This window comes from Anabrus simplex, chromosome 4 (assembly GCF_040414725.1).
Source record: "Anabrus simplex isolate iqAnaSimp1 chromosome 4, ASM4041472v1, whole genome shotgun sequence".
Lineage (NCBI taxonomy): Eukaryota > Metazoa > Arthropoda > Insecta > Orthoptera > Tettigoniidae > Anabrus > Anabrus simplex.
The window spans coordinates 32943-105031 of record NC_090268.1 but is presented as its reverse complement, the minus strand read 5'-3'; positions in this window follow the sequence as shown (position 1 = coordinate 105031).

The window sequence follows — 72089 nt, the reverse complement described above, 5'->3', positions numbered from 1 at the left end:
CTGTACTCCACTCAGTACTACACGGCAGTATGCACACAGTACTCCACTCGGTACTACACGGCACTATCCACACAGTACTCCAATCTGCACTACACGGCAGTATAGGCACTGTACTCCACTCCGTACTACACGGCAGTATGCACACAGTACTCCACTCGGTACTACATGGCAGTACAGGCACTGTACTCCACTCGGTACTACACGGCAGTATACACACAGTACTCCACTCGGGACAACATAGCAGTACAGGCACTGTACTCCACTCAGTACTACACGGCAGTATGCACACAAAATCCCACTCGGTACTACACGGCACTATACACGCTGTACTCCACTCAGTACTACACGGCAGTATACACACAGTCCCCACTCGGTACTACACGACAGTACAGGCACTGTACTCCACTCAGTACTACACTGCACTATACACACAGTACTCCACTCAGTACTACACTTCACTATACACACTGTACTCCACTCGGGGCTACTCGGCAGTACAGGGACTGTTCTCCACTCAGTACTACACGGCAGTATGCACACAGCACTCCACTCGGGACTACACGGTAGTACAGGCACTCTACTCCACTCAGTGCTACACGGCAGTATACACACAGTCCCCACTCGGTACTACACGACAGTACAGGCACTGTACTCCACTCAGTACTGCACGGCAGTATACACACCGTCCCCCACTCGGTACTACACGGCAGTACAGGTACTGTACTCCACTCAGCACTACACTGCACTATACACACAGTACTCCACTCCAGACTACTCGGCAGTACAGGTACTGTACTCCACTGAGTACTACACGGCTGTATACACACAGTCCCCCACTCGGTACTACACGGCAGTACAGGCACTGTACTATACTCAGTACTACACGGCAGTACAGGTACTGTACTCCACTCAGCACTACACTGCACTATACACACAATAATCCACTCGGTACTACACGGCAGTATAGGCACTGTACTCCACTCAGCACTACACTGCACTATACACACTGTACTCCACTCAGTACTACACGGCAGTATACACACAGTCCCCCACTCGGTACTACACGGCAGTACAGGCAATGTACTCCACTCAGTAGTACACGGCAGTATACACACAGTCCCCCACTCGGTACTACACGGCAGTACTGGCACTGTACTCCACTCAGTACTACACGGCAGTATACACACAGTCCCCCACTCGGTACTACACGGCAGTACAGGTACTGTACTCCACTCAGTACTACACAACAGTATGCACACAGTAATCCACTCGGTACTACACGGCAGTACAGGCACTGTACTATACTCAGTACTACACGGCAGTATACACACAGTCCCCCACTCAGTACTACACGGCTGTACAGGCACTGTACTCCACTCAGTACTACACGGCACTATACACACTGTACTCCACTCGGTACTACACAGCAGTACAGGCACTGTACTCCACTCAGTACTACACGGCAGTACAGGCACAGTACACCACTCGGTACTACACGGCACTATACACACTGTACTCCACTCGGTACTACACGGCAGTACAGGCACTGTACTCCACTCAGTACTACACGGCAATATATAAACTGTACTCCACTCGGTACTAGACGGCACGACACGCACTGTACTCCACTCAGTACTACACGGCAGTATGCACACAGTACTCCACCTGGGACTACACGGCAGTACAGGCACTGTACTCCACTCGGTACTGCACGGCAGTACAGGCACTGTACTCCACTCAGTACTACACTGCACTATACACACAGTACTCCACTCGGGACTACACGGCAGTACATGCACTGTACTCCACTCAGTACTACACTGCACTATACACACAGTACTCCACTCGGCACTACACGACAGTACAGGCACTGTACTCCACTCAGTACTACACGGCAATACAAGCAATGTACTCCACTCGGTGCTACACGGCAGTACAGGCACTGTACTCCAATCAGTACTACACGGAAGTACAGGCACTGTACTCCACTCGGGACTACACGGCAGTACAGGCACTGTACTCCACTCAGTACTACACGGCAGTACAGGCACTGTACTCCACTCGGTACTACACGGCACTATACACACAGTACTCCACTCGGTACTAAACGGCATTACAGGCACGGTACTCCACTCAGTACTACACGGCAATACAGGCACTCTACTCCACTCGGTACTACACGGTACTATACACACAGTACTCCACTCGGTGCTACACGGCAGTACAGGCACAGTACACCATTCGGGACTACACGGCAGTACAGGCACTGTACTCCACTCAGTACTACACGGCAGTACAGGCACTGTACTCCACTCAGTACTCCACGGCAGTACAGCACTGTACTCCACTCGTTACTACACGGCACTATACACACAGTACTCCACTCAGTACTACACGGCAGTACAGGCACTGTACTCCACTCGGGACTACACGGCAGTACAGGAACTGTACTCCACTCAGTACTACACGGCAGTACAGGCACTGTGCTCCACTCAGTACTACACGGCAGTACAGGCACTGTACTCCACTCGGTACTACACGGCACTATACACACAGTACTCCACTCAGTACTACACGGCAGTACAGGCACTGTACTCCACTCGGGACTACACGGCAGTACAGGAACTGTACTCCACTCAGTACTACACGGCAGTACAGGCACTGTGCTCCACTCAGTACTACACGGCAGTATAGGCACTGTACTCCACTCGGGACTACACGGCAGTACAGGCACTGTACTCCACTCAGTACTACACGGCAGTACAGGCACTGTACTCCACTCAGTACTACACGGCAGTACACCCACTGTACTCCAATCGGTACTACACGGCACTATACGCACAGTACTCCACTGAGTACTACACGGCAGTACAGGCACTGTACTCCACTCAGTACTACACTGCACTATACATACAGTACTCCACTCGGGACTACACGGCAGTACATGCACTGTACACCACTCAGTACTACACTGCACTATACACACAGTACTCCACCCGGCACTACATGGCAGTACAGGCACTGTACTTCACTCAGTACTACACGGCAGTACAAGCACTGTACTCCACTCGGTACTACATGGCAGTACAGGCATTATTACTCCAATCAGTACTACACGGCAGTACAGGCACTGTACTCCATTCGGGACTACACGGCAGTACAGGCACTGTACTCCACTCAGTACTACACGGCAGTACAGGCACTGTACTCCACTCGGTACTACACGACACTATACACACAGTACTCCACTCAGTACTACACGGCAGTACAGGCAATGACCTTCACTCGGGACTACACGGCGGTACAGGCACTGTACTCCACTCAGTACTACACGGCAGTACAGGCACTGTACTCCACTCAGTACTATACGGCAGTACAGGCACTGTACTCAACTCGGTACTACACGGCACTATACACACAGTACTCCACTCAGTACTACACGGCAGTACAGGCACTGTACTCCACTCGGTACTACACGGCACTACAGGCACTCTACTCCACTCAGTACTACACGGCAGTACACCCAATGTACTCCACTCGGTACTACACGGCACTATACACACAGTACTCCACTCAGTACTACACGGCAGTACAGGCACTGTACTCCACTCACTACTACACGGCAGTACAGGCACTGTACTCCACTCGGGACTACACGGCAATACAGGCACTGTACTCCACTCAGTACTACACGCCAGAACAGGCACTGTACTCCACTCGGAACTACACGGCAGTATGCACACAGCCCCCCACTCGGTACTACACGGCAGTACAGTTACTGTACTCCACTCAGCACTACACTGCACTATACACACAGTACTCCACTCGGGACTACTCGGCAGTACATGTACTGCACTCCACTCAGTACTACACGGCAGTATACACACAGTCCCCCACTCGATACTACACGGCAGTACAGGCACTGTACTATACTCAGTACTACACGGCAGTACAGGTACTGTACTCCACTCAGCACTGCACTGCACTATACACACCGTACTCCACTCGGTACTACACGGCAGTACAGGCACTGTACTCCACTCAGTACTACACGGCAGTATACAATCAGTCCCCCACTCGGTACTACACGGTAGTACCGAGTGGGGGACTGTACTCCACTCAGTACTGCACGGCAGTATACACACAGTCCCCCACTCGGTACTACACGGCAGTACATGTACTGTACTCCACTCAGTACTACACGGCAGTATGCACACTGTACTCCACTCGGTACTACACGGCAGTACAGGCACTGTACTATACTCAGTACTACACGGCACTATACACACATTCACCCACTCGGTACTACACGGCAGTACAGGCACTGTACCCCACTCAGTACTACACGGCAGCACAGGCACTGTACTCCACTCAGTACTACACGGCACTATACACACTGTAATCCACTCGGTACTACACGGCAGTACAGGCAATGTACTCCACTCAGTACTACACGGCAGTACAGGCACTGTACTCCACTCTGTACTACACGGCACTATACACACTGTACTCCACTCGGTACTACACGGCAGTACAGGTACTGTACGCCACTCAGAACTACACGGCACTATACACACTGTATTCCACTCGGTACTAGACGGCACTATACACACTGTACTCCACTCGGTACTACACGGCAGTACAGGCACTGTACTCCACTCGGTACTACACGGCACTATTCAAACTGTACTCCACTCAGTGCTACACGGCAGTACAGGCAATGTACTCCACTCGGCACTACACGGCACTATACACACAGTACTCCACTCGGTACTACACGCAGTACAGGCACTGTACTCCACCCGGTACTACACGGCACTATACACACAGTACTCCACTCGGTACTACACGGCAGTACAGTCACTGTACTCCACTCAGTACTACACGGCAGTATGCACACAGTACTCCACTCGGGACTACATGGCAGTACAGGCAATGTACTCCACTCGGTACTACACAGCAGTACAAGCACTGTACTCCACTCAGCACTACACTGCACTATACACACAGTACTCCACTCGGGACTACACGGCAGTAAATGCACTGTACTCCACTCAGTACTACACTGCACTATACACACAGTACTCCACTCGGCACTACACGGCAGTACAGGCACTGTACCCCACTCAGTAATACTTGGCAGTATAAGCACTGTACTCCACTCGGTACTACACGGCAGTACAGGCACTGTACTCCAATCAGAACTACACGGCAGTACAGGCACTGTACTCCACTCGGGACTACACGGCAGTACAGCACTGTACTCCACTCAGTACTACACGGCAATACAGGCACTGTACTCCACTCGGTACTACACGGCACTATACACACAGTACTCCACTCGGTACTACACGGCATTACAGGCACTGTACTCCACTCAGTACTACACGGCAGTAGAGGCACTGTACTCCACTCGGTACTACACGGCACTATACACACAGTACTCCACTCGGTACTACACGGCAGTACAGGCACTGTACTCCACTTGGTACTACACTGCACTATACACACAGTACTCCACTCGGGACTACACGGCAGTAAATTCACTGTACTCCACTCAGTACTACACTGCACTATACACACAGTACTCCACTCGGCACTACACGGCAGTACAGGCACTGTACCCCACTCAGTACTACTTGGCAGTATAAGCACTGTACTCCACTCGGTACTACACGGCAGTACAGGCACTGTACTCCAATCAGAACTACACGGCAGTACAGGCACTGTACTCCACTCGGGACTACACGGCAGTACATCACTGTACTCCACTCAGTACTACACGGCAGTACAGGCACTGTACTCCACTCGGTACTACACAGCACTATACACACAGTACTCCACTCAGTACTACACGGCAGTACAGGCACTGTACTCCACTCGGGACTACACGGCAGTACAGGCACTGTACTCCACTCAGTACTGCACGGAAGTTCAGGCACTGTACTCCACTCAGTAGTACACGGCATACACCCACTGTACTCCGCTCGGTACTACACGGCACTATACACACAGTACTCCACTCAGTACTACACGGCAATACAGGCACAGTACTCCACTCACTACTACACGGCAGTACAGGCACTGTACTCCACTCAGTACTACACGGCAGTACAGGAAATGTACTCCACTCGGGACTACACGGCAGTACAGGCACTGTACTCCACTCAGTACTGCACGGCATTTCAGGCACTGTACTCCACTCAGTCCTACACGGCAGTACAAGCACTGTACTCCACTCGGTACTACGCGGCACTATACACACAGTACTCCACTCGGTACTACACGGCAGTACAGGTACTGTACTCCACGCAGTACTACACGGCAGTATGCACACAGTACTCCACTCGGTACTACATGGCACTGTACACACAGTACTCCACTCTTTACTACACGGAAATACAGGCACTGTACTCCACTCGGTACTACACGGCACTATACACACAGTACTCCACTCGGTACTACACGGCAGTACATGCACTGTACTCCTCTCGGTACTACACCGCACTATACACACAGTACTCCACTCGGTACTACACGGCAGTACATGCACCGTACTCCACTCGGTACTACAAGGCACCTTACACACAGTACTCCACTCGGTACTACGCGGCAGTACAGGCACTGCACTCCACTCAGTACTACACGGCAGTATGCACACAGTACTCCACTCGGTACTACACGGCACTATACACACAGTATTCCACTCGGTTCTACACGGAAGTACAGGCACAGTACTCCACTGGGAACTACACGGCAGTATACACACAGTCCCCCACTCGGTACTACACGGCAGTACAGGCACTGTACTCCACCCAGTACTACACGGCAGTACAGGCACTGTAAACCACTCAGTACTACACGGCAGTATAAGCACTGTACTCCACTCGGTACTACACGGCAGTACAGGCACTGTACTCCAATCAGAACTACACGGCAGTACAGGCACTGTACTCCACTCAGTACTACACGGCATACACCCACTGTACTCTACTCGGTACTACACGGCACTATTCACACAGTACTCCACTCAGTACTACACGGCAGTACAGGCACAGTACTCCACTCACTACTACACGGCAGTACAGGCACTGTACTCCAATCAGAACTACACGGCAGTACAGGCACTGTACTCCACTCAGTACTACACGGCATACACCCACTGTACTCTACTCGGTACTACACGGCACTATTCACACAGTACTCCACTCAGTACTACACGGCAGTACAGGCACAGTACTCCACTCAGTACTACACGGCAGTACAAACACTGTACTCCACTCGGTACTACACGGCACTATACACACAGTAATCCACTCGGTACTACACGGCATTACAGGCACTGTACTCCACTCAGTACTACACGGCAGTACAGGCACTGTATTCCACTCGGTACTACACGGCACTATACACACAGCACTCCACTCGGTACTACACGGCAGTACAGGCACTGTACTCCACTCGGTACTACACGGCACTATACACACAGTACTCCATTCGGGACTACACGGCAGTACAGGCACTGTACTCCACTCAGTACTACACGGCAGTACAGGCACTGCACTCCCCTCAGTACTACACGGCAGTACAGGCACTGTACTCCACTCGGTACTTCACGGCACTATACACACAGTACTCCGCTCAGTACTACACGGCAGTACAGGCACTGTACTCCACTCAGTACTACACGGCAGTACAGGCACTGTACTCCACTCAGTACTACACGGCAGTAGAGGCACTGTACTCCACCCGGTACTACACGGCACTATACACACAGTACTCCATTCAGTACTACACGGCAGTACAGGCACTGTACTCCACTCGGGACTACACGGCAGTACAGGCACTGTACTCCACTCAGTACTGCACGGCAGTTCAGGCACTGTACTCCACTCAGTACTACACGGCATACACCCACTGTACTCTACTCGGTACTACACGGCACTATTCACACAGTACTCCACTCAGTACTACACGGCAGTACAGGCACAGTACTCCACTCACTACTACACGGCAGTACAGGCACTGTACTCCACTCAGTACTACACGGCAGTACAGGCACTGTACTCCACTCGGGACTACACGGCAGTACAAGCACTGTACTCCACTCAGTACTGCACGGCAGTTCAGGCACTGTAATCCACTCAGTCCTACACGGCAGTACAGGCACTGTACTCCACTCAGTGCTACACGGCACTATACACACAGTACTCCACTCGGTACTACACGGCAGTACAGGTACTGTGCTCCACGCAGTACTACAGGGCAGTATGCACACAGTACTCCACTCGGTACTACATGGCACTGTACACACAGTACTCCACTCTTTACTACACGGCAATACAGGCACTGTACTAACCTCGGTACTACACGGCACTATACACACAGTACTCCACTCGGTACTACACGGCAGTACATGCACTGTACTCCACGCGGTACTACACCGCACTATACACACAGTACTCCACCCGGTACTACACGGCAGTACATGCACCGTACTCCACTCGGTACTACACGGCACCTTACACACAGTACTCCACTCGGTACTACACGGCAGTACAGGCACTGTACACCACTCAGTACTACACGGCAGTATGCACGCAGTACTCCACTCGGTACTACACGGCACTATACACACAGTATTCCACTCGGTACTACACGGAAGTACAGGCACTGTACTCCACTCGGAACTACACGGCAGTATACACACAGTCCCCCACTCGGTACTACACGGCAGTACAGGCACTGTACTCCACCCAGTACTACACGGCAGTAGAGGCACTGTACTATACTCAGTACTACACGGCAGTATACACACAGTCCCCCACTCGGTACTACATGGCAGTACAGGCACTGTACCCCACTCAGTACTACACGGCGGTACAGGCACTGTACTCCACTCAGTACTACACGGCACTATACACACTGTACTCCACTCGGTACTACACAGCAGTACAGGCACTGTACTCCACTCAGTACTACACGGCAGTACAGGCACAGTACACCACTCGGTACTACACGGCACTATACACACTGTACTCCACTCGGTACTACACGGCAGTACAGACACTGTACTCCAGTCAGTACTACACGGCAATATACACACTGTACTCCACTTGGTACTAGACGGCACTATACGCACTGTACTCCACTCGGTACTACACGGCAGTACAGGCACTGTACTCCACTCGGTACTACACGGCACTATACACACAGTACTCCACTCGGTACTACACGCAGTACAGGCACTGTACTCCACTCGGTACTACACGGCACTATACACACAGTACTCCACTCGGTACTACACGGCAGTACAGGCATTGTACTCCACTCGGTACTACACGGCACTATACACACAGTACTCCACTCGGTACTACACGGCAGTACATGCACTGTTCTCCACTCAGTACTACACGGCAGTACAGGCACTGTACTCCACTCGGTACTATACGGCAGTACAGGCACTGTACTCCACTCAGTACTACACGGCAGTATGCACACAGTACTCCACCTGGGACTACACGGCAGTACAGGCACTGTACTCCACTCGGTACTACACGGCAGTACAGGCACTGTACTCCACTCAGTACTACACTGCACTATACACACAGTACTCCACTCGGTACTACACGGCAGTACATGCACTGTACTCCGCTCAGTACTACACTGCACTATACACACAGTACTCCACTCGGCACTACACGACAGTACAGGCACTGTACTCCACTCAGTACTACACGGCAGTACAAGCAATGTACTCCACTCGGTACTACACGGCAGTACAGGCACGGTACTCCAATCAGTACTACACGGAAGTACAGGCACTGTACTCCACTCGGGACTACACGGCAGTACAGGCACTGTACTCCACTCAGTACTACACGGCAGTACAGGCACTGTACTCCACTCGGTACTACACGGCACTATACACACAGTACTCCACTCGGTACTACACGGCATTACAGGCACTGTACTCCACTCAGTACTACACGGCAATACAGGCACTGTACTCCACTCGGTTCTACACGGCACTATACACACAGTACTCCACTCGGTGCTACACGGCAGTACAGGCACTGTACTCCACTCGGTACTACACGGCACTATACACACAGTACTCCATTCGGGACTACACGGCAGTACAGGCACTGTACTCCACTCAGTACTACACGGCAGTACAGGCACTGTACTCCACTCAGTACTACACGGCAGTACAGCACTGTACTCCACTCGTTACTACACGGCACTATACACACAGTACTCCTCTCGGTATTACACGGCAGGACAGGCACTGTACTCCACTCGGTACTACACGGCACTATACACAGAGTACTCCACTCGGTACTACACGTCAGTACAGGCACTGTACTCCACTCGGTACTACACGGCAGTACAGGCACTGTACTCCACTCAGTACTACACGGCAGTATGCACAGAGTACTCCACTCGGTACTACACGGCACTATACACAGAGTACTCCACTCGGTACTACACGGCAGTACAGGCACTGTACTCCACTCCGTACTACACGGCAGTATACACACAGTACTCCACTCGGGACTACATGGCAGTACAGGCACTGTACTCCACTCAGTACTACACGGTAGTATGCACACAGTCCCCCACTCGGTACTACACAGCACTATACACACTGTACTCCACTCAGTACTACACGGCGGTATACACACATTCCCCCACTCGGTACTACACGGCAGTACAGGCACTGTACTCCACTCAGTACTACACCGCACTATACACACAGAACTCCACTCAGTACTACACTGCACTATACACACTGTACTAAACTCGGGACTACTCGCCAGTACAGGGACTGTACTCCACTCAGTACTACGCGGCAGTATGCACACAGTACTCCGCTCGGGACTACACGGCAGTACAGGCACTGTACTCCACTCAGTACTACACGGCAATATACACACAGTCCCCCACTCGGTACTACACGGCAGTACAGGCACTGTACTCCACTCAGTACTACACGGCAGTATACACACAGTTCCCCATTCGGCACTACACGGCAGTACAGGTACTGTACTCCACTCAGCACTACACTGCACTACACACACAGTACTCCACTCGGGACTACTCGGCAGTACAGGCACTGAACTCCACTCAGTACTACACGGCAGTATACACACAGTCCGCCACTCGGTACTACACGGCAGTAGAGGTACTGTACTCCACTCAGTACTACACGGCAGTATACACACAGTACTCCACTCGGTACTACACGGCAGTACAGGCACTGTACCCACTCAGTACTACACGGCAGTACAGGCACTGTACTCCACTCAGTACTACACGGCAGTATGCACACAGTACTCCACTCGGTACTACACGGCACTATACACACAGTATTCCACTCAGTACTACACGGCAGTACAGGCACTGTACTCCACTCAGTACTACACGGCAGTACAGGCACTGTACTCCACTCAGTACTACACGGCAGTACAGGCACTGTACTCCAATCAGTACTACACGGCAGTACAGGCACTGTACTCCACTCAGTACTACACGGCAATACAGGCACTGTACTGCACTCAGTACTACACGGCAGTACAGGCACTGTAATCCACTCGGTGTCCGGCTCCATGGCTAAGTGGTTTCACCATAATTGGTTAATTCCGCTGGCACTGGGGCTGGGTGTATATGTCGTCATCATCACCATTTCATCCTCATCACGACGCGCAGGTCGCCTACGGGAGTCAAATCAAAAGGCCTGCATTTGGCGAGCCGAACTTGTCCTTGGGCACTCCCGGCACTAAAAGCCATACGCCATTTCATTTTACTCCACTCGGTACTACACGGCACTATACACACAGTACTCCACTCAGTACTACACGGCAGTACAGGCACTGTACTCCACTCGGGACTACATGGCAGTACAGGCACTGTACTCCACTCAGTACTACACGGCAGTATACACACAGTCCCCCACGCGGTACTACACGGCAGTACAGGCACCGTACACCACCCAGTACTACACGGCAGTACAGGCACTGTAATCCACTCAGTACTACACGGCAGTACAGGCACTGTACACCACTCAGTACTACACTGCACTATACACACAGTACTCCACTCGGGACTACACGGCAGTACAGGCACTGTACACCACCCAGTACTACACGGCAGTACAGGCACTGCAATCCACTCTGTACTACACGGCAGTACAGGCACTGTACACCACTCAGAACTACACGGCAGTACAGGCACTGTCCTCCACTCAGAACTACACGGCAGTACAGGCACTGTACTCCACTCGGTACTACACGGCACTATACACACAGTACTCCACTCGGGACTACACGGCAGTACAGGCACTGTACTCCACTCAGTACTACACGGCAGTACAGGCACTGTACTCCACTCAGTACTACACGGCAGTACAGGCACTGTACTCCACTCAGTACTACACGGCAGTATGCACACAGTACTCCACTCAGTACTACACGGCAGTACAGGCACTGTACTATACTCAGTACTACACGGCAGTATACACACATTCCCCCACTCGGTACTACACGTCAGTACAGGCACTGTACCCCACTCAGTACTACACGGCAGCACAGGCACTGTACTCCACTCAGTACTACACGGCACTATACACACTCTACACCACTCGGTACTACACGGCAGTACAGGCAATGTACTCCACTCAGTACTACACGGCAGTACAGGCACTGTACTCCACTCGGTACTACACGGCACTATACACACAGTAATCCATCCGGGACTACACGGCAGTACAGGCACTGCACTCCACTCAGTACTACACGGCAGTACAGGCACTGTCCTCCACTCAGAACTACACGGCAGTACAGGCACTGTACTCCACTCAGTACTACACGGCACTATACACACAGTACTCCACTCGGGACTACACGGCAGTACAGGCACTGTACTCCACTCAGTACTACACGGCAGTACAGGCACTGTACTCCACTCAGTACTACACGGCAGTACAGGCACTGTACTCCACTCAGTACTACACGGCAGTATGCACACAGTACTCCACTCAGTACTACACGGCAGTACAGGCACTGTACTATACTCAGTACTACACGGCAGTATACACACATTCCCCCACTCGGTACTACACGTCAGTACAGGCACTGTACCCCACTCAGTACTACACGGCAGCACAGGCACTGTACTCCACTCAGTACTACACGGCACTATACACACTGTACACCACTCGGTACTACACGGCAGTACAGTCAATGTACTCCAGCCGGTCAGCATCCTTGCAAGCCAACTGAGCGCCCCATCAGAGTGCGGTCGCCTTTTATAGCAATTCAGGCGAGCGCGTGTAATGTGTGAAGCACGTCTCTAGATGGGGCGTCAGCCGGGTTATGCTCGGTGCTGACCCGCAGCCACGAGAGGCGGATACCTCTCCGTGCTACTTTATTACAAAGAAAAACATACATGGGCAATAAAGCCGTAAAAGTATACAAAAGAGGTCCACGTCCTGTTCGGAGCGTGTATAAGGCTACATTTGAGTCAGTAAACACTTGTATAGTATCACATAGAAGATTTCGCTGCTCAACTTCTTGGAGTACCGCTGTGGCACCAAGGATTGCAGCTGCAGTTTCCGCTGCGTTTATCCTAGTTTGAGTCCGGAAGGCTTGGGCCCAGGCGATGTTCAAGGTAGGAGAAATGTAGGCGACACTGTTAGGGGTTGCGTCCACATACACTGCAATCGCATAACGATCAGGGCCTATGCGACGTGGCGCTCGCAGTGTCACATCGTTGAAAATCTGTCGAGGCCAATACCATTCCCGTGAGAGAATGTGTCTAAGAGGGAACATCGGAAGGGCCATAACGTATGTGACCCAGGCTAAATATCCTGCTACCCGGGCAAGGTCTTCAGTTTGTAAACGTGGGAGGAGGGCCACGTATTTGAGCGCACGCTGTTGGACTTCAGGAGTCAACGTAAGTTGTTGTCGTTGTGTATCAATATGCACGCCGAGATAGATCAGGCTAGTTGTTGGTTGTAACACTGATTTAGACGGGTTGATAGTAATACCGAGGACTAAATCCATATATAGTAAAATATCGTCCACCGGGATGTTATCCCCGTAAAACAACCAGTCGTCTAAGTAACATATCGCATGCACAGAGAACTGATCACAAAGCACTTGGGTGACAGCGATGGCCCATCGCTGCATCACTGATGGCGCAAGTGTATGCCCCATGGGGAGGCGTGTGAAGGCGAACTTCTGTCGGCGGTAGTAGACTCCGTATAGATGGCGATGCCGATGGTCGATGGGTATTTGGTAAAACCCGGATTTCAGATCAATTTTGATGAGCAAGGAATTCGGAGGGATGTGCCGCAGTGCTTGGGCAGGCGTGGCCAATGAGAATTTTGGAATAGTATAATGCTTCGTCCAGGCACTTAAGTCGTGAATAACTCTGGCGTTGCCGTCCGGTTTGGCCACCAGGAATAGGGGGTGCGCTTCGGAGATGTCTGCGTCGACCAAGATCCGGTGGTGGCGTAGATCCGCTATGACTTGATCCATTAAGGGCGAAGGCCTGGTTGGAGCGAAGATGTGTGGAGCTGAAGGTGGCCGAGGAAGGATGACTCCATGTTCCAGAATATGTTCAGCGTATTTTCCCAGCGGGGTGTCCATGTAAGGAACCGGGGTGCCAGAGGGACAGCCACGGACCGGTAGGCAGTGGGTTTCCGGCGTACAGGTTGGAAGTCTGGTAGATGATTCAGAGGAGGCCAGGCTGGATCCGGCGGTAGGAGAGGCTGCCTAGGTGGTCGGTAGAAGCTTCCACCGTCATCCCCGGTATCATAGTCCTCACTGCCGTCGTCGTCCTCTTCTGGTGTGGTCTGAGAGATGGGATCGTCAGACCGGTCCTCATCCGGCGGGGATGAGGGGCGGCCATCGTCGTCCATAATGTCCCATGGGCTGGAGTCTCGTGGTATAATCCAGTCATCGCGGATTATAGGCGCTGTTGGAGTGAAGTTCTCGTAGTTGTGTGGATAATCTGGTTGATGAGGATCAAATGTAGACCAGTATTCCGACAACGTTTGGTGTAAAGAACTGTGTGGATGGCCGATGGTCGCCTTTAAAGGGGAACGTGGAAGACCGCTCGTCCCTTGGAGCTGCCTCTCCGATAAGGCAGCTACCATCCACTTACGGCGCCTGTGTGTCGGTCGACACATCTTGAAGTCTTGAGCTATTATTTGTTGTGACTGCCGGTCAGCATCCTTGCAAGCCAACTGAGCGCCCCATCAGAGTGCGGCCGCCTTTTATAGCAATTCAGGCGAGCGCGTGTACTACACGGCAGTACAGGCACTGTTCTCCACTCGGTACTACACGGCACTACACAAACTGTACTCCACTCGGTACTACACGGCAGTACAGGCACTGTACTCCACTCAGTACTACACTGCACTATACACACAGTACTCCACTCGGCACTACACGGCAGTACAGGCACTGAACCCCACTCAGTACTACACGGCAGTATAAACACTGTACTCCACTCGGTACTACACGGCAGTACAGGCACTGTACTCCAATCAGAACTACACGGCAGTACAGGCTCTGTACTCCACTCGGGACTACACGGCAGTACAGGCACTGTACTCCACTCAGTACTACACGGCAGAACAGGTACTGTACTCCAATCAGTACTACACGGCAGTACAGGCAATGTACTCCACTCAGTACTACACGGCAGTACAGGCACTGTACTCCACTCAGTACTACACGGCAGTACAGGCACTGTACTCCACTCGGTGTCCGGCTCCATGGCTAAGTGGTTAGCGTGCTGGCTTTTGGCCACAGGGGTCCCGGGTTCGATTCGGGCAGGGTCGGGAATTTTCACCATAATTGGTTAATTCCGCTGGCACTGGGGCTGGGAGTATGTGTCGTCATCATCACCATTTCATCCTCATCACGACGCGCAGGCCGCCTACGTGAGTCAAATCAAAAGGCCTGCATTTGGCGAGCCGAACTTGTCCTTGGGCACTTCCGGCACTAAAAGCCATACGCCATTTCATTTTACTCCACTCGGTACTACACGGCACTATACACACAGTACTCCACTCAGTACTACACGGCAGTACAGGCACTGTACTCCACTCAGTACTACACGGCAGTACACCCACCGTACTCCACTCAGTACTACACGGCAGTATACACACAGTACTACACTCAGTACTACACGGCAGTATAGACACAGTACAGCACTCTGTACTAGACGGCAGTATACACACAGTAATCCACTCAGTACTACACGGCAGTACAGCCATCGTAATCCACTCAGTACTACATTTCAGTACAGACAGAGTACTCCACTCGGTATTACCCGGCAGTATACACACAGTACTCCACTCGGGACTACACGGCAGTACACACATACCGTACTCCACTCAGCACTACACGGCAGTACACAAACCGTACTCCACCCAGTACTACATGGCAGTACACACACCATACTCCATTCGGTACTACACGGCAGTACAGACACAGTACTCCACTCAGTAGTTAACGGCTGTATGCACACAGTACTCCACTGAGTACTATATGTTAGTACAGACAACGTAATCCACTCAGTACTACACGGCAGTGCACACACAGTACTCCACTCGGTACTACACGGCAGTACACACACAGTATTCCACTCGGTACTACGCGGCAGTATACACACAGTACTCCACTCAGTACTACACGGCAGTACAGGCACTCTACTCCACTCGGGACTACACGGCAGTACAGGCACTGTACTCCACTCAGTACTACACGGCAGTACAGGCAGTGTACTCCAATCAGTACTACACGGCAGTACAGGCACTGTACTCCACTCGGGACTAATACGGCAGTACAGGCACTGTACTCCACTCAGTACTACACGGCAGTACAGGCACTGTACTCCACTCGGTACTACACGGCACTACATACACAGTACTCCACTCGGTACTACAAGGCAGTACAGGCACTGTACTCCACTCACTACTACACGGCAGTACATGCACAGTACTCCACTCGGGACTACACGGCAGTACAGGCACTGTACTCCACTCGGTACTACACGGCACTATGCACACAGTACTCCACTCAGTACTACACGGCAGTACATGCACTCTACTCCACTCGGGACTACACGGCAGTACAGGCACTGTACTCCACTCAGTACTACACCTCAGTACAGGCAGTGTACTCCAATCAGTACTACACGGCAGTACAGGCACTGTACTCCACTCGGGACTACACGGCAGTACAGGCACTGTACTCCACTCAGTACTACACGGCAGTACAGGCACTGTACTCCACTCAGTACTACACGGCAGTACACCAACTGTACTCCACTCGGTACTACACGGCACTATACACACAGTACTCCACTCAGTACTACACGGCAGTACAGGCACAGTACTCCACTCACTACTACACGGCAGTACAGGCACTGTACTCCACTCGGGACTACACGGCAGTACAGGAACTCTACTCCACTCAGTACTACACGGCAGTACAGGCACTGTACTCCACTCGGTAATACACGGCACTATACACTCAGTACTCCACTCGGTAATACACGGCAGTACATGCCCTTAACTCCACTCGGTACTACACGGCACTATACACACAGTACTCCAATCGGTACTACACGGCAGTACAGGCACTGTACTCCACTCAGTACTACACGGCAGTATGCACACCGTACTCCACTCGGTACTACACGGCACTACACTCACTGTACTCCACTCGGTACTACACGGCAGTATGCACACAGTACTCCACTCGGGACTACACGACAGTACAGGTACTGTACTCCACTCAGTACTACACGGCAGTATACACACAGTCCCCCACTCGGTACTACACGGCAGTACAGGCACTGTACTCCACTCAGTACTACACGGCAGTATACACACAGTCCCCCACTCGGTACTACAAGGCGGTACAGGTACTGTACTCCACTCAGAACTACACTGCACTATACACACAGTACTCCTCTCGGGACTACTCGCCAGTACAGGCACTGTACTCCACTCAGTACTACACGGCAGTATACACACAGTCCCCCACTGGATACTTCACGGCAGTACAGGCACTGTACTATACTCAGTACTACACGGTAGTACAGGTACTGTACTCCACTCAGCACTACACTGCACTATACACACGGTATTCCACTCGGGACTACACGGCAGTACAGGCACTGCACTACACCCAGTACTACACGGGAGTATAGACACAGTACTACACCCAGTACTACACGGCAGTATAGACACAGTACTACACCCAGTACTACACGGCAGTATACACGCAGTACTACACCCAGTACTACACGCCAGTATAGACACAGTACTACACCCAGTACTACACGGCAGTATACACGCAGTACTACACCCAGTACTACACGCCAGTACACACAACCTAATCCATTCGGTACTACACGGCAGTATAGACACAGTACTCCACTCAGTACTTAACGGCTGTATGCTCACAGTACTCCAATGAGTACTACACGGCAGCACACACATCGTACTCCACTCAGTACTACACGGCAGTGTACACACAGTACTCCACACAGTACTACACGGCAGTACACACACAGTACTCCATTCAGTACTACACGGCAGTACACCCATCGTACTCCACTCAGTACTACACGGCAGTATACAAACAGTACTCCACTCAGTACTACCCGGCAGTATACACACAGTCTCCCACTCGGTTCTACACGGCAGTACACCCACTGTACTCCACTCGGTACTACACGGCACTATACACACAGTACTCCACTGAGTACTACACGGCAGTACAGGCACAGTACTCCACTCACTACTACACGGCAGTACAGGCACTGTACTCCATTCGGGACTACACGGCAGTACAGGCACTGTACTCCACTCAGTACTACACGGCAGTACAGGCACTGTACTCCACTCGGTACTACACGGCACTATACACACAGTACTCCACTCGGTACTACACGGCAGTACAGGTACTGTACTCCACTCAGTACTACACGGCAGTATGCACACAGTACTCCACTCGGTACTACACGGCACTATCCACACAGTACTCCACTCGGTACTACACGGCAGTGCAGGCACTGTACTCCACTCGGTACTACACGGCGGTATACACACAGTCCCCCACGCGGTACTACACGGCAGTACAGGCACTGTACACCACCCAGTACTACACGGCAGTATACACACAGTCCCCACTCGGTACTACACGGCAGTACAGGCACAGTACCCCACTCAGTGCTACACGGCTGTACAGGCACTGTACTCCACTCAGTACTACACGGCACTACACACACTGTACTCCACTCGGTACTACACGGCAGTACAGGCACTGTACTCCACTCGGTACTACACGGCAGTACAGGCACTGCACTCCACTGAGTACTACACGGCAGTACAGGCAGTGTACTCCAATCAGTACTACACGGCAGTACAGGCACTGTACTCCACTCGGGACTACACGGCAGTACAAGCACTGTACTCCACTCAGTACTACACGCCAGTACAGGCACTGTACTCCACTCGGTACTACACGGCACTACACACACAGTACTCCTCTCGGTACTACACGGCAGTACAAGCACTGTACTCCACTCAGTACTACACGGCAGTACAGGCATTGTACTCCACTCGGTACTACACGGCACTACACACACAGTACTCCTCTCGGTACTACACGGCAGTACTGGCACTGTACTCCACTCGGTACTACACGGCACTATACACACAGTACTCCATTCGCGACTACACGGCAGTACAGGCACAGTACACCACTCAGTACTACACTGCACTATACACACAGTACTCCACTCGGGACTACACGGGAGTACAGGCACTCTACTCCACTCGGGACTACACGGCAGTACAGGCACTGTACTCCACTCAGTACTACACGGCAGTACAGGCAGTGTACTCCAATCAGTACTACACGGCAGTACAGGCACTGTACTCCACTCGGGACTACACGGCAGTACAAGCACTGTACTCCACTCAGTACTACACGGCAGTACAGGCACTGTACTCCACTCGGTACTACACGGCACTACACACACAGTACTCCTCTCGGTACTACACGGCAGTACAGGCACTGTACTCCACTCGGTACACCACGGCACTATACACACAGTACTCCATTCGGGACTACACGGCAGTACATGCACTGTACTCCACTCGGCACTACACGGCAGTACTGGCACTGTACTATAATCAGTCCTACACGGCAGTACAGGCACTGTACTCCACTCAGTACTACACGGCAGTACACCAACTGTACTCCACTCGGTACTTCACGGCACTATACACACAATACTCCACTCAGTACTACACGGCAGTACAGGCACAGTACTCCACTCACTACTACACGGCAGTACAGGCACTCTACTCCACTCGGGACTACACGGCAGTACAGGAACTCTACTCCACTCAGTACTATACGGCAGTACAGGCACTGTACTCCACTCGGTACTACACGGCACTATACACTCAGTACTCCACTCAGTAATACACGGCAGTACATGCCCTGTACTCCACTCGGTACTACACGGCAGTATACACACAGTCCCCCACTCGGTACTACACGGCAGTACAGGCACTGTACTCCACTCAGTACTACACGGCAGTATACACACATTCCCCAACTCGGTACTACAAGGCGGTACAGGTACTGTACTCCACTCAGAACTACACTGCACTATACACACAGTACTCCTCTCGGGACTACTCGCCAGTACAGGTACTGTACTCCACTCAGTACTACACGGCAGTATACACACAGTCCCCCACTGGGTACTTCACGGCAGTACAGGCACTCTACTCCACTCAGTACTACACGGCAGTACAGGCACTGTACTCCACTCAGTACTACACGGCAGTATGCACACAGTACTCCACTCAGTACTACACGGCAGTACAGGCACTGTACTATACTCAGTACTACACGGCAGTATACACACATTCCCCTACTCGGTACTGCACGTCAGTACAGGCACTGTACCCCACTCAGTACTACACGGCAGCACAGGCACTGTACTCCACTCAGTACTACACGGCACTATACACACTGTACACCACTCTGTACTACACGGCAGTACAGGCAATGTACTCCACTCAGTACTACACGGCAGTACAGGCACTGTACTCCACTCGGTACTACACGGCACTATACAAACTGTACTCCACTCGGTACTACACGGCAGTACAGGCACTGTACTCAACTCAGTACTACACGGCACTATACACACTGTACTCCACTCGGTACTACACGGCACTATACACACAGTACTCCACTCGGTACTACACGGCAGTACAGGCACTGTACTCCACTCAGTACTACACGGCAGTATGCACGCAGTACTCCACTCGGGACTACATGGCAGTACAGGCACTGTACTCCACTCGGTACTACACGGCAGTACAGGCACTGTACTCCACTCAGCACTACACTGCACTATACACACAGTACTCCACTCGGGACTACACGGCAGTACATGCACTGTACTCCACTCAGTACTACACTGCACTATACACACAGTACTCCACTCGGCACTACACGGCAGTACAGGCACTGAACCCCACTCAGTACTACACGGCAGTATAAACACTGTACTCCACTCGGTACTACACGGCAGTACAGGCACTGTACTCCAATCAGAACTACACGGCAGTACAGGCTCTGTACTCCACTCGGGACTACACGGCAGTACAGGCACTGTACTCCACTCAGTACTACACGGCAGAACAGGTACTGTACTCCAATCAGTACTACACGGCAGTACAGGCAATGTACTCCACTCAGTACTACACGGCAGTACAGGCACTGTACTCCACTCAGTACTACACGGCAGTACAGGCACTGTACTCCACTCGGTGTCCGGCTCCATGGCTAAGTGGTTAGCGTGCTGGCTTTTGGCCACAGGGGTCCCGGGTTCGATTCGGGCAGGGTCGGGAATTTTCACCATAATTGGTTAATTCCGCTGGCACTGGGGCTGGGAGTATGTGTCGTCATCATCACCATTTCATCCTCATCACGACGCGCAGGTCGCCTACGTGAGTCAAATCAAAAGGCCTGCATTTGGCGAGCCGAACTTGTCCTTGGGCACTTCCGGCACTAAAAGCCATACGCCATTTCATTTTACTCCACTCGGTACTACACGGCACTATACACACAGTACTCCACTCAGTACTACACGGCAGTACAGGCACTGTACTCCACTCAGTACTACACGGCAGTACACCCACCGTACTCCACTCAGTACTACACGGCAGTATACACACAGTACTACACTCAGTACTACACGGCAGTATAGACACAGTACAGCACTCTGTACTAGACGGCAGTATACACACAGTAATCCACTCAGTACTACACGGCAGTACAGCCATCGTAATCCACTCAGTACTACATGTCAGTACAGACAGAGTACTCCACTCGGTATTACCCGGCAGTATACACACAGTACTCCACTCGGGACTACACGGCAGTACACACATACCGTACTCCACTCAGCACTACACGGCAGTACACAAACCGTACTCCACCCAGTACTACATGGCAGTACACACACCATACTCCATTCGGTACTACACGGCAGTACAGACACAGTACTCCACTCAGTAGTTAACGGCTGTATGCACACAGTACTCCACTGAGTACTATATGTTAGTACAGACAACGTAATCCACTCAGTACTACACGGCAGTGCACACACAGTACTCCACTCGGTACTACACGGCAGTACACACACAGTATTCCACTCGGTACTACGCGGCAGTATACACACAGTACTCCACTCAGTACTACACGGCAGTACAGGCACTCTACTCCACTCGGGACTACACGGCAGTACAGGCACTGTACTCCACTCAGTACTACACGGCAGTACAGGCAGTGTACTCCAATCAGTACTACACGGCAGTACAGGCACTGTACTCCACTCGGGACTAACACGGCAGTACAGGCACTGTACTCCACTCAGTACTACACGGCAGTACAGGCACTGTACTCCACTCGGTACTACACGGCACTACATACACAGTACTCCACTCGGTACTACAAGGCAGTACAGGCACTGTACTCCACTCACTACTACACGGCAGTACATGCACAGTACTCCACTCGGGACTACACGGCAGTACAGGCACTGTACTCCACTCGGTACTACACGGCACTATGCACACAGTACTCCACTCAGTACTACACGGCAGTACATGCACTCTACTCCACTCGGGACTACACGGCAGTACAGGCACTGTACTCCACTCAGTACTACACCTCAGTACAGGCAGTGTACTCCAATCAGTACTACACGGCAGTACAGGCACTGTACTCCACTCGGGACTACACGGCAGTACAGGCACTGTACTCCACTCAGTACTACACGGCAGTACAGGCACTGTACTCCACTCAGTACTACACGGCAGTACACCAACTGTACTCCACTCGGTACTACACGGCACTATACCCACAGTACTCCACTCAGTACTACACGGCAGTACAGGCACAGTACTCCACTCACTACTACACGGCAGTACAGGCACTGTACTCCACTCGGGACTACACGGCAGTACAGGAACTCTACTCCACTCAGTACTACACGGCAGTACAGGCACTGTACTCCACTCGGTAATACACGGCACTATACACTCAGTACTCCACTCGGTAATACACGGCAGTACATGCCCTTAACTCCACTCGGTACTACACGGCACTATACACACAGTACTCCAATCGGTACTACACGGCAGTACAGGCACTGTACTCCACTCAGTACTACACGGCAGTATGCACACCGTACTCCACTCGGTACTACACGGCACTACACTCACTGTACTCCACTCGGTACTACACGGCAGTATGCACACAGTACTCCACTCGGGACTACACGACAGTACAGGTACTGTACTCCACTCAGTACTACACGGCAGTATACACACAGTCCCCCACTCGGTACTACACGGCAGTACAGGCACTGTACTCCACTCAGTACTACACGGCAGTATACACACAGTCCCCCACTCGGTACTACAAGGCGGTACAGGTACTGTACTCCACTCAGAACTACACTGCACTATACACACAGTACTCCTCTCGGGACTACTCGCCAGTACAGGCACTGTACTCCACTCAGTACTACACGGCAGTATACACACAGTCCCCCACTGGATACTTCACGGCAGTACAGGCACTGTACTATACTCAGTACTACACGGTAGTACAGGTACTGTACTCCACTCAGCACTACACTGCACTATACACACGGTATTCCACTCGGGACTACACGGCAGTACAGGCACTGCACTACACCCAGTACTACACGGGAGTATAGACACAGTACTACACCCAGTACTACACGGCAGTATAGACACAGTACTACACCCAGTACTACACGGCAGTATACACGCAGTACTACACCCAGTACTACACGCCAGTATAGACACAGTACTACACCCAGTACTACACGGCAGTATACACGCAGTACTACACCCAGTACTACACGCCAGTACACACAACCTAATCCATTCGGTACTACACGGCAGTATAGACACAGTACTCCACTCAGTACTTAACGGCTGTATGCTCACAGTACTCCAATGAGTACTACACGGCAGCACACACATCGTACTCCACTCAGTACTACACGGCAGTGTACACACAGTACTCCACACAGTACTACACGGCAGTACACACACAGTACTCCCCTCAGTACTACACGGCAGTACACCCATCGTACTCCACTCAGTACTACACGGCAGTATACAAACAGTACTCCACTCAGTACTACCCGGCAGTATACACACAGTCTCCCACTCGGTTCTACACGGCAGTACACCCACTGTACTCCACTCGGTACTACACGGCACTATACACACAGTACTCCACTGAGTACTACACGGCAGTACAGGCACAGTACTCCACTCACTACTACACGGCAGTACAGGCACTGTACTCCATTCGGGACTACACGGCAGTACAGGCACTGTACTCCACTCAGTACTACACGGCAGTACAGGCACTGTACTCCACTCGGTACTACACGGCACTATACACACAGTACTCCACTCGGTACTACACGGCAGTACAGGTACTGTACTCCACTCAGTACTACACGGCAGTATGCACACAGTACTCCACTCGGTACTACACGGCACTATCCACACAGTACTCCACTCGGTACTACACGGCAGTGCAGGCACTGTACTCCACTCGGTACTACACGGCGGTATACACACAGTCCCCCACGCGGTACTACACGGCAGTACAGGCACTGTACACCACCCAGTACTACACGGCAGTACAGGCACTGTACACCACTCGGTACTACACGGCAGTATACACACAGTCCCCACTCGGTACTACACGGCAGTACAGGCACAGTACCCCACTCAGTGCTACACGGCTGTACAGGCACTGTACTCCACTCAGTACTACACGGCACTACACACACTGTACTCCACTCGGTACTACACGGCAGTACAGGCACTGTACTCCACTCGGTACTACACGGCAGTACAGGCACTGCACTCCACTGAGTACTACACGGCAGTACAGGCAGTGTACTCCAATCAGTACTACACGGCAGTACAGGCACTGTACTCCACTCGGGACTACACGGCAGTACAAGCACTGTACTCCACTCAGTACTACACGGCAGTACAGGCACTGTACTCCACTCGGTACTACACGGCACTACACACACAGTACTCCTCTCGGTACTACACGGCAGTACAAGCACTGTACTCCACTCAGTACTACACGGCAGTACAGGCATTGTACTCCACTCGGTACTACACGGCACTACACACACAGTACTCCTCTCGGTACTACACGGCAGTACTGGCACTGTACTCCACTCGGTACTACACGGCACTATACACACAGTACTCCATTCGCGACTACACGGCAGTACAGGCACAGTACACCACTCAGTACTACACTGCACTATACACACAGTACTCCACTCGGGACTACACGGGAGTACAGGCACTCTACTCCACTCGGGACTACACGGCAGTACAGGCACTGTACTCCACTCAGTACTACACGGCAGTACAGGCAGTGTACTCCAATCAGTACTACACGGCAGTACAGGCACTGTACTCCACTCGGGACTACACGGCAGTACAAGCACTGTACTCCACTCAGTACTACACGGCAGTACAGGCACTGTACTCCACTCGGTACTACACGGCACTACACACACAGTACTCCTCTCGGTACTACACGGCAGTACAGGCACTGTACTCCACTCGGTACTACACGGCACTATACACACAGTACTCCATTCGGGACTACACGGCAGTACATGCACTGTACTCCACTCGGCACTACACGGCAGTACTGGCACTGTACTCTAATCAGTCCTACACGGCAGTACAGGCACTGTACTCCACTCAGTACTACACGGCAGTACACCAACTGTACTCCACTCGGTACTACACGGCACTATACACACAATACTCCACTCAGTACTACACGGCAGTACAGGCACAGTACTCCACTCACTACTACACGGCAGTACAGGCACTGTACTCCACTCGGGACTACACGGCAGTACAGGAACTCTACTCCACTCAGTACTATACGGCAGTACAGGCACTGTACTCCACTCGGTACTACACGGCACTATACAGTCAGTACTCCACTCAGTAATACACGGCAGTACATGCCCTGTACTCCACTCGGTACTACACGGCAGTATACACACAGTCCCCCACTCGGTACTACACGGCAGTACAGGCACTGTACTCCACTCAGTACTACACGGCAGTATACACACATTCCCCAACTCGGTACTACAAGGCGGTACAGGTACTGTACTCCACTCAGAACTACACTGCACTATACACACAGTACTCCTCTCGGGACTACTCGCCAGTACAGGTACTGTACTCCACTCAGTACTACACGGCAGTATACACACAGTCCCCCACTGGGTACTTCACGGCAGTACAGGCACTGTACTATACTCAGTACTACACGGTAGTACAGGTACTGTACTCCACTCAGCACTACACTGCACTATACACACGGTATTCCACTCGGGACTACACGGCAGTACAGGCACTGTACTACACCCAGTACTACACGGCAGTATAGACACAGTACTACACTCAGTACTACACGGCAGTATAGACACAGTACTACACTCAGTACTACACGGCAGTATAGACACAGTACTACACCCAGTACTACACGGGAGTATAGACACAGTACTACACCCAGTACTACACGGCAGTATAGACACAGTACTACACCCAGTACTACACGGCAGTATACACGCAGTACTACACCCAGTACTACACGCCAGTACACACAACCTAATCCTTTCGGTACTACACGGCAGTATAGACACAGTACTCCACTCAGTACTTAACGGCTGTATGCACACAGTACTCCAATGAGTACTACACGGCAGCACACACATCGTACTCCACTCAGTACTACACGGCAGTATACACACAGTACTCCACACAGTACTACACGGCAGTACACACACAGTACTCCCCTCAGTACTACACGGCAGTACACCCATCGTACTCCACTCAGTACTACACGGCAGTATACAAACAATACTCCACTCAGTACTACCCGGCAGTATACACACAGTCTCCCACTCGGTTCTACACGGCACTACACCCACTGTACTCCACTCGGTACTACACGGCACTATACACACAGTACTCCACTGAGTAGTACACGGCAGTACAGGCACAGTACTCCACTCACTACTACACGGCAGTACAGGCACTGTACTCCACTCGGGACTACACGGCAGTACAGGCACTGTACTCCACTCAGTACTACAAGGCAGTACAGGCACTGTACTCCACTCGGTACTACACGGCACTCTACACACAGTACCCCACTCGGTACTACACGGCAGTACAGGTACTGTACTCCACTCAGTACTACACGGCAGTATGCACACAGTACTCCACTCGGTACTACACGGCACTAAACACACAGTACTCCACTCGGTACTACACGGCAGTGCAGGCACTGTACTCCACTCGGTACTACACGGCAGTACAGGCACTGTACACCACTCGGTACTACACGGCAGTATACACACAGTCCCCCACTCGGTACTACACGGCAGTACAGGCACAGTACCCCACTCAGTGCTACACGGCTGTACAGGCACTGTACTCCACTCAGTACTACACGGCACTACACACACTGTACTCCACTCGGTACTACACGGCAGTACAGGCACTGTACTCCACTCTTTACTACACGGCAGTACAGGCACTGCACTCCACTGAGTACTACACGGCAGTACAGGCTCCGTACTCCACTTGGTACTACACGGCTCTATACACACAGTACTCCACTCGGTACTACACGGCAGTACAGGCACTGTACTCCACTCGGTACTACACGGCACCATACACACAGTACTCCATTCGCGACTACACGGCAGTACAGGCACTGTACACCACTCAGTACTACACTGCACTATACACACAGTACTCCACTCGGGACTACACGGGAGTACAGGCACTCTACTCCACTCGGGACTACACGGCAGTACAGGCACTGTACTCCACTCAGTACTACACGGCAGTACAGGCAGTGTACTCCAATCAGTACTACACGGCAGTACAGGCACTGTACTCCACTCGGGACTACACGGCAGTACAGGCACTGTACTCCACTCAGTACTACACGGCAGTACAGGCACTGTACTCCACTCGGTACTACACGGCACTACACAAACAGTACTCCACTCGGTACTACACGGCACTATACACACAGTACTCCATTCGGGACTACACGGCAGTACATGCACTGTACTCCATTCGGGACTACACGGCAGTACATGCACTGTACTCCACTCGGTATTACACGGCAGTACAGCCACTGTACTCTACTCAGTACTACACGGCAGTACAGGCACTGTACTCCACTCAGTACTACACGGCAGTACACCAACTGTACTCCACTCGGTACTACACGGCACTATACACACAGTACTCCACTCAGTACTACACGGCAGTACAGGCACAGTATTCCACTCACTACTACACGGCAGTACAGGCACTGTACTCCACTCGAGACTACACGGCAGTACAGGAACTCTACTCCACTCAGTACTACACGGCAGTACAGGCACTGTACTCCACTCAGTACTACACGGCAGTATGCACACCGTACTCCACTCGGTACTACACGGCACTACACACACAGTACACCACTCGGTACTACATGGCAGTACAGGCACTGTACTCCACTCGGTACTACACGGCAGTATGCACACAGTACTCCACTCGGGACTACACGGCAGTACAGGCACTGTACTCCACTCAGTACTACACGGCAGTATACACACAGTCCCCCACTCGGTACTACACGGCAGTACAGGCACTGTAATCCACTCAGTACTACACGGCAGTATACACACAGTCCCCCACTCGGTATTACAAGGCGGTACAGGTACTGTACTCCACTCAGAACTACACTGCACTATACACACAGTACTCCTCTCGGGACTACTCGCCAGTACAGGTACTGTACTCCACTCAGTACTACACGGCAGTATACACACAGTCCCCCACTGGGTACTTCACGGCTGTACTGGCACTGTACTATACTCAGTACTACACGGTAGTACAGGTACTGTACTCCACTCAGCACTACACTGCACTATACACACGGTATTCCACTCGGGACTACACGGCAGTACAGGCACTGTACTACACCCAGTACTACTCGGCAGTATAGACACAGTACTACACTCAGTACTACACGGCAGTATAGACACAGTACTACACTCAGTACTACACGGCAGTATAGACACAGTACTACACCCAGTACTACACGGGAGTATAGACACTGTACTACACCCAGTACTACACGGCAGTATAGACACAGTACTACACCCAGTACTACACGGCAGTATACACGCAGTACTACACCCAGTACTACACGCCAGTACACACAACCTAATCCATTCGGTACTACACGGCAGTATAGACACAGTACTCCACTCAGTACTTAACGGCTGTATGCACACAGTACTCCAATGAGTACTACACGGCAGCACACACATCGTACTCCACTCAGTACTACACGGCAGTATACACACAGTACTCCACACAGTACTACACGGCAGTACACACACAGTACTCCCCTCAGTACTGCACGGCAGTACACCCATCGTACTCCACTCAGTACTACACGGCAGTATACAAACGGTACTCCACTCAGTACTACCCGGAAGTATACACACAGTCTCCCACTCGGTTCTACACGGCAGTACAGGCACTGTACTCCACTCGGGACTACACGGCAGTACAGGCACTGTACTCCACTCAGTACTACACGGCAGTACAGGCACTGTACTCCACTCGGTACTACACGGCACTATACACACAGTACTCCACTCGGTACTACACGGCAGTACAGGTACTGTACTCCACTCAATACTACACGGCAGTATGCACACAGTACTCCCCTCGGTACTACACGGCACTACACACACAGTACTCCACTCGGTACTACACGGCAGTACAGGCACTGTACTCCACTCGGTACTACACGGCAGTACAGGCACTGCACTCCACTGAGTACTACACGGCAGTACAGGCACTGTACTCCCCTTGGTACTACACGGCACTATACACACAGTACTCCACTCGGTACTACACGGCAGTACAGGCACTGTACTCCACTCGGTACTACACGGCACTATACACACAGTACTCCATTCGCGACTACACGGCAGTACAGGCACTGTACACCACTCAGTACTACACTGCACTATACACACAGTACTCCACTCGGGACTACACGGGAGTACAGGCACTGTACTCCACTCGGTACTACACGGCACTATACACACAGTACTCCATTCGGGACTACATGACAGTACAGGCATTGTACTCCACTCAGTACTACACGGCAGTACAGGCACTGTACTCCACTCTGTACTACACGGCACTATACACACAGTACTCCACTCAGTACTACACGGCAGTACAGGCAATGTACTCCACTCGGGACTACACGGCAGTACAGGCACTGTACTCCACTTAGTACTACACGGCAGTACAGGCACTGTCCTCCACTCAGAACTACACGGCAGTACAGGCACTGCACTCCACTCGGTACTACACGGCACTATACACACAGTACTCCACTCGGGACTACACGGCAGTACAGGCACTGTACTCCACTCAGTACTACACGGCAGTACAGGCACTGTACTCCACTCGGGACTAACACGGCAGTACAGGCACTGTACTCCACTCAGTACTACACGGCAGTACAGGCACTGTACTCCACTCGGTACTACACGGCACTACACACACAGTACTCCACTCGGTACTACACGGCAGTAGAGGCACTGTACTCCACTCACTACTACACGGCAGTACATGCACAGTACTCCACTCGGGACTACACGGCAGTACAGGCACTGTAATCCACTCGGTACTACACGGCACTATGCACACAGTACTCCACTCAGTACTACACGGCAGTACATGCACTCTACTCCACTCGGGACTACACGGCAGTACAGGCACTGTACTCCACTCAGTACTACACCTCAGTACAGGCAGTGTACTCCAATCAGTACTACACGGCAGTACAGGCACTGTACTCCACTCGGGACTACACGGCAGTACAGGCACTGTACTCCACTCAGTACTACACGGCAGTACAGGCACTGTACTCCACTCAGTACTACACGGCAGTACACCAACTGTACTCCACTCGGTACTACACGGCACTATACACACAGTACTCCAATCAGTACTACACGGCAGTACAGGCACAGTACTCCACTCACTACTACACGGCAGTACAGGCACTGTACTCCACTCGGGACTACACGGCAGTACAGGAACTCTACTCCACTCAGTACTACACGGCAGTACAGGCACTGTACTCCACTCGGTAATACACGGCACTATACACTCAGTACTCCACTCGGTAATACACGGCAGTACATGCCCTTAACTCCACTCGGTACTACACGGCACTATACACACAGTACTCCAATCGGTACTACACGGCAGTACAGGCACTGTACTCCACTCAGTACTACACGGCAGTATGCACACCGTACTCCACTCGGTACTACACGGCACTACACTCACTGTACTCCACTCGGTACTACACGGCAGTATGCACACAGTACTCCACTCGGGACTACACGACAGTACAGGCACTGTACTCCACTCAGTACTACACGGCAGTATACACACAGTCCCCCACTCGGTACTACACGGCAGTACAGGCACTGTACTCCACTCAGTACTACACGGCAGTATACACACAGTCCCCCACTCGGTACTACAAGGCGGTACAGGTACTGTACTCCACTCAGAACTACACTGCACTATACACACAGTACTCCTCCCGGGACTACTCGCCAGTACAGGTACTGTACTCCACTCAGTACTACACGGCAGTATACACACAGTCCCCCACTGGATACTTCACGGCAGTACAGGCACTGTACTATACTCAGTACTACACGGTAGTACAGGTACTGTACTCCACTCAGCACTACACTGCACTATACACACGGTATTCCACTCGGGACTACACGGCAGTACAGGCACTGCACTACACCCAGTACTACACGGGAGTATAGACACAGTACTACACCCAGTACTACACGGCAGTATAGACACAGTACTACACCCAGTACTACACGGCAGTATACACGCAGTACTACACCCAGTACTACACGCCAGTATAGACACAGTACTACACCCAGTACTACACGGCAGTATACACGCAGTACTACACCCAGTACTACACGCCAGTACACACAACCTAATCCATTCGGTACTACACGGCAGTATAGACACAGTACTCCACTCAGTACTTAACGGCTGTATGCACACAGTACTCCAATGAGTACTACACGGCAGCACACACATCGTACTCCACTCAGTACTACACGGCAGTGTACACACAGTACTCCACACAGTACTACACGGCAGTACACACACAGTACTCCCCTCAGTACTACACGGCAGTACACCCATCGTACTCCACTCAGTACTACACGGCAGTATACAAACAGTACTCCACTCAGTACTACCCGGCAGTATACACACAGTCTCCCTCTCTGTTCTACACGGCAGTACACCCACTGTACTCCACTCGGTACTACACGGCACTATACACACAGTACTCCACTGAGTACTACACGGCAGTACAGGCACAGTACTCCACTCACTACTACACGGCAGTACAGGCACTGTACTCCATTCGGGACTACACGGCAGTACAGGCACTGTACTCCACTCAGTACTACACGGCAGTACAGGCACTGTACTCCACTCGGTACTACACGGCACTATACACACAGTACTCCACTCGGTACTACACGGCAGTACAGGTACTGTACTCCACTCAGTACTACACGGCAGTATGCACACAGTACTCCACTCGGTACTACACGGCACTATACACACAGTACTCCACTCGGTACTACACGGCAGTGCAGGCACTGTACTCCACTCGGTACTACACGGCGGTATACACACAGTCCCCCACGCGGTACTACACGGCAGTACAGGCACTGTACACCACCCAGTACTACACGGCAGTACAGGCACTGTACACCACTCGGTACTACACGGCAGTATACACACAGTCCCCCACTCGGTACTACACGGCAGTACAGGCACAGTACCCCACTCAGTGCTACACGGCTGTACAGGCACTGTACTCCACTCAGTACTACACGACACTACACACACTGTACTCCACTCGGTACTACACGGCAGTACAGGCACTGTACTCCACTCGGTACTACACGGCAGTACAGGCACTGCACTCCACTGAGTACTACACGGCAGTACAGGCACTGTTTTCCACTTGGTACTACACGGCACTATACACACAGTACTCCACTCGGTACTACACGGCAGTACAGGCATTGTACTCCACTCGGTACTACACGGCACTATACACACAGTACTCCATTCGCGACTACACGGCAGTACAGGCACAGTACACCACTCAGTACTACACTGCACTATACACACAGTACTCCACTCGGGACTACACGGGAGTACAGGCACTCTACTCCACTCGGGACTACACGGCAGTACAGGCACTGTACTCCACTCAGTACTACACGGCAGTACAGGCAGTGTACTCCAATCAGTACTACACGGCAGTACAGGCACTGTACTCCACTCGGGACTACACGGCAGTACAAGCACTGTACTCCACTCAGTACTGCGCGGCAGTACAGGCACTGTACTCCACTCGGTACTACACGGCACTACACACAAAGTACTCCTCTCGGTACTACACGGCAGTACAGGCACTGTACTCCACTCGGTACTACACGGCACTATACACACAGTACTCCATTCGGGACTACACGGCAGTACATGCACTGTACTCCACTCGGCACTACACGGCAGTACTCGCACTGTACTCTACTCAGTACTACACGGCAGTACAGGCACTGTACTCCACTCAGTACTACACGGCAGTACACCAACTGTACTCCACTCGGTACTACACGGCACTATACACACAATACTCCACTCAGTACTACACGGCAGTACAGGCACAGTACTCCACTCACTACTACACGGCAGTACAGGCACTGTACTCCACTCGGGACTACACGGCAGTACAGGAACTCTACTCCACCCAGTACTATACGGCAGTACAGGCACTGTACTCCACTCGGTACTACACGGCACTATACACTCAGTACTCCACTCAGTAATACACGGCAGTACATGCCCTGTACTCCACTCGGTACTACACGGCAGTATACACACAGTCTCCCACTCGGTACTACACGGCAGTACAGGCACTGTACTCCACTCAGTACTACACGGCAGTATACACACATTCCCCAACTCGGTACTACAAGGCGGTACAGGTACTGTACTCCACTCAGAACTACACTGCACTATACACACAGTACTCCTCTCGGGACTACTCGCCAGTACAGGTACTGTACTCCACTCAGTACTACACGGCAGTATACACACAGTCCCCCACTGGGTACTTCACGGCAGTACAGGCACTGTACTATACTCAGTACTACACGGTAGTACAGGTACTGTACTCCACTCAGCACTACACTGCACTATACACACGGTATTCCACTCGGGACTACACGGCAGTACAGGCACTGTACTACACCCAGTACTACACGGCAGTATAGACACAGTACTACACTCAGTACTACACGGCAGTATAGACACAGTTCTACACTCAGTACTACACGGCAGTATAGACACAGTACTACACCCAGTACTACACGGGAGTATAGACACAGTACTACACCCAGTACTACACGGCAGTATAGACACAGTACTACACCCAGTACTACACGGCAGTATACACGCAGTACTACACCCAGTACTACACGCCAGTACACACAACCTAATCCATTCGGTACTACACGGCAGTATAGACACAGTACTCCACTCAGTACTTAACGGCTGTATGCACACAGTACTCCAATGAGTACTACACGGCAGCACACACATCGTACTCCACTCAGTACTACACGGCAGTATACACACAGTACTCCACACAGTACTACACGGCAGTACACACACAGTACTCCCCTCAGTACTACACGGCAGTACACCCATCGTACTCCACTCAGTACTACACGGCAGTATACAAACAATACTCCACTCAGTACTACCCGGCAGTATACACACAGTCTCCCACTCGGTTCTACACGGCACTACACCCACTGTACTCCACTCGGTACTACACGGCACTATACACACAGTACTCCACTGAGTAGTACACGGCAGTACAGGCACAGTACTCCACTCACTACTACACGGCAGTACAGGCACTGTACTCCACTCGGGACTACACGGCAGTACAGGCACTGTACTCCACTCAGTACTACAAGGCAGTACAGGCACTGTACTCCACTCGGTACTACACGGCACTATACACACAGTACCCCACTCGGTACTACACGGCAGTACAGGTACTGTACTCCACTCAGTACTACACGGCAGTATGCACACAGTACTCCACTCGGTACTACACGGCACTATACACACAGTACTCCACTCGGTACTACACGGCAGTGCAGGCACTGTACTCCACTCGGTACTACACGGCAGTACAGGCACTGTACACCACTCGGTACTACACGGCAGTATACACACCGTCCCCCACTCGGTACTACACGGCAGTACAGGCACAGTACCCCACTCAGTGCTACACGGCTGTACAGGCACTGTAATCCACTCAGTACTACACGGCACTACACACACTGTACTCCACTCGGTACTACACGGCAGTACAGGCACTGTACTCCACTCGGTACTACACGGCAGTACAGGCACTGCACTCCACTGAGTACTACACGGCAGTATAGGCACTGTACTCCACTTGGTACTACACGGCTCTATACACACAGTACTCCACTCGGTACTACACGGCAGTACAGGCACTGTACTCCACTCGGTACTACACGGCACCATACACACAGTACTCCACTCGGTACTACACGCAGTACAGGCACTGTACTCCACTCGGTACTACACGGCAGTATACACACAGTACTCCACTCGGTACTACACGGCAGTACAGGCACTGTACTCCACTCAGTACTACACGGCAGTATGCACGCAGTACTCCACTCGGGACTACATGGCAGTACAGGCACTGTACTCCACTCGGTACTACACGGCAGTACAGGCACTGTACTCCACTCAGCACTACACTGCACTATACACACAGTACTCCACTCGGGACTACACGGCAGTACATGCACTGTACTCCACTCAGTACTACACTGCACTATACACACAGTACTCCACTCGGCACTACACGGCAGTACAGGCACTGAACCCCACTCAGTACTACACGGCAGTATAAGCACTGTACTCCACTCGGTACTACACGGCAGTACAGGCACTGTACTCCAATCAGAACTACACGGCAGTACAGGCTCTGTACTCCACTCGGGACTACACGGCAGTACAGGCACTGTACTCCACTCAGTACTACACGGCAGTACAGGTACTGTACTCCAATCAGTACTACACGGCAGTACAGGCACTGTAGTCCACTCAGTACTACACGGCAGTACAGGCACTGTACTCCACTCAGTACTACACGGCAGTACAGGCACTGTACTCCACTCGGTGTCCGGCTCCATGGCTAAGTGGTTAGCGTGCTGGCTTTTGGCCACAGGGGTCCCGGGTTCGATTCGGGCAGGGTCGGGAATTTTCACCACAATTGGTTAATTCCGCTGGCACTGGGGCTGGGAGTATGTGTCGTCATCATCACCATTTCATCCTCATCACGACGCGCAGGTCGCCTACGGGAGTCAAATCAAAAGGCCTGCATTTGGCGAGCCGAACTTGTCCTTGGGCACTCCCGGCACTAAAAGCCATACGCCATTTCATTTCACTCCACTCGGTACTACACGGCACTATACACACAGTACTCCACTCAGTACTACACGGCAGTACAGGCACTGTACTCCACTCGGGACTACATGGCAGTACAGGCACTGTACTCCACTCAGTACTACACGGCAGTACAGGCACTGTACTCAACTCAGTACTACACGGCAGTACACCCACTGTATTCCACTCGGTACTACACGGCACTATACACACAGTACTCCACTCTGTACTACACGGCAGTACAGGCACAGTATTCCACTCACTACTACACGGCAGTACAGCCACTGTACTCCACTCGGGACTACCCGGCAGTACAGGCACTGTACTCCAAGCAGTACTACACGGCAGTACAGTCACTGTACTCCACTCGGTACTACACGGCACTATACACAGAGTACTCCACTCGGTACTACACGGCAGTGCAGGTACTGTACTCCACTCAGTACTACACGGCAGCATGAACACTGTACTCCACTCGGTACTACACGGCACTATACACACAGTACTCCACTCGGTACTACACGGCAATACAGGCACTGTACTCCACTCGGTACTACACGGCACTATACACACAGTACTCCACTCGGTACTACACGGCAGTACTTGCACTGTACTCCACTCGGTACTACACCGCACTATACACACAGTACTCCACTCGGTAATACACGACAGTACATGCAATGTACTCCGCTCGGTACTACACGGCACTATACACACAGTACTCCACTCGGTACTACACGGCTGTACAGGCACAGTACTCCACTCACTACTACACGGCAGTACAGGCACTGTACTCCACTCGGGACTACCCGGCAGTACAGGCACTGTACTCCAAGCAGTACTACACGGCAGTACAGGCACTGTACTCCACTCGGTACTACACGGCACTATACACACAGTACTCCACTCGGTACTACACGGCAGTACATGCACTGTACTCCACTCGGTACTACACTGCACTATACACACTGTACTCCACTCGGGACTACTCGGCAGTACAGGGACTGTACTCCACTCAGTACTACACGGCAGTATACACACAGTCCTCCACTCGGTACTACACGGCAGTACAGGCACTGTACTATACTCAGTACTACACGGCAGTACAGGTACTGTACTCCACTCAGCAGTACACTGCACTATACACACAGTACTCCACTCGGTACTACACGGCAGTACAGGCACTGTACTCCACTCAGCACTACACTGCACAATACACACAGTACTCCACTCATTACTACACGGCAGTATACACAGTCTCCCACTCGGTTTTACACGGCAGTACAGGCACTGTACTCCACTCAGTACTACACGGCAGTATACACACAGTCCCCCACTCGGCACTACACGGCAGTACAGGCACTGTAATCCACTCAGTACTACACGGCAGTATACACACAGTCCCCCACTCGGTACTACACGGCAGTACAGGTACTGTACTCCACTCAGTACTACACGGCAGTATGCACACAGTACTCCACTCAGTACTACACGGCAGTACAGGCACTGTACAACACTCAGTACTACACGGCAGTATACACACATTCCCCCACTCGGTACTACACGTCAGTACAGGCACTGTACCCCACTCAGTACTACACGGCAGCACAGGCACTGTACTCCACTCAGTACTACACGGCACTATATACACAGTACTCCACTCTGTACTACACGGCAGTACATGCATTGTACTCCACTCGGTACTACACCGCGCTATACACACAGTACTCCAGTCGGTACTACACGGCAGTACAAGCACTGTACTCCACTCGGTACTACACGACAGTACATGCACCGTACTCCACTCGGGACTACACGGCAGTACAGGCACTGTACTCCACTCGGTACTACACGGCACTATACAAACAGTAATCCACTCAGTACTACACGGTAGTACAGGCACTCTACTCCACTCGGGACTACACGGCAGTACTGGCACTGTACTCCACTCAGTCCTACTCGGCAGTACAGGCACTGTACTCCACTCGGTACTACACGGCACTATACACACAGTACTCCACTCGGTACTACACGGCATTACAGGCACTGTACTCCACTCAGTACTACACGGCAGTAGAGGCACTGTACTCCAATCGGTCCTACACGGCACTATACACACAGTACTCCACTCGGTACTACACGGCAGTACAGGCACGGTACTCCACTCGGTACTACACGGCACTATACACACAGTACTCCACTCAGTACTACACGGCAGTACAGGCACTGTACTCCACTCGGGACTACACGGCAGTACAGGCACTGTACTCCACTCAGTACTACACGGCAGTACAGGCACTGTACTCCACTCAGTACTACACGGCAGTACAGGCACTGTAATCCACTCGGTACTACACGGCACTATACACACAGTTCTCCGCTCAGTACTACACGGCAGTACAGGCACTGTACTCCACTCAGTACTACACGACAGTACAGGCACTGTACTCCACTCAGTACTACACGGCAGTACAGGCACTGTACTCCACTCGGTACTACACGGCAGTATACACACAGTACTCCATTCGGGACTACACGGCAGTACAGGCATTGTACTCCACTCAGTACTACACGGCAGTACAGGCACTGTACTCCACTCGGTACTACACGGCACTATACACACAGTACTCCACTCAGTACTACACGGCAGTACAGGCACTGTACTCCACTCGGGACTACACGGCAGTACAGGCAATGTACTCCACTTAGTACTACACGGCAGTACAGGCACTGTCCTCCACTCAGAACTACACGGCAGTACAGGCACTGTACTCCACTCGGTACTACACGGCACTATACACACAGTACTCCACTCGGGACTACACGGCAGTACAGGCACTGTACTCCACTCAGTACTACACGGCAGTACAGGCACTGTACTCCACTCAGTACTACACGGCAGTACAGGCACTGTACTCCACTCAGTACTACACGGCAGTACAGGCACTGTACTCCAATCAGTACTACACGGCAGTACAGGCACTGTACTCCACTCAGTACTACACGGCAATACAGGCACTGTACTCCACTCAGTACTACACGGCAGTACAGGCACTGTAATCCACTCGGTGTCCGGCTCCATGGCTAAGTGGTTAGCGTGCTAGCCTTTGGCCACAGGGGTCCCGGGTTCGATTCGGGCAGGGTCGGGAATTTTCACCATAATTGGTTAATTCCGCTGGCACTGGGGCTGGGTGTATGTGTCGTCATCATCACCATTTCATCCTCATCACGACGCGCAGGTCGCCTACGGGAGTCAAATCAAAAGGCCTGCATTTGGCGAGCCGAACTTGTCCTTGGGCACTCCCGGCACTAAAAGCCATACGCCATTTCATTTTACTCCACTCGGTACTACACGGCACTATACACACAGTACTCCACTCAGTACTACACGGCAGTACAGGCACTGTACTCCACTCGGGACTACATGGCAGTACAGGCACTGTACTCCACTCAGTACTACACGGCAGTATACACACAGTCCCCCACGCGGTACTACACGGCAGTACAGGCACCGTACACCACGCAGTACTACACGGCAGTACAGGCACTGTAATCCACTCAGTACTACACGGCAGTACAGGCACTGTACACCACTCAGTACTACACTGCACTATACACACAGTACTCCACTCGGGACTACACGGCAGTACAGGCACTGTACACCACCCAGTCCTACACGGCAGTACAGGCACTGCAATCCACTCAGTACTACACGGCAGTACAGGCACTGTACACCACTCAGAACTACACGGCAGTACAGGCACTGTCCTCCACTCAGAACTACACGGCAGTACAGGCACTGTACTCCACTCGGTACTACACGGCACTATACACACAGTACTCCACTCGGGACTACACGGCAGTACAGGCACTGTACTCCACTCAGTACTACACGGCAGTACAGGCACTGTACTCCACTCAGTACTACACGGCAGTACAGGCACTGTACTCCACTCAGTACTACACGGCAGTATGCACACAGTACTCCACTCAGTACTACACGGCAGTACAGGCACTGTACTATACTCAGTACTACACGGCAGTATACACACATTCCCCCACTCGGTACTACACGTCAGTACAGGCACTGTACCCCACTCAGTACTACACGGCAGCACAGGCACTGTACTCCACTCAGTACTACACGGCACTATACACACTGTACACCACTCGGTACTACACGGCAGTACAGGCAATGTACTCCACTCAGTACTACACGGCAGTACAGGCACTGTACTCCACTCGGTACTACACGGCACTATACACACAGTACTCCATTCGGGACTACACGGCAGTACACGCACTGCACTCCACTCAGTACTACACGGCAGTACAGGCACTGTCCTCCACTCAGAACTACACGGCAGTACAGGCACTGTACTCCACTCGGTACTACACGGCACTATACACACAGTACTCCACTCGGGACTACACGGCAGTACAGGCACTGTACTCCACTCAGTACTACACGGCAGTACAGGCACTCTACTCCACTCAGTACTACACGGCAGTACAGGCACTGTACTCCACTCAGTACTACACGGCAGTATGCACACAGTACTCCACTCAGTACTACACGGCAGTACAGGCACTGTACTATACTCAGTACTACACGGCAGTATACACACATTCCCCTACTCGGTACTGCACGTCAGTACAGGCACTGTACCCCACTCAGTACTACACGGCAGCACAGGCACTGTACTCCACTCAGTACTACACGGCACTATACAGACTGTACACCACTCGGTACTACACGGCAGTACAGGCAATGTACTCCACTCAGTACTACACGGCAGTACAGGCACTGTACTCCACTCGGTACTACACGGCACTATACAAACTGTACTCCACTCGGTACTACACGGCAGTACAGGCACTGTACTCAACTCAGTACTACACGGCACTATACACACTGTACTCCACTCGGTACTACACGGCACTATACACACAGTACTCCACTCGGTACTACACGGCAGTACAGGCACTGTACTCCACTCAGTACTACACGGCAGTATGCACGCAGTACTCCACTCGGGACTACATGGCAGTACAGGCACTGTACTCCACTCGGTACTACACGGCAGTACAGGCACTGTACTCCACTCAGCACTACACTGCACTATACACACAGTACTCCACTCGGGACTACACGGCAGTACATGCACTGTACTCCACTCAGTACTACACTGCACTATACACACAGTACTCCACTCGGCACTACACGGCAGTACAGTCACTGAACCCCACTCAGTACTACACGGCAGTATAAACACTGTACTCCACTCGGTACTACACGGCAGTACAGGCACTGTACTCCAATCAGAACTACACGGCAGTACAGGCTCTGTACTCCACTCGGGACTACACGGCAGTACAGGCACTGTACTCCACTCAGTACTACACGGCAGAACAGGTACTGTACTCCAATCAGTACTACACGGCAGTACAGGCAATGTACTCCACTCAGTACTACACGGCAGTACAGGCACTGTACTCCACTCAGTACTACACGGCAGTACAGGCACTGTACTCCACTCGGTGTCCGGCTCCATGGCTAAGTGTTTAGCGTGCTGGCTTTTGGCCACAGGGGTCCCGGGTTCGATTCGGGCAGGGTCGGGAATTTTCACCATAATTGGTTAATTCCGCTGGCACTGGGGCTGGGAGTATGTGTCGTCATCATCACCATTTCATCCTCATCACGACGCGCAGGTCGCCTACGTGAGTCAAATCAAAAGGCCTGCATTTGGCGAGCCGAACTTGTCCTTGGGCACTTCCGGCACTAAAAGCCATACGCCATTTCATTTTACTCCACTCGGTACTACACGGCACTATACACACAGTACTCCACTCAGTACTACACGGCAGTACAGGCACTGTACTCCACTCAGTACTACACGGCAGTACACCCACCGTACTCCACTCAGTACTACACGGCAGTATACACACAGTACTACACTCAGTACTACACGGCAGTATAGACACAGTACAGCACTCTGTACTAGACGGCAGTATACACACAGTAATCCACTCAGTACTACACGGCAGTACAGCCATCGTAATCCACTCAGTACTACATGTCAGTACAGACAGAGTACTCCACTCGGTATTGCCCGGCAGTATACACACAGTACTCCACTCGGGACTACACGGCAGTACACACATACCGTACTCCACTCAGCACTACACGGCAGTACACAAACCGTACTCCACCCAGTACTACACGGCAGTACACACACCATACTCCATTCGGTACTACACGGCAGTACAGACACAGTATTCCACTCAGTAGTTAACGGCTGTATGCACACAGTACTCCACTGAGTACTATATGTTAGTACAGACAACGTAATCCACTCAGTACTACACGGCAGTGCACACACAGTACTCCACTCGGTACTACACGGCAGTACACACACAGTATTCCACTCGGTACTACGCGGCAGTATACACACAGTACTCCACTCAGTACTACACGGCAGTACAGGCACTCTACTCCACTCGGGACTACATGGCAGTACAGGCACTGTACTCCACTCAGTACTACACGGCAGTACAGGCAGTGTACTCCAATCAGTACTACACGGCAGTACAGGCACTGTACTCCACTCGGGACTAACACGGCAGTACAGGCACTGTACTCCACTCAGTACTACACGGCAGTACAGGCACTGTACTCCACTCGGTACTACACGGCACTACACACACAGTACTCCACTCGGTACTACACAGCAGTACAGGCACTGTACTCCACTCACTACTACACGGCAGTACATGCACAGTACTCCACTCGGGACTACACGGCAGTACAGGCACTGTACTCCACTCGGTACTACACGGCACTATGCACACAGTACTCCACTCAGTACTACACGGCAGTACATGCACTCTACTCCACTCGGGACTACACGGCAGTACAGGCACTGTACTCCACTCAGTACTACACCTCAGTACAGGCAGTGTACTCCAATCAGTACTACATGGCAGTACAGGCACAGTACTCCACTCGGGACTACACGGCAGTACAGGCACTGTACTCCACTCAGTACTACATGGCAGTACAGGCACTGTACTCCACTCAGTACTACACGGCAGTACACCAACTGTACTCCACTCGGTACTACACGGCACTATACACACAGTACTCCACTCAGTACTACACGGCAGTACAGGCACAGTACTCCACTCACTACTACACGGCAGTACAGGCACTGTACTCCACTCGGGACTACACGGCAGTACAGGAACTCTACTCCACTCAGTACTACACGGCAGTACAGGCACTGTACTCCACTCGGTAATACACGGCACTATACACTCAGTACTCCACTCGGTAATACACGGCAGTACATGCCCTTAACTCCACTCGGTACTACACGGCACTATACACACAGTACTCCAATCGGTACTACACGGCAGTACAGGCACTGTACTCCACTCAGTACTACACGGCAGTATGCACACCGTACTCCATTCGGTACTACACGGCACTACACTCACTGTACTCCACTCGGTACTACACGGCAGTATGCACACAGTACTCCACTCGGGACTACACGACAGTACAGGCACTGTACTCCACTCAGTACTACACGGCAGTATACACACAGTCCCCCACTCGGTACTACACGGCAGTACAGGCACTGTACTCCACTCAGTACTACACGGCAGTATACACACAGTCCCCCACTCGGTACTACAAGGCGGTACAGGTACTGTACTCCACTCAGAACTACACTGCACTATACACAGAGTACTCCTCTCGGGACTACTCGCCAGTACAGGTACTGTACTCCACTCAGTACTACACGGCAATATACACACAGTCCCCCACTGGATACTTCACGGCAGTACAGGCACTGTACTATACTCAGTACTACACGGTAGTACAGGTACTGTACTCCACTCAGCACTACACTGCACTATACACACGGTATTCCACTCGGGACTACACGGCAGTACAGGCACTGCACTACACCCAGTACTACACGGGAGTATAGACACAGTACTACACCCAGTACTACACGGCAGTATAGACACAGTACTACACCCAGTACTACACGGCAGTATACACGCAGTACTACACCCAGTACTACACGCCAGTATAGACACAGTACTACACCCAGTACTACACGGCAGTATACACGCAGTACTACACCCAGTACTACACGCCAGTACACACAACCTAATCCATTCGGTACTACACGGCAGTATAGACACAGTACTCCACTCAGTACTTAACGGCTGTATGCACACAGTACTCCAATGAGTACTACACGGCAGCACACACATCGTACTCCACTCAGTACTACACGGCAGTGTACACACAGTACTCCACACAGTACTACACGGCAGTACACACACAGTACTCCCCTCAGTACTACACGGCAGTACACCCATCGTACTCCACTCAGTACTACACGGCAGTATACAAACAGTACTCCACTCAGTACTACCCGGCAGTATACACACAGTCTCCCACTCGGTTCTACACGGCAGTACACCCACTGTACTCCACTCGGTACTACACGGCACTATACACACAGTACTCCACTGAGTACTACACGGCAGTACAGGCACAGTACTCCACTCACTACTACACGGCAGTACAGGCACTGTACTCCATTCGGGACTACACGGCAGTACAGGCACTGTACTCCACTCAGTACTACACGGCAGTACAGGCACTGTACTCCACTCGGTACTACACGGCACTATACACACAGTACTCCACTCGGTACTACACGGCAGTACAGGTACTGTACTCCACTCAGTACTACACGGCAGTATGCACACAGTACTCCACTCGGTACTACACGGCACTATACACACAGTACTCCACTCGGTACTACACGGCAGTGCAGGCACTGTACTCCACTCGGTACTACACGGCGGTATACACACAGTCCCCCACGCGGTACTACACGGCAGTACAGGCACTGTACACCACCCAGTACTACACGGCAGTACAGGCACTGTACACCACTCGGTACTACACGGCAGTATACACACAGTCCCCCACTCGGTACTACACGGCAGTACAGGCACAGTACCCCACTCAGTGCTACACGGCTGTACAGGCACTGTACTCCACTCAGTACTACACGGCACTACACACACTGTACTCCACTCGGTACTACACGGCAGTACAGGCACTGTACTCCACTCGGTACTACACGGCAGTACAGGCACTGCACTCCACTGAGTACTACACGGCAGTACAGGCACTGTTTTCCACTTGGTACTACACGGCACTATACACACAGTACTCCACTCGGTACTACACGGCAGTACAGGCATTGTACTCCACTCGGTACTACACGGCACTATACACACAGTACTCCATTCGCGACTACACGGCAGTACAGGCACAGTACACCACTCAGTACTACACTGCACTATACACACAGTACTCCACTCGGGACTACACGGGAGTACAGGCACTCTACTCCACTCGGGACTACACGGCAGTACAGGCACTGTACTCCACTCAGTACTACACGGCAGTACAGGCAGTGTACTCCAATCAGTACTACACGGCAGTACAGGCACTGTACTCCACTCGGGACTACACGGCAGTACAAGCACTGTACTCCACTCAGTACTACACGGCAGTACAGGCATTGTACTCCACTCGGTACTACACGGCACTACACACACAGTACTCCTCTCGGTACTACACGGCAGTACAGGCACTGTACTCCACTCGGTAGTACACGGCACTATACACACAGTACTCCATTCGGGACTACACGGCAGTACATGCACTGTACTCCACTCGGCACTACACGGCAGTACTGGCACTGTACTCTACTCAGTACTACACGGCAGCACAGGCACTGTACTCCACTCAGTACTACACGGCAGTACACCAACTGTACTCCACTCGGTACTACACGGCACTATACACACAATACTCCACTCAGTACTACACGGCAGTACAGGCACAGTACTCCACTCACTACTACACGGCAGTACAGGCACTGTACTCCACTCGGGACTACACGGCAGTACAGGAACTCTACTCCACTCAGTACTATACGGCAGTACAGGCACTGTACTCCACTCGGTACTACACGGCACTATACACTCAGTACTCCACTCAGTAATACACGGCAGTACATGCCCTGTACTCCACTCGGTACTACACGGCAGTATACACACAGTCCCCCACTCGGTACTACACGGCAGTACAGGCACTGTACTCCACTCAGTACTACACGGCAGTATACACACATTCCCCAACTCGGTACTACAAGGCGGTACAGGTACTGTACTCCACTCAGAACTACACTGCACTATACACACAGTACTCCTCTCGGGACTACTCGCCAGTACAGGTACTGTACTCCACTCAGTACTACACGGCAGTATACACACAGTCCCCCACTGGGTACTTCACGGCAGTACAGGCACTGTACTATACTCAGTACTACACGGTAGTACAGGTACTGTACTCCACTCAGCACTACACTGCACTATACACACGGTATTCCACTCGGGACTACACGGCAGTACAGGCACTGTACTACACCCAGTACTACACGGCAGTATAGACACAGTACTACACTCAGTACTACACGGCAGTATAGACACAGTACTACACTCAGTACTACACGGCAGTATAGACACAGTACTACACCCAGTACTACACGGGAGTATAGACACAGTACTACACCCAGTACTACACGGCAGTATAGACACAGTACTACACCCAGTACTACACGGCAGTATACACGCAGTACTACACCCAGTACTACACGCCAGTACACACAACCTAATCCATTCGGTACTACACGGCAGTATAGACACAGTACTCCACTCAGTACTTAACGGCTGTATGCACACAGTACTCCAATGAGTACTACACGGCAGCACACACATCGTACTCCACTCAGTACTACACGGCAGTATACACACAGTACTCCACACAGTACTACACGGCAGTACACACACAGTACTCCCCTCAGTACTACACGGCAGTACACCCATCGGACTCCACTCAGTACTACACGGCAGTATACAAACAATACTCCACTCAGTACTACCCTGCAGTATACACACAGTCTCCCACTCGGTTCTACACGGCACTACACCCACTGTACTCCACTCGGTACTACACGGCACTATACACACAGTACTCCACTGAGTACTACACGGCAGTACAGGTACTGTACTCCACTCAGTACTACACGGCAGTATGCACACAGTACTCCACTCGGTACTACACGGCACTATACACACAGTACTCCACTCGGTACTACACGGCAGTGCAGGCACTGTACTCCACTCGGTACTACACGGCAGTACAGGCACTGTACACCACTCGGTACTACACGGCAGTATACACACAGTCCCCCACTCGGTACTACACGGCAGTACAGGCACAGTACCCCACTCAGTGCTACACGGCTGTACAGGCACTGTACTCCACTCAGTACTACACGGCACTACACACACTGTACTCCACTCGGTACTACACGGCAGTACAGGCACTGTACTCCACTCGGTACTACACGGCAGTACAGGCACTGCACTCCACTGAGTACTACACGGCAGTACAGGCACTGTACTCCACTTGGTACTACACGGCTCTATACACACAGTACTCCACTCGGTACTACACGGCAGTACAGGCACTGTACTCCACTCGGTACTACACGGCACCATACACACAGTACTCCATTCGCGACTACACGGCAGTACAGGCACTGTACACCACTCAGTACTACACTGCACTATACACACAGTACTCCACTCGGGACTACACGGGAGTACAGGCACTCTACTCCACTCGGGACTACACGGCAGTACAGGCACTGTACTCCTCTCAGTACTACACGGCAGTACAGGCAGTGTACTCCAATCAGTACTACACGGCAGTACAGGCACTGTACTCCACTCGGGACTACACGGCAGTACAGGCACTGTACTCCACTCAGTACTACACGGCAGTACAGGCACTGTACTCCACTCGGTACTACACGGCACTACACAAACAGTACTCCACTCGGTACTACACGGCACTATACACACAGTACTCCATTCGGGACTACACGGCAGTACATGCACTGTACTCCATTCGGGACTACACGGCAGTACATGCACTGTACTCCACTCGGTACTACACGGCAGTACAGCCACTGTACTCTACTCAGTACTACACGGCAGTACAGGCACTGTACTCCACTCAGTACTACACGGCAGTACACCAACTGTACTCCACTCGGTACTACACGGCACTATACACACAGTACTCCACTCAGTACTACACGGCAGTACAGGCACAGTACTCCACTCACTACTACACGGCAGTACAGGCACTGTACTCCACTCGAGACTACACGGCAGTACAGGAACTCTACTCCACTCAGTACTACACGGCAGTACAGGCACTGTACTCCACTCAGTACTACACGGCAGTATGCACACCGTACTCCACTCGGTACTACACGGCACTACACACACAGTACTCCACTCGGTACTACATGGCAGTACAGGCACTGTACTCCACTCGGTACTACACGGCAGTATGCACACAGTACTCCACTCGGGACTACACGGCAGTACAGGCACTGTACTCCACTCAGTACTACACGGCAGTATACACACAGTCCCCCACTCGGTACTACACGGCAGTACAGGCACTGTAATCCACTCAGTACTACACGGCAGTATACACACAGTCCCCCACTCGGTACTACAAGGCGGTACAGGTACTGTACTCCACTCAGAACTACACTGCACTATACACACAGTACTCCTCTCGGGACTACTCGCCAGTACAGGTACTGTACTCCACTCAGTACTACACGGCAGTATACACACAGTCCCCCACTGGGTACTTCACGGCTGTACTGGCACTGTACTATACTCAGTACTACACGGTAGTACAGGTACTGTACTCCACTCAGCACTACACTGCACTATACACACGGTATTCCACTCGGGACTACACGGCAGTACAGGCACTGTACTACACCCAGTACTACACGGCAGTATAGACACAGTACTACACTCAGTACTACACGGCAGTATAGACACAGTACTACACTCAGTACTACACGGCAGTATAGACACAGTACTACACCCAGTACTACACGGGAGTATAGACACAGTACTACACCCAGTACTACACGGCAGTATAGACACAGTACTACACCCAGTACTACACGGCAGTATACACGCAGTACTACACCCAGTACTACACGCCAGTACACACAACCTAATCCATTCGGTACTACACGGCAGTATAGACACAGTACTCCACTCAGTACTTAACGGCTGTATGCACACAGTACTCCAATGAGTACTACACGGCAGCACACACATCGTACTCCACTCAGTACTACACGGCAGTATACACACAGTACTCCACACAGTACTACACGGCAGTACACACACAGTACTCCCCTCAGTACTACACGGCAGTACACCCATCGTACTCCACTCAGTACTACACGGCAGTATACAAACGGTACTCCACTCAGTACTACCCGGAAGTATACACACAGTCTCCCACTCGGTTCTACACGGCAGTACAGGCACTGTACTCCACTCGGGACTACACGGCAGTACAGGCACTGTACTCCACTCAGTACTACACGGCAGTACAGGCACTGTACTCCACTCGGTACTACACGGCAGTATACACACAGTACTCCACTCGGTACTACACGGCAGTACAGGTACTGTACTCCACTCAGTACTACACGGCAGTATGCACACAGTACTCCCCTCGGTACTACACGGCACTATACACACAGTACTCCACTCGGTACTACACGTCAGTGCAGGCACTGTACTCCACTCGGTACTACACGGCAGTATACACAGAGTCCCCCACGCGGTACTACACGGCAGTACAGGCACTGTACACCACCCAGTACTACACGGCAGTACAGGCACTGTACACCACTCGGTACTACACGGCAGTATACACACAGTCCCCCACTCGGTACTACACGGCAGTACAGGCACAGTACCCCACTCAGTGCTACACGGCTGTACAGGCACTGTACTCCACTCAGTACTACACGGCACTACACACACTGTACTCCACTCGGTACTACACGGCAGTACAGGCACTGTACTCCACTCGGTACTACCCGGCAGTACAGGCACTGCACTCCACTGAGTACTACACGGCAGTACAGGCACTGTACTCCCCTTGGTACTACACGGCACTACACACACAGTACTCCACTCGGTACTACACGGCAGTACAGGCACTGTACTCCACTCGGTACTACACGGCACTATACACACAGTACTCCATTCGCGACTACACGGCAGTACAGGCACTGTACACCACTCAGTACTACACTGCACTATACACACAGTACTCCACTCGGGACTACACGGGAGTACAGGCACTGTACTCCACTCGGTACTACACGGCACTATACACACAGTACTCCATTCGGGACTACATGACAGTACAGGCATTGTACTCCACTCAGTACTACACGGCAGTACAGGCACTGTACTCCACTCTGTACTACACGGCACTATACACACAGTACTCCACTCAGTACTACACGGCAGTACAGGCAATGTACTCCACTCGGGACTACACGGCAGTACAGGCACTGTACTCCACTTAGTACTACACGGCAGTACAGGCACTGTCCTCCACTCAGAACTACACGGCAGTACAGGCACTGCACTCCACTCGGTACTACACGGCACTATACACACAGTACTCCACTCGGGACTACACGGCAGTACAGGCACTGTACTCCACTCAGTACTACACGGCAGTACAGGCACTGTACTCCACTCAGTACTACACGGCAGTACAGGCACTGTACTCCACTCGGTACTACACGGCACTATACACACAGTACTCCACGCGGTACTACACGGCAGTACAGGCACTGTACTCCACTTGGTACTACACTGCACTATACACACAGTACTCCACTCGGGACTACACGGCAGTAAATGCACTGTACTCCACTCAGTACTACACTGCACTATACACACAGTACTCCACTCGGCACTACACGGCAGTACAGGCACTGTACCCCACTCAGTACTACTTGGCAGTATAAGCACTGTACTCCACTCGCTACTACACGGCAGTACAGGCACTGTACTCCAATCAGAACTACACGGCAGTACAGGCACTGTACTCCACTCGGGACTACACGGCAGTACATCACTGTACTCCACTCAGTACTACACGGCAGTACAGGCACTGTACTCCACTCGGTACTACACGGCACTATACACACAGTACTCCACTCAGTACTACACGGCAGTACAGGCACTGTACTCCACTCGGGACTACACGGCAGTACAGGCACTGTACTCCACTCAGTACTGCACGGAAGTTCAGGCACTGTACTCCACTCAGTAGTACACGGCATACTCCCACTGTACTCCGCTCGGTACTACACGGCACTATACACACAGTACTCCACTCAGTACTACACGGCAATACAGGCACAGTACTCCACTCACTACTACACGGCAGTACAGGCACTGTACTCCACTCAGTACTACACGGCAGTACAGGAACTGTACTCCACTCGGGACTACACGGCAGTACAGGCACTGTACTCCACTCAGTACTGCACGGCATTTCAGGCACTGTACTCCACTCAGTCCTACACGGCAGTACAAGCACTGTACTCCACTCGGTACTACACGGCACTATACACACAGTACTCCACTCGGTACTACACGGCAGTACAGGTACTGTACTCCACGCAGTACTACACGGCAGTATGCACACAGTACTCCACTCGGTACTACATGGCACTGTACACACAGTACTCCACTCTTTACTACACGGAAATACAGGCACTGTACTCCACTCGGTACTACACGGCACTATACACACAGTACTCCACTCGGTACTACACGGCAGTACATGCACTGTACTCCTCTCGGTACTACACCGCACTATACACACAGTACTCCACTCGGTACTACACGGCAGTACATGCACCGTACTCCACTCGGTACTACAAGGCACCTTACACACAGTACTCCACTCGGTACTACGCGGCAGTACAGGCACTGCACTCCACTCAGTACTACACGGCAGTATGCACACAGTACTCCACTCGGTACTACACGGCACTATACACACAGTATTCCACTCGGTTCTACACGGAAGTACAGGCACAGTACTCCACTGGGAACTACACGGCAGTATACACACAGTCCCCCACTCGGTACTACACGGCAGTACAGGCACTGTACTCCACCCAGTTCTACACGGCAGTACAGGCACTGTAAACCACTCAGTACTACACGGCAGTATAAGCACTGTACTCCACTCGGTACTACACGGCAGTACAGGCACTGTACTCCAATCAGAACTACACGGCAGTACAGGCACTGTACTCCACTCAGTACTACACGGCATACACCCACTGTACTCTACTCGGTACTACACGGCACTCTTCACACAGTACTCCACTCAGTACTACACGGCAGTACAGGCACAGTACTCCACTCACTACTACACGGCAGTACAGGCACTGTACTCCAATCAGAACTACACGGCAGTACAGGCACTGTACTCCACTCAGTACTACACGGCATACACCCACTGTACTCTACTCGGTACTACACGGCACTATTCACACAGTACTCCACTCAGTACTACACGGCAGTACAGGCACAGTACTCCACTTAGTACTACACGGCAGTACAAACACTGTACTCCACTCGGTACTACACGGCACTATACACACAGTAATCCACTCGGTACTACACGGCATTACAGGCACTGTACTCCACTCAGTACTACACGGCAGTACAGGCACTGTATTCCACTCGGTACTACACGGCACTATACACACAGCACTCCACTCGGTACTACACGGCAGTACAGGCACTGTACTCCACTCGGTACTACACGGCACTATACACACAGTACTCCATTCGGGACTACACGGCAGTACAGGCACTGTACTCCTCTCAGTACTACACGGCAGTACAGGCACTGCACTCCCCTCAGTACTACACGGCAGTACAGGCACTGTACTCCACTCGGTACTTCACGGCACTATACACACAGTACTCCGCTCAGTACTACACGGCAGTACAGGCACTGTACTCCACTCAGTACTACACGGCAGTACAGGCACTGTACTCCACTCAGTACTACACGGCAGTAGAGGCACTGTACTCCACCCGGTACTACACGGCACTATACACACAGTACTCCATTCAGTACTACACGGCAGTACAGGCACTGTACTCCACTCGGGACTACACGGCAGTACAGGCACTGTACTCCACTCAGTACTGCACGGCAGTTCAGGCACTGTACTCCACTCAGTACTACACGGCATACACCCACTGTACTCTACTCGGTACTACACGGCACTATTCACACAGTACTCCACTCAGTACTACACGGCAGTACAGGCACAGTACTCCACTCACTACTACACGGCAGTACAGGCACTGTACTCCACTCAGTACTACACGGCAGTACAGGCACTGTACTCCACTCGGGACTACACGGCAGTACAGGCACTGTACTCCACTCAGTACTGCACGGCAGTTCAGGCACTGTAATCCACTCAGTCCTACACGGCAGTACAGGCACTGTACTCCACTCAGTGCTACACGGCACTATACACACAGTACTCCACTCGGTACTACACGGCAGTACAGGTACTGTGCTCCACGCAGTACTACAGGGCAGTATGCACACAGTACTCCACTCGGTACTACATGGCACTGTACACACAGTACTCCACTCTTTACTACACGGCAATACAGGCACTGTACTAACCTCGGTACTACACGGCACTATACACACAGTACTCCACTCGGTACTACACGGCAGTACATGCACTGTACTCCACTCGGTACTACACCGCACTATACACACAGTACTCCACCCGGTACTACACGGCAGTACATGCACCGTACTCCACTCGGTACTACACGGCACCTTACACACAGTACTCCACTCGGTACTACACGGCAGTACAGGCACTGTACTCCACTCAGTACTACACGGCAGTATGCACGCAGTACTCCACTCGGTACTACACGGCACTATACACACAGTATTCCACTCGGTACTACACGGAAGTACAGGCACTGTACTCCACTCGGAACTACACGGCAGTATACACACAGTCCCCCACTCGGTACTACACGGCAGTACAGGCACTGTACTCCACCCAGTACTACACGGCAGTAGAGGCACTGTACTATACTCAGTACTACACGGCAGTATACACACAGTCCCCCACTCGGTACTACATGGCAGTACAGGCACTGTACCCCACTCAGTACTACACGGCGGTACAGGCACTGTACTCCACTCAGTACTACACGGCACTATACACACTGTACTCCACTCGGTACTACACAGCAGTACAGGCACTGTACTCCACTCAGTACTACACGGCAGTACAGGCACAGTACACCACTCGGTACTACACGGCACTATACACACTGTACTCCACTCGGTACTACACGGCAGTACAGACACTGTACTCCACTCAGTACTACACGGCAATATACACACTGTACTCCACTTGGTACTAGACGGCACTATACGCACTGTACTCCACTCGGTACTACACGGCAGTACAGGCACTGTACTCCACTCGGTACTACACGGCACTATACACACAGTACTCCACTCGGTACTACACGCAGTACAGGCACTGTACTCCACTCGGTACTACACGGCACTATACACACAGTACTCCACTCGGTACTACACGGCAGTACATGCATTGTACTCCACTCGGTACTACACGGCACTATACACACAGTACTCCACTCGGTACTACACGGCAGTACATGCACTGTTCTCCACTCAGTACTACACGGCAGTACAGGCACTGTACTCCACTCGGTACTATACGGCAGTACAGGCACTGTACTCCACTCAGTACTACACGGCAGTATGCACACAGTACTCCACCTGGGACTACACGGCAGTACAGGCACTGTACTCCACTCGGTACTACACGGCAGTACAGGCACTGTACTCCACTCAGTACTACACTGAACTATACACACAGTACTCCACTCGGTACTACACGGCAGTACATGCACTGTACTCCGCTCAGTACTACACTGCACTATACACACAGTACTCCACTCGGCACTACACGACAGTACAGGCACTGTACTCCACTCAGTACTACACGGCAGTACAAGCAATGTACTCCACTCGGTACTACACGGCAGTACAGGCACGGTACTCCAATCAGTACTACACGGAAGTACAGGCACTGTACTCCACTCGGGACTACACGGCAGTACAGGCACTGTACTCCACTCAGTACTACACGGCAGTACAGGCACTGTACTCCACTCGGTACTACACGGCACTATACACACAGTACTCCACTCGGTACTACACGGCATTACAGGCACTGTACTCCACTCAGTACTACACGGCAATACAGGCACTGTACTCCACTCGGTTCTACACGGCACTATACACACAGTACTCCACTCGGTGCTACACGGCAGTACAGGCACTGTACTCCACTCGGTACTACACGGCACTATACACACAGTACTCCATTCGGGACTACACGGCAGTACAGGCACTGTACTCCACTCAGTACTACACGGCAGTACATGCACTGTACTCCACTCAGTACTACACGGCAGTACAGCACTGTACACCACTCGTTACTACACGGCACTATACACACAGTACTCCACTCGGTATTACACGGCAGGACAGGCACTGTACTCCACTCGGTACTACACGGCACTATACACACAGTACTCCACTCGGTACTACACGGCAGTACAGGCACTGTACTCCACTCGGTACTACACGGCAGTACAGGCACTGTACTCCACTCAGTACTACACGGCAGTATGCACAGAGTACTCCACTCGGTACTACACGGCACTATACACAGAGTACTCCACTCGGTACTACACGGCAGTACAGGCACTGTACTCCACTCCGTACTACACGGCAGTATACACACAGTACTCCACTCGGGACTACATGGCAGTACAGGCACTGTACTCCACTCAGTACTACACGGTAGTATGCACACAGTCCCCCACTCGGTACTACACAGCACTATACACACTGTACTCCACTCAGTACTACACGGCGGTATACACACATTCCCCCACTCGGTACTACACGGCAGTACAGGCACTGTACTCCACTCAGTACTAGACCGCACTATACACACAGAACTCCACTCAGTACTACACTGCACTATACACACTGTACTAAACTCGGGACTACTCGCCAGTACAGGGACTGTACTCCACTCAGTACTACGCGGCAGTATGCACACAGTACTCCACTCGGGACTACACGGCAGTACAGGCACTGTACTCCACTCAGTACTACACGGCAATATACACACAGTCCCCCACTCGGTACTACACGGCAGTACAGGCACTGTACTCCACTCAGTACTACACGGCAGTATACACACAGTTCCCCATTCGGCACTACACGGCAGTACAGGTACTGTACTCCACTCAGCACTACACTGCACTACACACACAGTACTCCACTCGGGACTACTCGGCAGTACAGGCACTGAACTCCACTCAGTACTACACGGCAGTATACACACAGTCCGCCACTCGGTACTACACGGCAGTAGAGGTACTGTACTCCACTCAGTACTACACGGCAGTATACACACAGTACTCCACTCGGTACTACACGGCAGTACAGGCACTGTACCCACTCAGTACTACACGGCAGTACAGGCACTGTACTCCACTCAGTACTACACGGCAGTATGCACACAGTACTCCACTCGGTACTACACGGCACTATACACACAGTATTCCACTCAGTACTACACGGCAGTACAGGCACTGTACTCCACTCAGTACTACACGGCAGTACAGGCACTGTACTCCACTCAGTACTACACGGCAGTACAGGCACTGTACTCCAATCAGTACTACACGGCAGTACAGGCACTGTACTCCACTCAGTACTACACGGCAATACAGGCACTGTACTCCACTCAGTACTACACGGCAGTACAGGCACTGTAATCCACTCGGTGTCCGGCTCCATGGCTAAGTGGTTTCACCATAATTGGTTAATTCCGCTGGCACTGGGGCTGGGTGTATGTGTCGTCATCATCACCATTTCATCCTCATCATGACGCGCAGGTCGCCTACGGGAGTCAAATCAAAAGGCCTGCATTTGGCGAGCCGAACTTGTCCTTGGGCACTCCCGGCACTAAAAGCCATACGCCATTTCATTTTACTCCACTCGGTACTACACGGCACTATACACACAGTACTCCACTCAGTACTACACGGCAGTACAGGCACTGTACTCCACTCGGGACTACATGGCAGTACAGGCACTGTACTCCACTCAGTACTACACGGCAGTATACACACAGTCCCCCACGCGGTACTACACGGCAGTACAGGCACCGTACACCACCCAGTACTACACGGCAGTACAGGCACTGTAATCCACTCAGTACTACACGGCAGTACAGGCACTGTACACCACTCAGTACTACACTGCACTATACACACAGTACTCCACTCGGGACTACACGGCAGTACAGGCACTGTACACCACCCAGTACTACACGGCAGTACAGGCACTGCAATCCACTCTGTACTACACGGCAGTACAGGCACTGTACACCACTCAGAACTACACGGCAGTACAGGCACTGTCCTCCACTCAGAACTACACGGCAGTACAGGCACTGTACTCCACTCGGTACTACACGGCACTATACACACAGTACTCCACTCGGGACTACACGGCAGTACAGGCACTGTACTCCACTCAGTACTACACGGCAGTACAGGCACTGTACTCCACTCAGTACTACACGGCAGTACAGGCACTGTACTCCACTCAGTACTACACGGCAGTATGCACACAGTACTCCACTCAGTACTACACGGCAGTACAGGCACTGTACTATACTCAGTACTACACGGCAGTATACACACATTCCCCCACTCGGTACTACACGTCAGTACAGGCACTGTACCCCACTCAGTACTACACGGCAGCACAGGCACTGTACTCCACTCAGTACTACACGGCACTATACACACTCTACACCACTCGGTACTACACGGCAGTACAGGCAATGTACTCCACTCAGTACTACACGGCAGTACAGGCACTGTACTCCACTCGGTACTACACGGCACTATACACACAGTAATCCATCCGGGACTACACGGCAGTACAGGCACTGCACTCCACTCAGTACTACACGGCAGTACAGGCACTGTCCTCCACTCAGAACTACACGGCAGTACAGGCACTGTACTCCACTCAGTACTACACGGCACTATACACACAGTACTCCACTCGGGACTACACGGCAGTACAGGCACTGTACTCCACTCAGTACTACACGGCAGTACAGGCACTGTACTCCACTCAGTACTACACGGCAGTACAGGCACTGTACTCCACTCAGTACTACACGGCAGTATGCACACAGTACTCCACTCAGTACTACACGGCAGTACAGGCACTGTACTATACTCAGTACTACACGGCAGTATACACACATTCCCCCACTCGGTACTACACGTCAGTACAGGCACTGTACCCCACTCAGTACTACACGGCAGCACAGGCACTGTACTCCACTCAGTACTACACGGCACTATACACACTGTACACCACTCGGTACTACACGGCAGTACAGTCAATGTACTCCAGCCGGTCAGCATCCTTGCAAGCCAACTGAGCGCCCCATCAGAGTGCGGTCGCCTTTTATAGCAATTCAGGCGAGCGCGTGTAATGTGTGAAGCACGTCTCTAGATGGGGCGTCAGCCGGGTTATGCTCGGTGCTGACCCGCAGCCACGAGAGGCGGATACCTCTCCGTGCTACTTTATTACAAAGAAAAACATACATGGGCAATAAAGCCGTAAAAGTATACAAAAGAGGTCCACGTCCTGTTCGGAGCGTGTATAAGGCTACATTTGAGTCAGTAAACACTTGTATAGTATCACATAGAAGATTTCGCTGCTCAACTTCTTGGAGTACCGCTGTGGCACCAAGGATTGCAGCTGCAGTTTCCGCTGCGTTTATCCTAGTTTGAGTCCGGAAGGCTTGGGCCCAGGCGATGTTCAAGGTAGGAGAAATGTAGGCGACACTGTTAGGGGTTGCGTCCACATACACTGAAATCGCATAACGATCAGGGCCTATGCGACGTGGCGCTCGCAGTGTCACATCGTTGAAAATCTGTCGAGGCCAATACCATTCCCGTGAGAGAATGTGTCTAAGAGGGAACATCGGAAGGGCCATAACGTATGTGACCCAGGCTAAATATCCTGCTACCCGGGCAAGGTCTTCAGTTTGTAAACGTGGGAGGAGGGCCACGTATTTGAGCACACGCTGTTGGACTTCAGGAGTCAACGTAAGTTGTTGTCGTTGTGTATCAATATGCACGCCGAGATAGATCAGGCTAGTTGTTGGTTGTAACACTGATTTAGACGGGTTGATAGTAATACCGAGGACTAAATCCATATATAGTAAAATATCGTCCACCGGGATGTTATCCCCGTAAAACAACCAGTCGTCTAAGTAACATATCGCATGCACAGAGAACTGATCACAAAGCACTTGGGTGACAGCGATGGCCCATCGCTGCATCACTGATGGCGCAAGTGTATGCCCCATGGGGAGGCGTGTGAAGGCGAACTTCTGTCGGCGGTAGTAGACTCCGTATAGATGGCGATGCCGATGGTCGATGGGTATTTGGTAAAACCCGGATTTCAGATCAATTTTGATGAGCAAGGAATTCGGAGGGATGTGCCGCAGTGCTTGGGCAGGCGTGGCCAATGAGAATTTTGGAATAGTATAATGCTTCGTCCAGGCACTTAAGTCGTGAATAACTCTGGCGTTGCCGTCCGGTTTGGCCACCAGGAATAGGGGGTGCGCTTCGGAGATGTCTGCGTCGACCAAGATCCGGTGGTGGCGTAGATCCGCTATGACTTGATCCATTAAGGGCGAAGGCCTGGTTGGAGCGAAGATGTGTGGAGCTGAAGGTGGCCGAGGAAGGATGACTCCATGTTCCAGAATATGTTCAGCGTATTTTCCCAGCGGGGTGTCCATGTAAGGAACCGGGGTGCCAGAGGGACAGCCACGGACCGGTAGGCAGTGGGTTTCCGGCGTACAGGTTGGAAGTCTGGTAGATGATTCAGAGGAGGCCAGGCTGGATCCGGCGGTAGGAGAGGCTGCCTAGGTGGTCGGTAGAAGCTTCCACCGTCATCCCCGGTATCATAGTCCTCACTGCCGTCGTCGTCCTCTTCTGGTGTGGTCTGAGAGATGGGATCGTCAGACCGGTCCTCATCCGGCGGGGATGAGGGGCGGCCATCGTCGTCCATAATGTCCCATGGGCTGGAGTCTCGTGGTATAATCCAGTCATCGCGGATTATAGGCGCTGTTGGAGTGAAGTTCTCGTAGTTGTGTGGATAATCTGGTTGATGAGGATCAAATGTAGACCAGTATTCCGACAACGTTTGGTGTAAAGAACTGTGTGGATGGCCGATGGTCGCCTTTAAAGGGGAACGTGGAAGACCGCTCGTCCCTTGGAGCTGCCTCTCCGATAAGGCAGCTACCATCCACTTACGGCGCCTGTGTGTCGGTCGACACATCTTGAAGTCTTGAGCTATTATTTGTTGTGACTGCCGGTCAGCATCCTTGCAAGCCAACTGAGCGCCCCATCAGAGTGCGGCCGCCTTTTATAGCAATTCAGGCGAGCGCGTGTACTACACGGCAATACAGGCACTGTTCTCCACTCGGTACTACACGGCACTACACAAACTGTACTCCACTCGGTACTACACGGCAGTACAGGCACTGTACTCCACTCAGTACTACACGGCACTATACACACTGTACTCCACTCGGTACTAGACGGCACTATACACACTGTACTCCACTCGGTACAACACGGCAGTACAGGCACTGTACTCCAATCGGTACTACACGGCACTATACACACAGTACTCCACTCGGTACTACACGCAGTACAGGCACTGTACTCCACTCGGTACTACACGGCACTATACACACAGTACTCCACTCGGTACTACACGGCAGTACAGGCACTGTACTCCACTCAGTACTACACGGCAGTATGCACGCAGTACTCCACTCGGGACTACATGGCAGTACAGGCACTGTACTCCACTCGGTACTACACGGCAGTACAGGCACTGTACTCCACTCAGCACTACACTGCACTATACACACAGTACTCCACTCGGGACTACACGGCAGTACATGCACTGTACTCCACTCAGTACTACACTGCACTATACACACAGTACTCCACTCGGCACTACACGGCAGTACAGGCACTGAACCCCACTCAGTACTACACGGCAGTATAAGCACTGTACTCCACTCGGTACTACACGGCAGTACAGGCACTGTACTCCAATCAGAACTACACGGCAGTACAGGCTCTGTACTCCACTCGGGACTACACGGCAGTACAGGCACTGTACTCCACTCAGTACTACACGGCAGTACAGGTACTGTACTCCAATCAGTACTACACGGCAGTACAGGCACTGTACTCCACTCAGTACTACACGGCAGTACAGGCACTGTACTCCACTCAGTACTACACGGCAGTACAGGCACTGTACTCCACTCGGTGTCCGGCTCCATGGCTAAGTGGTTAGCGTGCTGGCTTTTGGCCACAGGGGTCCCGGGTTCGATTCGGGCAGGGTCGGGAATTTTCACCATAATTGGTTAATTCCGCTGGCACTGGGGCTGGGAGTATGTGTCGTCATCATCACCATTTCATCCTCATCACGACGCGCAGGTCGCCTACGGGAGTCAAATCAAAAGGCCTGCATTTGGCGAGCCGAACTTGTCCTTGGGCACTCCCGGCACTAAAAGCCATACGCCATTTCATTTCACTCCACTCGGTACTACACGGCACTATACACACAGTACTCCACTCAGTACTACACGGCAGTACAGGCACTGTACTCCACTCGGGACTACATGGCAGTACAGGCACTGTACTCCACTCAGTACTACACGGCAGTACAGGCACTGTACTCAACTCAGTACTACACGGCAGTACACCCACTGTATTCCACTCGGTACTACACGGCACTATACACACAGTACTCCACTCTGTACTACACGGCAGTACAGGCACAGTATTCCACTCACTACTACACGGCAGTACAGCCACTGTACTCCACTAGGGACTACCCGGCAGTACAGGCACTGTACTCCAAGCAGTACTACACGGCAGTACAGTCACTGTACTCCACTCGGTACTACACGGCACTATACACAGAGTACTCCACTCGGTACTACACGGCAGTGCAGGTACTGTACTCCACTCAGTACTACACGGCAGCATGAACACTGTACTCCACTCGGTACTACACGGCACTATACACACAGTACTCCACTCGGTACTACACGGCAATACAGGCACTGTACTCCACTCGGTACTACACGGCACTATACACAGAGTACTCCACTCGGTACTACACGGCAGTACTTGCACTGTACTCCACTCGGTACTACACCGCACTATACACACAGTACTCCACTCGGTAATACACGACAGTACATGCACTGTACTCCACTCGGTACTACACGGCACTATACACACAGTACTCCACTCGGTACTACACGGCTGTACAGGCACAGTACTCCACTCACTACTACACGGCAGTACAGGCACTGTACTCCACTCGGGACTACCCGGCAGTACAGGCACTGTACTCCAAGCAGTACTACACGGCAGTACAGGCACTGTACTCCACTCGGTACTACACGGCACTATACACACAGTACTCCACTCGGTACTACACGGCAGTACATGCACTGTACTCCACTCGGTACTACACTGCACTATACACACTGTACTCCACTCGGGACTACTCGGCAGTACAGGGACTGTACTCCACTCAGTACTACACGGCAGTATACACACAGTCCTCCACTCGGTACTACACGGCAGTACAGGCACTGTACTATACTCAGTACTACACGGCAGTACAGGTACTGTACTCCACTCAGCAGTACACTGCACTATACACACAGTAATCCACTCGGTACTACACGGCAGTACAGGCACTGTACTCCACTCAGCACTACACTGCACAATACACACAGTACTCCACTCATTACTACACGGCAGTATACACAGTCTCCCACTCGGTTTTACACGGCAGTACAGGCACTGTACTCCACTCAGTACTACACGGCAGTATACACACAGTCCCCCACTCGGCACTACACGGCAGTACAGGCACTGTAATCCACTCAGTACTACACGGCAGTATACACACAGTCCCCCACTCGGTACTACACGGCAGTACAGGTACTGTACTCCACTCAGTACTACACGGCAGTATGCACACAGTACTCCACTCAGTACTACACGGCAGTACAGGCACTGTACAACACCCAGTACTACACGGCAGTATACACACATTCCCCCACTCGGTACTACACGTCAGTACAGGCACTGTACCCCACTCAGTACTACACGGCAGCACAGGCACTGTACTCCACTCAGTACTACACGGCACTATATACACAGTACTCCACTCTGTACTACACGGCAGTACATGCATTGTACTCCACTCGGTACTACACCGCGCTATACACACAGTACTCCAGTCGGTAGTACACGGCAGTACAAGCACTGTACTCCACTCGGTACTACACGACAGTACATGCACCGTACTCCACTCGGGACTACACGGCAGTACAGGCACTGTACTCCACTCGGTACTACACGGCACTATACAAACAGTAATCCACTCAGTACTACACGGTAGTACAGGCACTCTACTCCACTCGGGACTACACGGCAGTACTGGCACTGTACTCCACTCAGTCCTACTCGGCAGTACAGGCACTGTACTCCACTCGGTACTACACGGCACTATACACACAGTACTCCACTCGGTACTACACGGCATTACAGGCACTGTACTCCACTCAGTACTACACGGCAGTAGAGGCACTGTACTCCAATCGGTTCTACACGGCACTATACACACAGTACTCCACTCGGTACTACACGGCAGTACAGGCACGGTACTCCATTCGGTACTACACGGCACTATACACAGAGTACCCCATTCGGGACTACACGGAAGTACAGGCACTGTACTCCACTCAGTACTACACGGCAGTACAGGCACTGTATTCCACTCAGTACTACACGGCAAAACAGGCACTGTACTCCACTCGTTACTACACGGCACTATACACACAGTACTCCACTCAGTACTACACGGCAGTACAGGCACTGTACTCCACTCGGGACTACACGGCAGTACAGGCACTGTACTCCACTCAGTACTACACGGCAGTACAGGCACTGTACTCCACTCAGTACTACACGGCAGTACAGGCACTGTAATCCACTCGGTACTACACGGCACTATACACACATTTCTCCGCTCAGTACTACACGGCAGTACAGGCACTGTACTCCACTCAGTACTACACGACAGTACAGGCACTGTACTCCACTCAGAACTACACGGCAGTACAGGCACTGTACTCCACTCGGTACTACACGGCAGTATACACACAGTACTCCATTCGGGACTACACGGCAGTACAGGCATTGTACTCCACTCAGTACTACACGGCAGTACAGGCACTGTACTCCACTCGGTACTACACGGCACTATACACACAGTACTCCACTCAGTACTACACGGCAGTACAGGCACTGTACTCCACTCGGGACTACACGGCAGTACAGGAAATGTACTCCACTTAGTACTACACGGCAGTACAGGCACTGTCCTCCACTCAGAACTACACGGCAGTACAGGCACTGTACTCCACTCGGTACTACACGGCACTATACACACAGTACTCCACTCGGGACTACACGGCAGTACAGGCACTGTACTCCACTCAGTACTACACGGCAGTACAGGCACTGTACTCCACTCAGTACTACACGGCAGTACAGGCACTGTACTCCACTCAGTACTACACGGCAGTACAGGCACTGTACTCCAATCAGTACTACACGGCAGTACAGGCACTGTACTCCACTCAGTACTACACGGCAATACAGGCACTGTACTCCACTCAGTACTACACGGCAGTACAGGCACTGTAATCCACTCGGTGTCCGGCTCCATGGCTAAGTGGTTAGCGTGCTAGCCTTTGGCCACAGGGGTCCCGGGTTCGATTCGGGCAGGGTCGGGAATTTTCACCATAATTGGTTAATTCCGCTGGCACTGGGGCTGGGTGTATGTGTCGTCATCATCACCATTTCATCCTCATCACGACGCGCAGGTCGCCTACGGGAGTCAAATCAAAAGGCCTGCATTTGGCGAGCCGAACTTGTCCTTGGGCACTCCCGGCACTAAAAGCCATACGCCATTTCATTTTACTCCACTCGGTACTACACGGCACTATACACACAGTACTCCACACAGTACTACACGGCAGTACAGGCACTGTACTCCACTCGGGACTACATGGCAGTACAGGCACTGTACTCCACTCAGTACTACACGGCAGTATACACACAGTCCCCCACGCGGTACTACACGGCAGTACAGGCACCGTACACCACGCAGTACTACACGGCAGTACAGGCACTGTAATCCACTCAGTACTACACGGCAGTACAGGCACTGTACACCACTCAGTACTACACTGCACTATACACACAGTACTCCACTCGGGACTACACGGCAGTACAGGCACTGTACACCACCCAGTACTACACGGCAGTACAGGCACTGCAATCCACTCAGTACTACACGGCAGTACAGGCACTGTACACCACTCAGAACTACACGGCAGTACAGGCACTGTCCTCCACTCAGAACTACACGGCAGTACAGGCACTGTACTCCACTCGGTACTACACGGCACTATACACACAGTACTCCACTCGGGACTACACGGCAGTACAGGCACTGTACTCCACTCAGTACTACACGGCAGTACAGGCACTGTACTCCACTCAGTACTACACGGCAGTACAGGCACTGTACTCCACTCAGTACTACACGGCAGTATGCACACAGTACTCCACTCAGTACTACACGGCAGTACAGGCACTGTACTATACTCAGTACTACACGGCAGTATACACACATTTCCCCACTCGGTACTACACGTCAGTACAGGCACTGTACCCCACTCAGTACTACACGGCAGCACAGGCACTGTACTCCACTCAGTACTACACGGCACTATACACACTGTACACCACTCGGTACTACACGGCAGTACAGGCAATGTACTCCACTCAGTACTACACGGCAGTACAGGCACTGTACTCCACTCGGTACTACACGGCACTATACACACAGTACTCCATTCGGGACTACACGGCAGTACAGGCACTGCACTCCACTCAGTACTACACGGCAGTACAGGCACTGTCCTCCACTCAGAACTACACGGCAGTACAGGCACTGTACTCCACTCGGTACTACACGGCACTATACACACAGTACTCCACTCGGGACTACACGGCAGTACAGGCACTGTACTCCACTCAGTACTACACGGCAGTACAGGCACTCTACTCCACTCAGTACTACACGGCAGTACAGGCACTGTACTCCACTCAGTACTACACGGCAGTATGCACACAGTACTCCACTCAGTACTACACGGCAGTACAGGCACTGTACTATACTCAGTACTACACGGCAGTATACACACATTCCCCTACTCGGTACTGCACGTCAGTACAGGCACTGTACCCCACTCAGTACTACACGGCAGCACAGGCACTGTACTCCACTCAGTACTACACGGCACTATACACACTGTACACCACTCGGTACTACACGGCAGTACAGGCAATGTACTCCACTCAGTACTACACGGCAGTACAGGCACTGTACTCCACTCGGTACTACACGGCACTATACAAACTGTACTCCACTCGGTACTACACGGCAGTACAGGCACTGTACTCAACTCAGTACTACACGGCACTATACACACTGTACTCCACTCGGTACTACACGGCACTATACACACAGTACTCCACTCGGTACTACACGGCAGTACAGGCACTGTACTCCACTCAGTACTACACGGCAGTATGCACGCAGTACTCCACTCGGGACTACATGGCAGTACAGGCACTGTACTCCACTCGGTACTACACGGCAGTACAGGCACTGTACTCCACTCAGCACTACACTGCACTATACACACAGTACTCCACTCGGGACTACACGGCAGTACATGCACTGTACTCCACTCAGTACTACACTGCACTATACACACAGTACTCCACTCGGCACTACACGGCAGTACAGGCACTGAACCCCACTCAGTACTACACGGCAGTATAAACACTGTACTCCACTCGGTACTACACGGCAGTACAGGCACTGTACTCCAATCAGAACTACACGGCAGTACAGGCTCTGTACTCAACTCGGGACTACACGGCAGTACAGGCACTGTACTCCACTCAGTACTACACGGCAGAACAGGTACTGTACTCCAATCAGTACTACACGGCAGTACAGGCAATGTACTCCACTCAGTACTACACGGCAGTACAGGCACTGTACTCCACTCAGTACTACACGGCAGTACAGGCACTGTACTCCACTCGGTGTCCGGCTCCATGGCTAAGTGGTTAGCGTGCTGGCTTTTGGCCACAGGGGTCCCGGGTTCGATTCGGGCAGGGTCGGGAATTTTCACCATAATTGGTTAATTCCGCTGGCACTGGGGCTGGGAGTATGTGTCGTCATCATCACCATTTCATCCTCATCACGACGCGCAGGTCGCCTACGTGAGTCAAATCAAAAGGCCTGCATTTGGCGAGCCGAACTTGTCCTTGGGCACTTCCGGCACTAAAAGCCATACGCCATTTCATTTTACTCCACTCGGTACTACACGGCACTATACACACAGTACTCCACTCAGTACTACACGGCAGTACAGGCACTGTACTCCACTCAGTACTACACGGCAGTACACCCACCGTACTCCACTCAGTACTACACGGCAGTATACACACAGTACTACACTCAGTACTACACGGCAGTATAGACACAGTACAGCACTCTGTACTAGACGGCAGTATACACACAGTAATCCACTCAGTACTACACGGCAGTACAGCCATCGTAATCCACTCAGTACTACATGTCAGTACAGACAGAGTACTCCACTCGGTATTACCCGGCAGTATACACACAGTACTCCACTCGGGACTACACGGCAGTACACACATACCGTACTCCACTCAGCACTACACGGCAGTACACAAACCGTACTCCACCCAGTACTACATGGCAGTACACACACCATACTCCATTCGGTACTACACGGCAGTACAGACACAGTACTCCACTCAGTAGTTAACGGCTGTATGCACACAGTACTCCACTGAGTACTATATGTTAGTACAGACAACGTAATCCACTCAGTACTACACGGCAGTGCACACACAGTACTCCACTCGGTACTACACGACAGTACACACACAGTATTCCACTCGGTACTACGCGGCAGTATACACACAGTACTCCACTCAGTACTACACGGCAGTACAGGCACTCTACTCCACTCGGGACTACACGGCAGTACAGGCACTGTACTCCACTCAGTACTACACGGCAGTACAGGCAGTGTACTCCAATCAGTACTACACGGCAGTACAGGCACTGTACTCCACTCGGGACTAACACGGCAGTACAGGCACTGTACTCCACTCAGTACTACACGGCAGTACAGGCACTGTACTCCACTCGGTACTACACGGCACTACACACACAGTACTCCACTCGGTACTACAAGGCAGTACAGGCACTGTACTCCACTCACTACTACACGGCAGTACATGCACAGTACTCCACTCGGGACTACACGGCAGTACAGGCACTGTACTCCACTCGGTACTACACGGCACTATGCACACAGTACTCCACTCAGTACTACACGGCAGTACATGCACTCTACTCCACTCGGGACTACACGGCAGTACAGGCACTGTACTCCACTCAGTACTACACCTCAGTACAGGCAGTGTACTCCAATCAGTACTACACGGCAGTACAGGCACTGTACTCCACTCGGGACTACACGGCATTACAGGCACTGTACTCCACTCAGTACTACACGGCAGTACAGGCACTGTACTCCACTCAGTACTACACGGCAGTACACCAACTGTACTCCACTCGGTACTACACGGCACTATACACACAGTACTCCACTCAGTACTACACGGCAGTACAGGCACAGTACTCCACTCACTACTACACGGCAGTACAGGCACTGTACTCCACTCGGGACTACACGGCAGTACAGGAACTCTACTCCACTCAGTACTACACGGCAGTACAGGCACTGTACTCCACTCGGTAATACACGGCACTATACACTCAGTACTCCACTCGGTAATACACGGCAGTACATGCCCTTAACTCCACTCGGTACTACACGGCACTATACACACAGTACTCCAATCGGTACTACACGGCAGTACAGGCACTGTACTCCACTCAGTACTACACGGCAGTATGCACACCGTACTCCACTCGGTACTACACGGCACTACACTCACTGTACTCCACTCGGTACTACACGGCAGTATGCACACAGTACTCCACTCGGGACTACACGACAGTACAGGTACTGTACTCCACTCAGTACTACACGGCAGTATACACACAGTCCCCCACTCGGTACTACACGGCAGTACAGGCACTGTACTCCACTCAGTACTACACGGCGGCAGTATACACACAGTCCCCCACTCGGTACTACAAGGCGGTACAGGTACTGTACTCCACTCAGAACTACACTGCACTATACACACAGTACTCCTCTCGGGACTACTCGCCAGTACAGGCACTGTACTCCACTCAGTACTACACGGCAGTATACACACAGTCCCCCACTGGATACTTCACGGCAGTACAGGCACTGTACTATACTCAGTACTACACGGTAGTACAGGTACTGTACTCCACTCAGCACTACACTGCACTATACACACGGTATTCCACTCGGGACTACACGGCAGTACAGGCACTGCACTACACCCAGTACTACACGGGAGTATAGACACAGTACTACACCCAGTACTACACGGCAGTATAGACACAGTACTACACCCAGTACTACACGGCAGTATACACGCAGTACTACACCCAGTACTACACGCCAGTATAGACACAGTACTACACCCAGTACTACACGGCAGTATACACGCAGTACTACACCCAGTACTACACGCCAGTACACACAACCTAATCCATTCGGTACTACACGGCAGTATAGACACAGTACTCCACTCAGTACTTAACGGCTGTATGCTCACAGTACTCCAATGAGTACTACACGGCAGCACACACATCGTACTCCACTCAGTACTACACGGCAGTGTACACACAGTACTCCACACAGTACTACACGGCAGTACACACACAGTACTCCCCTCAGTACTACACGGCAGTACACCCATCGTACTCCACTCAGTACTACACGGCAGTATACAAACAGTACTCCACTCAGTACTACCCGGCAGTATACACACAGTCTCCCACTCGGTTCTACACGGCAGTACACCCACTGTACTCCACTCGGTACTACACGGCACTATACACACAGTACTCCACTGAGTACTACACGGCAGTACAGGCACAGTACTCCACTCACTACTACACGGCAGTACAGGCACTGTACTCCATTCGGGACTACACGGCAGTACAGGCACTGTA